The 67,836-nt window shown below is 36.7% G+C and overlaps 1 long non-coding RNA gene and 3 pseudogenes across 1 annotated transcript; 2 read left to right on the top strand and 2 right to left on the bottom strand.

Moving 5' to 3' along the window:
• Positions 1-6,113, bottom strand: part of LOC138159225 (H/ACA ribonucleoprotein complex subunit DKC1-like) — a 20,624-nt pseudogene extending 14,511 nt beyond the window's left edge.
• A 22,083-nt stretch (positions 6,114-28,196) lies between these two features.
• Positions 28,197-28,975, top strand: LOC138159169 (tRNA-specific adenosine deaminase 2 pseudogene; annotated as a pseudogene).
• Positions 28,976-36,838: 7,863 nt separating this feature from the next.
• On the bottom strand, positions 36,839-64,690 carry LOC138158941 (uncharacterized). Its single transcript, XR_011167770.1, has 3 exons — positions 64,466-64,690; positions 48,536-48,670; positions 36,839-43,286 (listed from the first exon to the last, which is right to left on the bottom strand). It is a non-coding gene; the product is annotated as an uncharacterized lncRNA (long non-coding RNA).
• LOC138158981 (olfactory receptor 6C2-like) lies at positions 45,599-48,542 on the top strand (annotated as a pseudogene).
• Positions 64,691-67,836: the final 3,146 nt, after the last annotated feature.

Below are 67,836 nucleotides of genomic sequence, written 5' to 3'. Positions count from 1 at the left end.
GTTGCTTTCCTTTAACAAAGCAGATCCAAGAACCTGTATGGGCAGCAAACCCTGAGGACGTGCTTGAGGTGCTTGCTGCTACACCCCTTCATCTTATATATGAGGTTAAGTAACTTGCCCAAGACCACATAGAAATTAGGGGACTCAAATTCAGGCTCTGAAAATCTGGTGCTCTAATGATGTTATTTCAATAGAATCAAAGCTTTTTGTCTTTACAGCCTCAATCCATATCCCAGAGCCTTGAACAAGACAAACATTTAATAAATATTTATCAGATGGGATTATTTATCCCAGTCGATCATATTTATAATGCCTAGCCTTATAATGCCTAGTTTTTGCTGAATGAATCAAATCTGATGATCAATGGTGCAAGCTCTCTGGTTTCCTTCTTATCCCTGGGAGAGGAGAGACGCATTTGACCTGAATTAAGGAGTAGGACACTGAGCAAGAATAAGAAGAGGTTTGTACTTGAGGAGCAATTTGGGATAAATTAAGGAAAATTTGAAGAGAAGCATAATCTTGGTCCCAGTTTCTATGAGAGAATGATGAAAGAAAAAGAACAAGGCCAAGGAGGATTAATGAGGATAAAACGAGACTTGAAGAGAGATCCAAGAGAAAGGACAGGAGAAAGTAATTGCAAGGTAAAATAAGAAAGATAGACGGAACAAACTAGAGGATAAAACAAATTAGTAGAGTTGTTGGGATAGACAAGCAGGTGAAATAGGAAATTAGTGCAAAGGAGCAGGGGAAGAGTGTGTAGCTGTGGAATAGTTGATACTAAAGAAAGGAAGGTTATTAATATGTGATAAATAGCTGTGAAGCCAAGTCGTTAGGGTTACAGTATAAATACCCTGAAGTAGTCAAAGAACCCCCAAGGCTAAAAACATCACAATTGGTATGGGGAATGAGAGAGTATTCTGTAGTGACTTGCACTAATTATGCAAATGTTTGCATTTCTGTCACAGCCAAGTGACTGATGTGTTCCAAGCATCGACTGGTCTTCCTCCTTGAAGACCAGATGAAGGGACCTGAGGAATGCCTCTCTATATTCCAGGCCATTAGTGTCATTTAAGTGTTTCTAGAAAAAAAAAAAGAAATGAAAGCAGAGTTTCAGTAGGGAAAAAAGGGGGAGAGGGAATTTGAGGGAGAGGCGGGGAGACTAAACCCTAGTCAAGAAGATGGAGGATGAAAGAATACTATACATCATAGGAAGAGAAGGAAAAAGGCAGCTGTATACTTACAGCTAAATAACAGACTTAAGGTTCATCCTGAAGAGAAGGAAGTTCTGAAGAGGAGAGGCAGCTGCTTGTCCTCCAAGGAATCACAGCAGAACCACTAAAGCTATCAGGAGAAATCCTCCAATAGGAGTCAGAGGAAGAAATGAAGAGTGGAAATGACGATGCCCTGCTTAGGGACACCGAGGCAGTTATTTGCTGACATGCTAACAATAATAGAGAAGTCTCTTGTCTTCCAGTGGCATGTATCTAAGATTTATCAAAATGGAAGTCTGAAACACAATTCTAGCAATTAATTCATGTAGGCACAAATAATATTGCCAGAAAGAATCTAAAAAGTATTGCCAAAGATTATGAGATTTTGAACGGGAGATTAAAGATTATATAGGTACAGGTTGTTTTTTTTCTCACTGTAGTTTACTGATAGCAAATGGTACAAAAGAAAAAAGTAATTTGAGAAGTAAACAGTTCGCTAAAATAGTGGTGTCTGAGAATGGGATTTGGATTTCTGTACCACGACTTAAATCCAGGGATTAGAGATGTTTGGACTAAATTTAATAAAAGCAGAAAAGAATGAACACTTAGCTGGGCATATGCAAACTTAATCAAAAGGACTTTAAACCAAAAAAGAATTGGAAAGGGAGAAAATTGCCTAGCTTTAGGCAATTTTCAAAGCTAGATACCATGGAAAGAATAGGAGATGAGACACTCAGAAATTGTAGGAGATAAAATCCAAGAAAGGATCCAGTAATGAACTCAATGACCTCAACTACCTATAAATACTCAAAGTTTAAGCAAGAAGCAAGAGGAACTAGTTCTTCTAACATAAGGTAGCAAATCTGGCTTGAGGCATCACTGAGACTGATGGGATAAAATCCATTATTTGAATATGGCTCTAGAGGGGAGTACTTTATTTAAAAGATACAGGATAGGTAAAGGGGAAGAAGAATGAGGTAGAGAAGCACTGTATATTAATAAGTTATTCTCATGTGAAGAAATCCAGGAATGTGAGTGGGTAAGAATAGTGGAGAACATCTGGACAATGGAAGAAGAAATATAAGCAATTGTGCATGCCATAGACCCATCTGGACAGAAAAAGTTCAGGAAATAGATCATAGACCTGGCATGGAGAAGTGATCTATATACTTTTTGGAATTCTCTCTCTGCCAAAAGAAGAACAGCTAATAACATCCTGATCTGCATTAGTAATATTTTAAATTTAATAATAATAATAATTTCATCCTTCCTCAAAAAGAAGAAATTCTATATTGGATCTAATTCTCACTAACTGGGAGGAGCTGGAGGAGTTGGGGTGGAAATGGTAGGCTCCTTGGAGGAAGTAACCACTCCTTCCCAGAGGCTATGATTGAAGGGAAGAAAAGTTGAGTGTAGTTTTCATGTAACCTAGGTCTCAGGAAAACTTCAGGGAAAGGATGAGCAGGACTCCATTCTACAGGGAAAGGTAGCCCAGGAAGAATGAAAAATTCTGAAGACCAAGGGAAACGATCCCAATGAAGAAGAAAAATGGAATTATCTGAAGAGTAAGCTGCAGCTGCACAAGGAGCCAACCAACCAACTTATATTTTTTAAAAGACATAAGCACAAGATGGAAACACAGGCATGTAAAAGAAGATGAATAAAAGAGTGGCACAGTCCTATAAAAATAGTGTCAGAAATACTAAAGTCCAGAATGAGCTGGGGCTGATAAAGGGAGCTATGGACACTAAAAAGGGATTTCAAGAAGAGATAGGACTGCTATTTGGAGTGGAGGGAGCATAAATGACCAAAGAGAGGACTTTGAGTGACTCACCGTTTACTTTGCTTTTGTTTTCTCTGTCCAGAAGAACAATGTGGACTGGAAATGACAGAACAATAGTTGACAGAGAGCTGATACAGGGAGTTGATATCCAAAGTAATTAAGTAAGATGATAATAAGAGAGCACTTAGTCATCTTTGTTGGATTTAAGTCACCTGGCCCAGATAAACTGCATCCTCCAATGCTTAAAGAAAGGCTAAATGGGGACAGCTAGGTGGACCAGTAAATAGAGCAACAACCCTGGAGTCAGGAGGACCTGAGTTCAAATTTGACCTCAGAAACTTACTAGCCATGAGCAAGTCACTTAACCCCAATTGCCCTGCCCTTCCCCCTCCAATAAGCAAAAAAAAAAAAAAAAAGAGAGAGAGAGAGAATGGCTAAATGTGAGAGGCTAGCAAGCCACTGTCAGTTATAGCTGAAAAGCTGTGAAAAATTAGGAGAGGTAATTCAAATGTGGACAAAAAAGGGAAGAGAATAAAGTCTAAAAAGTACAGGCCAATAAGTCTGAATTCTTGGGAAAATTCTAGAATGGATCATTTTAGAAACCAGTCAGCGAACATATAGCAAAGTGGAGATTACAAAGAGAAAGTGTGACTTCATCAAGCAATAAGTCGTGCTAGACCAGGGGTGGGGAACCTGAGACCTCGATGAGGCCATGTGTGGTCTTCTGAGACCTCGGCCTTCTGACTGAGTCCAAGTTTCATAGGACAAATCCTTTTGTTGTTCTGGGAAGTTTGGATTCAGTCAAAGGGTCACACTTGAGGACCTAGAGGGCCACAGATTCCCCACTCCTGTGCTAGACTAACCTTATTTTTTCCCCCACAGGTTTACTAAACTTTTAGGTGAGAAGAATGCATAAACATAGTTTGCCTAGATTTTTTAACAAAACATTTGATAAAGTAGTTCCACATTTGATAAAGTAGTTCAAATTATGTGGAGAAGATGGAGAAATGGACAAATTCATAGTAGTCATTCCATTAATAGTTCAATATCACTAGGCAGGACATCTCCAGGGCCAGAGTGCCCTGGGATCTGTGTTGTTTAACATTTTTAATAATGACTTAGATAAAGGCACAGAGAACACACTCATCAAATTTAATGACACAAAGCCAGGAAATCTTGTAGCTAATACTCTGGATGACAGAATCAATAAACAAAAAGATGGCATCTTTCTTAGGACTTAGCAGCAGATCATAACTAAGCTCTGGTGGATACCCTAGGACAGTCATCCCAGACTGTTGCTCAGGTACTACTTTGTTGGGAGCTAAACAGGCTTCTATGTGATAGTAGCCCTACAGCAAGAGCACTGGATTGAATCTAATTAGATAAAATTTGATAGGAGCAGGGAACTTATACTTGGGTTCAAAAAGTTAACTTTTAAAGTACATGATGAGGGAATATGGTTAGAGAGTAGTTTGTCTGAAAAAGGTCTGGGGGCTTTAGTGGACTGCAAACTCAATAATGTGTGTGGTGCAGGCTAGTAATCAGACACCCTGGAGCTATGTCAAGAGAGGCATTTGCTTCCAGGAATAAGGAAGTGAAGAGTCCTTCTGTACTCTGTCCTTGTCAGACCCTATCTGGACTGCTGAGTTCAGTTTTGGAATGTTAGGCTGGTATCCAGAGAATATGCAGAGAACAACCAAAGCTCTCATGCCTATGTCATATAGACTCCTGTTAAAAGAAATGGGCATGTTTTGCCTAGAGAAGAAAAAGACTCTTGGGTCACATGATGACTATCTTCAGGTATTTGAAGGGCTGTAAATAGAGGAGGAATGAGAATTGTTCTGTTCAGTTCTCAAGAGCAGACACAATACTGGATGGGAAGACACAAATCCAGGCTGGATGACTTGGCAGACTTTCTAACGACTAGAGCTGTCTAAAAGTAGAATGGCTAAACTTGGAGATGACAAGGTTTTTCCTTACTTGAAGTCTTCAGACAGAGTCTGAATACCAGAGATGATACAAAGGGGAATTCCTTGGGCATGGCTTGGACCAAAAATGCTAAATTCTGTGATTCTCTATGAATTACAGAATAATACGACTTGCTCCTACCAGGATCTGCTCCAGAAGATGTTTGTGGCTACTCAATCAGTAAAAAATAGGCCATCTTCCAAGTCTGGGTTGTATTAGGATTAGAGAACAGAGTCAGCATTGCCTTCTCAGGATCCAGATGTTGAGATGAAGCTAGAAATCAACAATACAGCAGGAGTTACTGAGGAAAAACCACGATCTCAATTCCTATGATCAACCCCATTTTTAAATAACTGATACAAGAGTTTGTCACTTCACAACTTTCCATAACTTTCCCATTTCTCTATTTGTTCTGAAAAAATCCTTCTTATTTATTGCTAATAACTTATCTGTCTCCTACTACCACCACCTTAGTTGATTAACTAATACCCAACACACCTAATCGCCATTACGACATAGTTTTTCTTGCCAGATTTCATAGTCTGGAGGATATGAACCCAAAAGAAGTTAGCATACCAGAATTTAGCATAGGAAAAGCTTTGTTCTCTGGATGCAGATAGGATGGAGAAGAGAAAAAACTTAGCTTTTCTCAGTGTTTTAGAACCCAGTGGCTTTTCCTTAACCTGTTCTGCATAGATATTGCCATATACAGCGACCGGGCTCCAGCTAGCTCTCCTTATCAGGCACCCCAATCCTTGCTCCTTTTGAAGGGGACCATCTTCAGTTTCACAAGCTCTAAGCAGCTCCTCACACAGGAGATGCCTTTCAGCCCCAAGGGGTTCTGAAGGACAGTGTAGTATATGCAGAGTCCCATAGATGGCATTAGCTACCCCAGAGGAGACAGGACTGGGACCCTTTAGAGACTTCAGTGCTTTCTGAATAAAGTTGATCAATAGTTTCTGCAAAGGCCAGCCACAGGTTCCTATGCCATTGTCCTCTCCAAGCAAGAGATCTAGCAGGGCCTGTGCCTGTGGAGGTGCCTGCCACAGGAGGTCCCAGAGGGTGGAAACAGCTTTTGTGCTGAGCTGGGGTACCCGATTCTCCCCCTTCCTAATGCTGTCAGTCAAAGATCCTATATCATCTTGTGGCATGGCCTCATACAGCTCCTGTGGGAAGAGTAGTTGGTTAGAAATGCCTAAAAAGCTATCACTTTTGTGCTTTCTTCTCTTTCCTTCATTACCAATATAGAATTTGTTACCAAAACCTGTTCCCTCTTTCAAAATGATTCTGAAGTCATCCGTTCCTCTCCATTCACAGTCACAAGGGCCTCATCACCTCATTTCTCTAACAAACTCCTAGTTGCCTTTCCTGCTTCCAGTCTTTCCCCAACCTAACATACCCTGCATTGCTTGAGATAAGGAATGGCCCTGTGATTTCATTCATAAAGGGCACCTCCTTTCTATAAACAACAGCACTTAAAATGAGTATCATATGGTTTAGCACCTAAGAGCTTGAGGTATATTGCTTTGTCTCTCCAACCAGGCTTAGTTCCTTAGCGATAGTGACCGTGTTTTCTACTTTTCTTGTATGTTGCATAATTTAGTATAGTGCAGGATACATACTAGGTCAATAATCATTTTAATAGACTCAGGAATGGCTCATGGGATTGTGGTGCCCCTACTCATATAATGTGACCACCTATATCCCTTTGTCTTCCTGCAACCAGTCTAACCTTTCTATAAGCAGTAGACAAAGTAGGTGAAATAAGGAGCTGTAAGCTCTGGGAGGATGCCTAGAATACCTTGACAGATATGTCTCAACCTCCAATGCCCTTGAAGGGCAGAGAGTGTTTCCTTCCTGTTTTGGTATCCCCAGAGCCCAGCAAGGTGCCCTGCATGCAACAGGTGACTTATAAATGTTTGCTAAATTAAATCAAATCTAGACTGGCACGGGAGGGGAAAGAACACTGTGCAGTCACTATCTTGAAAGTCAGCACATTAGCAAAGGAAACAACTTTAATAACTTAGAATGGTCTGGGGAAAGAAACCTGTTAATACAAGCTTTCTTCCTAGTCTTTTCCCCAGAGAGGCTCACCTTAAGGATGTCTTCTGGAAAGGTATTTTGTAGATCTTCTGAGAGCAAAAGAAACTCTGTCCTCCGTAAAGAAGATAGGGGAAATTTCTTGAAGAATTAAAAAGAAGGAACACAGAGGCTAAAGTCAAAGTTGAAGGCAAACAAATTATAGGCAAATATCTCACCTGGACTAGACCATGAGTTGAGGTTGACTGCAATAAAGTACACTTAATTCAGTGAAATTGCACACCAATTACAACGATATTAAGAAAAAAATGGGAAAAGAAAGGAAAACTAAGCTAAAGGTGACAGAACTGTGGACACACCTGGAAGGAGAAAAATAACAAAAGCAACTCGTGTTTATTTGTTAATTATTTTAAATTCTGTATATTCCAGAAGTCAACTAAACTCTACCCCATGTGATCCAATAATGCTACTACTAGGTGTATACCCTGAAAATATCAAAGGAAAAAGGGAAAGGACCTATGTTGTACAAAAATATTAATAACCTAACTTTTCACGATACTATGGCTGGGGCAAAAAACTGGAAAATAAAGTGACACTCATCACCTGAAGAACAGCTAAACAAGTTGTGGCAGGGCGGATGGGCATAGCCAGATCTCAGGGTAACTCAGCAGAGGTCTAGTAAAGTTAGACCATCCCCATACCACAAAGGTGAGGCCCAATACAAACTGAATTCTCTGCTTGGGCTTTTCCCTATGATTAATAAGTCCCCACTTCCTCCTTACTCTCTCAGTCCCAGGATACTGAATTCCTGTCTGGAAGAAAATTACACCACCCCCTGTCTTTATCTCAAAGCCCCTTAACATCATCCCTCCATTCTCTCCTTCTTTATCCCAATCTCTTCTTGTCCTTCTCAAGGTTCTCACACCTATGTGTACTCTTGAGAGAAAGCAGGGATTGTTTTGTCTTTATATCCCCAGTACCTAGCATAGTGCCCACCATGTAGTAGATATTTAACAAATGCTTGTTGATTAACTGATCTCATCCCCTAACATCCTCTCCATCATATTTCACTATCATTCCTTCTCTATCTCTAATATTCATTCTCTATGTGCTACTGATCCCTTCCCTGCTGCTTTCAAACATCTTTCAAACAGCCCATCCTTTCTCATCTCTACCTCCCAATTAAAATTTCACTTTCCACAGGAAGCCTTTTCAAGCCCTTCTTAATTCTAATGCCTTCCCTCTTTCATTTTTCCTGTGCATAGCTTGTTTGTATGTATTTGTTTGCTTGTTGTCTCCCTTATCAGAGTATGAGCTCAATGAGGATGAGGACCTTCTTTTGCCTCTTTTTGTATCCAAGCATTAGCACAGTGCCTGGCACATAGTAGGTCATTAATAAGTGGTTATTGATTTCCTAGAGTCCTGTAGAAGCTTCCTATTTGGTCTCCCTGCCTTGAGTCTCTCCCCTCTTCAGTTCATCCTCCACATAGCTGTCAAAATGGTCTTCCTTAAGTGCTGACCATGTTACCCTTCTATTCAAACTCCAGCAGCTTTGTGTTGCTTCTAGGCTCAAATATAAACTCCCTTGTTTGGCATTTAAAGTCCTTTAAAATCTGACCCCAACCTACATTTCCCAACCTTCCCAGTCCTTCCAGACTGGTCTTCTTACTGTTCTTTCTATACAGCCCTGCATCTCTCACTTTGGCTCTGGCCATCTCCCATGCCTATAATGGTCTTCTTTCCTCTTCCCCCCTCATCTCAGAGAGTCTCTAGTTTCCTTCAGGGTTTAAGTTAAGTGCTACTGTCTATGTGAAGGCTTTTCTGAATGTCCCTGGAAACTAACTGGTAACTACCCCACAAAATTATCTTCTATCTACCTATGCATGTTTATGTGGCATCTCCCAGTTAGACTCTAAGCCACATAGGGGCAAAAAAAATGGTTCCACTTTTGTCAGTGTATACCGAGAGCCTAGCACAGTGCCTGGCACAGAGACATGCTTAATAAGTGTTTAAGGGCAGCCAGTCTTATGCCTAAATCCCCACTATACTTCTAACTTGAATGGATGAGACAAAGGGCCACAATAATCTATTTTAAACATTTCATATGACTCCCTTTATGCTGGCATTTCTTTGCTGATGATGATGAGAAGTGGATATGTGAATTATTCTCTAAGAATATCAAAGGCTTAAGGAAGTGCTGGATACTCATTTTTCATTATTCTAGAAAGGGTGATTTTATATTAAGTTGTGAGAAGCAATGTGAACTGGCCTCATACTAGCTCTGTAGTCCTGGCCAAGTCCTTTAATTTCTCAGTACCTCAGGAAACTCTAAATCCACAAGTTATCAAGAAGATGGCCATCAACACTGGCAGAGCTCCTCACGAGATACTACCTATATCAGTGAAATCACAGGTCCACTTAGAAAAATAAAAAAAGAAGTTGTATCTTCTCATTTCACAATTACATTTAGCCTAGAGGCATAGTTCCTTAGCCTTTAAGTTTCACAACCTTTTTCAGTTCAAAAATTAAACTCCTTATCCCCATGGACCAATAAGAACAAATTTGTGGTCTGAGGTGGGTCCATGGACAACTAAAAGATAATGCTATATATCAAAGCCCTGATGACATCTGTTATAGATCTTTTAAATAAGAAACAATACGAAGGGTATCCCAACCAAAAGTAGTAAGCACCTGCCAACATGAGAAAGGATGCTGGATTTACCTACTTTCATTCAAAATACAAAGGGATAAAAGGTAAAAACTCTTCACACATAATACTATTTCTTTTTTCGTTGTTAAATATATCATTTAAAACTTAATACCGAACATGACTAAAACCAATTCTACTTGGTTAGCAATTAAAGTATTCAGTCACTGTCAGAATGCCCACCAAAATTTTTTGTACATTCATTTTCATTTACTTAGCTTACTTGATTGTAGTTAATGCATAGCCTTTCTTCTAGTTTTAAAGTTTTTTCCTATTTGCATTATTTCAGGAGGGGTTTTCCAGATTTATTTGGCTTTAAAATTCTGAACTTAATGCCAAAGAATAAGTTGACAATTTGGTCAATAAGTTGACCATTTTCATATGCAAAGAACAAAAAAAGAGTTCATGAAGCTGTAAGACTGTATGTGTATTATGACCAACTTTCTTTAATTTTTAAGTATATAATTAATTCAACATATTTTCAAAACTATGTAGCTTGTCTAATTCCTACTAAAATATTATTCTCTCCTATGCATCTTTTTAAAGTGCTACAATGACCTTTTATTACTTTTCTTTTTCATTCATTCTGGTAACTGCATCACTATTCCCCTTTTTGGTAGCACTCCATCCTTCCCCCATGAAAGAAAGAAAAAACCCTTTTATCAGATACACATCATCAGATATGAAACAAACCAAATCTCCACATTGAACACATCTGAAAATTAACATTTCATTCTGCAATGAACATAACATTCTCTCTGTCAGGAGGTGGGTAGGATGTCATCACTGGTCATTTGAAATCTTGATTTTTGTCCCTGCATCAGAGTTCTTAATCTTGATGATTTTCAAAACTTTTTCTTTAAGAGGTTGTTACTATATAAATTATTCTGTTCTGCTCACTTTATCCTGTTTTAGCTGATCCAAGTCTTCCCAGATGTGTCTGACACCATCCCTCCCTTTCATTATCCTTTATGGTACAATAATATTCCATTCCATTCCATTCATTACCATAATTTGTTCAACTATTACCCAAATGAAATATTTTTGAATATATGGGTTCCTTTCTTCTTTCTTTGATTCCTTTGGGATATAGGCTTAATAGGGGTTACTACTGAATAAAAGGATATATGCACAGTTTAGTCACGTTTAGGGAATAATTCTAAATAGCTTTCCAGAATGGATGAACCAATTTACAGCTCTACCAATAATGCATTAGTATGCTTGTATTCTTGGCCATTCCTTCAACAATTGTTATTTTGTCAACTTTGACAATCTGAAAGGTATGAGTTGCAACTTCAGAGTTGTTTTAATTTGGATTTTTTAATAAGGATTTTGATAGCTTGAATTTATTACTTTGAGAATTGCCTGCTCATATTCTTTGACCATTTCTCTATAGGGGAATGGATCTTCTTACATATTTGAAGCAGTTTTTTAATATATATATATATATATATAGCATATTAGATCTTTGCCAGAAAAAAATTTGTTGCAAAGCAATTTTCTTTGTATCCTTCCTACTAGTCAGTCTCAATAGCATTAAATTTAAATGCTTGTTGAATAAATGGTATTCTATTCCATTAATTTAATATAAATTATTTAATCATCTTCCTATTTTTGGACATTTAGGTTACTTCCAGCTTATTACAACTACATTTCAAACTTATTTGATACTCTTGGAATAGGTATTTTTTCTTTTTTTTAAGTTAAATACTTTCTGAGTATATTCCCAAAAATGAACTTGCTGGGTGAAAGGGGATGATTATTGCTGTAGTTTTTACTGCATACTGCTCAAGTATGGCTTTTTCTTCTACAGCCCTACTAACACTAAGCTCCACTGCCTTTCATTATTTTTCACAACTCTGATGGGTATGAAGTGGTACTTCAAAATTATTTTAATATGCATCTCTTTGATTATTAGTGAAGCTGAAGGTTTTTGAAGTCATTCTTAACAAGCTTTTTTTTTTCCTTTTTTCTGAAAATGATCTCATTCTTTTTCCTTACCCTTTGATCATTTACCCACTGTGGAGTGAAAGTTACCACAGCACATTATAAACAGCTCCTTACATATGTTAAAGGTCAAGTATTTTTATCTATCACATCTGTTTTAAATATTTCCCCTAATCTATTATCTTTTATTATTTTAACGAAGTGGTGCTAATCATCCCTTCTACTTGTTGCATAGAAAAATATTTACCTTCTTTTTACAAATGAGATAACTATTCCAGTTTCTTTCAACTTTTTATATTAAAAAAAGTGTAAGTCTATCATCCTGCTGGATTTCACCAAGGGAATATAGTATAAGGTAAGCTTCTCAATCCCTTTCCAAAACTGCCAAGAAATTTTCTTAAACTCATAAATAAACTAATGAATTATTCCCCCAATTTTCACTTCCTACAGGTTTATTAAACACTAATTTTCTGCATACATTTGTTTGGATAGCTGGTGTATTTTCAATTTTTGCCTAATACCAATTTTGATGACAACCTCTTTATTATATTTTAAAACCTGAAAGTGCAAGACCACCTTCCCCAACTTTTCAATGTGCCTGTAAATATTCTTGGCTCTTTGTTTTTCTATGTATACTGCATTCTGTATCTCATTCTATAAAGAAAAATCAATAATTTGATTGGATTAAACATATAAATTCATTTGGGCCAATTTGTCTTATTTCTAAAGGGAAGGAACAAACTCAGAAAATACCCAGAAGGCAATGGGGAACAAAGAATGCACCACTCTTTCCACTTAACCCCAAGTTTTGATAACAGTAAGAAAAAGAGTGGCCTCCAAAGGATATTGTTTCAATGAACACAATAATTTTAGGGAAAATCCAGGCTGAATTAAAAAAAGGGGGAAGAAGTGTTACTTAAAAATTTTGAGGAAGGTTGAAGCCAAGGTTGAATAGGAGGTTAAGAAATTAAGATGAACAAATTAGTAGGACAGATAGATGAGATAATGGAAGAATTTAGGATTAGGAAGTCTCGAATATGTTTGTAGGTACTTAAGAAGGAACCATTAGAGATGATTTGCTATAGAAATCTCTAGGATAAATTAACTTGGTTAAACTGAGCTTTGCTAAAAAGTTCGCTGTAGAATTCAGAGCACCAAATTCATGCTATTATTATTCTATAGGAGTATTGAACTAAAGGCCTTTTAATCTTGGAAAATCTGGAAATCTCTAAGCCTAGTTTAAAGTAAGATGCAAATTTCTTTTTTTCTCTCTTTTTTGTTTTTTAGTTTACATCATTCATTTCCACAAGATTTTGAGTTACAAATTTCCTCCCCATTTTTCCCCTACCCACCATCCCAAAACAGATATCCCACAAATATTATTTTATCTTTCTGTAAAGTTTTTAAGGAATCAAGATAGTAATCAGTTGTCAATTATGCTAACTAGGTGAGTAAGGGTGGGATTAGGAAGGAGTTAAGGAGTGGTCAATGCTTAAAGGAACATTCACTTTTAATGTCAACTGCAGGCCTATTGCTCATAATTCACTGGGAAATAACCCAAGGGGGGGCTACCTGGAGGTGTAGTTTTAGTCCTGAAACTTCACTAAGTCGGCTAGCAATCACTGACTGAGAAGTGCCTAGTCTGCCACCCATCAGTGTCATGTTTGGCAAGATGGATGTTGGGAACCAAGGCTAACACAGACTCAGTATGTGTATAATTGGCTAAGGGATTAACATATAGATATTGCATTGAAGGATTCATAGATGCAGATGACCATTATACTAAGGGGAGATAACATTTGCCTAAGCTAAAATGTTTATAGATGGTTTAGAGAAAGATCCATAGGTGTAGCTTGTTATTGTACCAAGCAGAAATAAACAATTCATGAGTTGTTGCTGGGCAGAGTGCTGGCAGGGGGAAGGGGCAGAGTTAATGCTCTGAGGCTGGGGGAAGAGGGTAAGGGGGAATGTAATTTTACAGACTGGTTTTACAAATTGATTTTACAAACTGATGTTACAAACATAGACACTCCGAGCACCCCATCATTTTCACTCTCCTCCTCTCCCAGTCAGTAATTACTTATCATTCCTGGGGTTTGAGTGAAGGGCCGAGGACTTCCCTACACGGAGAGCGGTCCCCATAATGGGCGGGAGGGACCGTTTACAATTTGGTTTGGGAGGACCGGCAAACAGTGCACTTTTATGTTTTTTCATCCTAGCATCCTGGCTGTACAGGGTATAGAACAGCCATTTAATGAATGCTTGCTTGCATGAGTGGGGGACATAGAGTAGGTGGCATCATAACTTTAGCTGAAGGGGCCTTAATCTGGGGCCTGTCAAATTATTCTTAGAAAAATTTCCTGATAACAATTCCAATATATTTTCTTTATATTCCTATGCAATTTTTTATTCATTATGAACATTATCCATTGTGATGAAAACAATAATCTAGATTTACAAAATGTATAATAAAAAATTCTAGCCATTTACAGAAAGAGAATTGATTAACTTTGAGAGTAGATTGAAGCCTATTTCCCCCGTTAACTTTCTTATTTCCCTTTTCACCATGGATAATAAAGAACTATCCTTTGCATGTCTTCACATATAAAATGAATGTTGTATTCCTTGCTTTATCAATGTTTTTGGGGGGAGGATGGGGAGGTAGACAATTTACTTTTTTTAAGTAAAAAAAAAATCCTTACAGTGTGGTCACAAAAACGGCCCCAATATTTTTTTATTGGTGGGGGGGAGCAGGTCACAGTGTTGAGTTTGGCCTATTCTATTTTAAAAAGAGCAACCTATTTAAAACTTGCTAGCCATTACTAGAAATAAAAATGACAACTTTAAAGAATAAACATTAACCCTGCAGGTTCTAGTGCACCTTTGACACTTCTGCTTCAGAAGCTATTTTAGAGCCATATTCATCAAAGAGAAAAATAATTTCTTTTGACATTTTGATATCTGTGCAATTCACTAAGTTATCAAGGTACTAACAATCAGTTTGTTTCATCTGTTTGCCTTCCATGGTCAAACTGGAAAAGTCTGGTACAAACACCCTCCCTCCTCCCCCACAAAAAGGAGTTTAGTTGTTAAATGCCATGTGGTGTCTGAGGCCTGATTTGAATTGAGGTCCTCCTGACTCCAGGGCAGGTTCGGTATTCACTGGGCCACCTAGACGCCCCACCTGCCTTTATTCTTTACACAGCTAAAAAATATCTTTTTAATGTGCAACTCTGGCTATGTCAACCCTTGGTTAAAATCTTCCAGAGGCTGCTAATTGCAACTTCTTGTTGCTTAGTCATTTCTGATTCTTCAGTGTCCAGTTTGGGGTTTTCTTGGAAAAGATACTAGAGTGGTTTGCCATTTCCATCATTTTACACCTGAGGAAACTTGAGACAACCACAGCTAAATGTCTTGACCAGGGTCACATAGTTATCAAGTTTCTAAGGACAGATCTGAACTTCAAAAGAAAAGTCTTCCAGACTTCAGTACCTGTAGGCTTCATCACCAGGGGTGTATAAATAGTTCTGGATCTGATCAATTACCTCTTAGTTAATGTAAGTCTTACAGGCAGATTGTAAGAATTGTGTCTTTCACCATTCCATTCCTAATAGTGCCATGATGTTCCATTACATTTAGATTCCATAATTTGTTCAGCAATTTCCCAAATGAGGAACCCTATTTTGGATATACATGAATATATTAAAATGACATAACTATCTTTGTTTAGAGGTGTTCTTTTCTCCTGTCTTTTATCTCTTTTGAATATGCCTAGTATAGGTAATGCTAGGTTAGAGAGTATGTTTTGTAATGATTTGGAGCAGAGTTCCACCTTGGCTTCCAGATTGGCTCCAACATTAGCAATTTTTTTTGGCTAATCAGTTTGCTGTAAGATGGAACCTCAATTATTTTGACTGCCATTTCTCATTAGTTATTTGAAACATTTTTTCCCACATTATTTTTGTTAGTTTAGATTTCAGTCTACAAACTGATCAACATCCTTGGACTAATTATCTATTAGGAAAATTTTCTTGTTCTTATATATTTGTAACAGTTCTCAATAAAGCTCGAATATGTGACCTTTATGAGAAAAATTTGATTCAAATTTCTTCCTAATTACCTGCTTTTTCTTATTCTTAACTGCTTTTTTTTTGTGAAAAATTTTAACAATCTTATGGAATCAATTATCCATTTTATTTCCCGTGATTCTCTGTATCACTTCTGTGGTCAAAGAGTCTCCCCTTCCATAGTTGTGAAAAGGTATCTACCTTCTGTATTTCTCCAAGTTGTTTACAATATGATCTTTTATATAATCAAAAAGTCAACAAATTTTTATTAACTAACTTTGGGCCAGGCATAGTGCTAGTTGGATACAAATACTATGCAAAACAACGAGTCTTCACCCTCAATGACCTTACAATGTAATGGGAGGAGACAACAGAATAAAACTGAAAACTAGGGGTTTGGGGGTTAAGTACTCAAACCAGGGGTCAAAATGAGTGCATCTGGTTGGGAAATGGGGCCATGTTTGGGGTCATGTATCAGTTTGGTGCACATTGTGGTATATGGAATGTAGTGCTGATCTCACCTTACTTTCAGGGAAACTCCTTTCCAATTTTCCCAGCAGCTTTTGCCAAATTTGGAAGCCTTAAACTAGTAATGTGAAGTTTAATTTGTCCTTTCACAAGATACTTGTCTTATCTTAATTTTTAGATGCTAGCTGCTTTTTTTATATTCACCCTATATTTTAAGGAGTACCCATCAAACTAATAATTTCTTATTGTGTAAAACATCTGTATCTGAAGTCCAGAAGGGCACAATGCACTTAGTTAATAAGAAAGAGTAAATGTGGCATTAAAAGAACAATTTTATTTGCAACTATGTCATAAAACCCTCGATGGTTAAAAATTTCTATATGATGTTAAGCAGGGCATTGCTTGGGCAGTTCTTAAAGGGGATCATACATCTTTATAGAATCTAAGCTGCTGAATGTCTGGTGCTCTGTGCCTTAGTGTGTACATGGCAACTCAATAAGATAACCAAAAAATAAGAATCTATCACCATGGTATCTTTTTTTTTGTCAGAGAAGATTTGTTGGTTAAGATAATATTGCTGTAAAAGATAAATCTGGAATGTTATCAGCATAGAGAGTAATTACAGCCTCCTCTGTATTCATATTGATTTAAACTGTTTATATACTTCTATAGGATTTCTTATCCCTTTCCCCATCGGATCTCATGAAAATGACAGGCCAGGATTACCAGGGTGTTCAAGAGCTTCTCTACATAGTTAACAAAGCCTGTGCTCCTCAAATACAAACTCTAAGTTTCCTTGACATTTTGATGCTTCCTTAGTAGAAGTAATAAGATTTTTATAAGCTATATTACAAAGCAATGATTAATGAAGACTTATGATCATGAGGTTTAAGTCCTCACTGTGCCACAGACAGACCTGTTCTTTTAATAATTGCTATGCTATTTATTTTTACTATAAAATGTCTTGCTTCTAATGGTTGTATTTTAATAACTTGTAGCACACAACAGATGTAAATGGTTTATAAAATGATTACCATTTAAGAGGTATCAGCACTTTCATTTTTACTTTGAAAATCTAGTCCTGGGGCCCAGTGAATAGAGCACCAGCCCTGGAGTCAGGAGGACCTGATTTCAAATTTGACTTCAGATACTTAATTAACACTTACTAGCCATGTGACCTTGGGCAAGTCACTTAACCCCAATTGCCCTGCCTTCCCCCTCCAAAAAAAAAAAATCTAGTACTAAAAACCTTGTTTTCATCTTAAACTGTAGGGTTAGAGCAACTTGATCCTTATTTCAATTAATTTTTTAAATGAACCAACTGCTCAGAACTGAGCAGCGGATATGGTATAAGGTGGGATTACATGATATTTCTAGCCAGCTTCTGATCACATTGTACTAGTGGTTTTTTTTTTTTTTAAATGCTCATTTCAGCTCATTGATGCTCTCCCCAAATATATCCAGAAAATGGCCACTGATAATTTTTCCTCAAGTAGGTGTAAACATTCATTTATTTAAAAAAAATTTTACATTGCATGATAATCTGGGATTATGCTATTTAAATAGAATTGAATGTCTTGTTCAATTCTAAAATGTGTCCTGTCTTTATAATAGTAACCTAAACTGAACATATTGCTTATGATGTGCTAATTACACAGACTTTTTATTTATTAGGTAAAAAGGTCCTTAAAGATTCCTATTCTTGAAGAAACTCTATATAATAAAGGGTATCCCTAAAGGCTGGATGGTATGTGTGTGTGTATAAATTTTACAACACATTAAGTTGCATTATAATTTTTATTTTTCTTTCCTATTTCTGTACTATTTTAAAAAAGTAGATAATATGTACATATTAGTGTATAAGATGGTAGATGTAAGATTGTGGGAAAGTTGAAGGATGATAATGAGCTGGAAGAGACAGGGTTATGCAGAAGAAGCATGCAGTGGGCAGGGCAGACCCTGACCTGTTCTTTATTCTCTAAATCTTTGCCCTATACTTCCTCTCTTTCATGTACCATTTTTCATGAATGAAGAGACTAAGTATTCTTAGAAATCTACCATTTAAACACTGTCTTTAAGCTATGAAGTCATGAAATAATTCTTTTCTAACCAAGTCTGAACACTAACTGATTTTCATGGTAACCTCAAAGGAATTTTAGAATGGATTAAAGATGAACCTAACCAACTTTAGCTTCCCAAACAAAATCATGAGTGAGGAGTAGTGAACAATCATTTAAGTTCTTTAACACCAGTTCTCATGTACATTATCTGAGAGAATTCTGGGACTATGCACAGCTTCATGATCTCCAGCTCTTCAGGACATCTTCCCTGTACCCTTGTAATTTCTGTTCCAGACCCCTCTTATCTATACCTATTCTATATTAGTTATTTTGACCAGTTAGCACACAATCAAGTAGAGGAGTTAGAACAGTAGGGAAGAACTTTTCCCCCAATTTGCATCACTAGAATTGTTATGTCAGGTGATGAGGTACCTACGTAAGTGCCTAACAGATATTCTTTAAATATATTTCTTTTTACTCTTCTCCTCTGCTGAAGTATGTATTATTGTCATGCTACCGGCAATAATGAGTGACATCATTTTTGACCAAATGGCTAGCTGCCTTTATGTGCCTAGCAAATTCTTCTATCTGTCCACTGCCATGATAACTGAGGATAAGTATAGATATGCTAATGGAAAACCTTATTTCATATTGCTTTAAAAGGTTCTGATGTGAGGTTCTTGTCACCCTAACTGAGATAGAATCCCCAGGGTCATAACACCGAAGTCCGAAGTGAAATCTGAATTCTAGAACTAGGTTTCATGGATACACTGTGTAATCTGTAAAATGTGAATTATTATTGTAAATTAGATAAATCCTGTAATGTACTCAGATCAAAGGGAAGGGAAAGGGACTAAGCCTTTATGTAATGTAGCACCTATTTGTGCCCTGAATGGTGCTTTATAAAAATTTTATCATTTGACCTTCACAACAACCCTAGGAAGTACATGTTATTACCCCTATTTTTACAGACAAGGAAACTATGAGGTAAGCAAAGGTAAAGTAACTTGCCTAGGATCAGACAGCTAGAAAGTTTCTGAGGTTGTATTTGAATTAAGGTCTAACCAAGACCAGCACTCTCCATTGTGTCTCCAACTACTTCATGTGGCAGGTGTAGAATAATAATGACAGTACTTTCTGAACTTTTAGAGCAGAGAGTGCTATGGTTTGAACTGTGTAACTTGCATACGATCACTAAAAGTTTTTTTTATTTTGAGCTCTGAATTTTATAACAAAATGGTCACTTGTACAAAGAAATTGTGATGTATTTGTTTTCTTAAAGGAAAAGGTGATTTTTTTTTAACAAGAAACGTACATTTAAAAATTGTAGGGTTTTTTTTATCCTTGAACACCAATCAGAATGTTACCCTTTAGGAATTTTTTGTCACAAAAGAAGAAAAGCAAGAATACCCAGCTTCATTGAAAACTAAAGGAAATAATGTTTTGTAATGGCTTCTTGACATGATGCAGGGGCTTTCAGACATAAAAACAGTGATATAGAATAATTTGCATCATGTAAACTATGTTTGAAGGTAAAAAGAAAAGTTTGGAGGAAATGCTATAGGTTTTGATTAACCAGTTAAATGTCAACTCTTTTTTTATCACTTAAATTTTTTTTATATATATTTAGGCTTATGGAATGAAATTAGAGAAGTCTGGTGACCTTTCTTCAGCTTTCTTAGCAACAACCCTTACCAGCTTAGATGAAGCCTTACATGGAGGTGTGCCTCGGGGCTCACTCACAGAGGCAAGGGAAAAATTTTTTTCTTATTTTGTAGTCAGTAGTCAATTCATAAACATTAATCAAGTAGATATAGCCAAGAAAGAAGTAGATTAGTAAAATCGATTATTTAACAAGAATTTGGTTTCATCTCTTGAATTAGATTTTGAGTACTTTTAAAATATATTAATCTTCCTATTTTTCTTAATCCCTATACTGCTTAACTTTTTTTGATTGGTGCCCTTAATCCCAAACCTTTCCTATCTCCTCAGACCTTGTTCTTTCCATCTTTAATCCTTCCTTGTCTTGGCTTCCTCCCCTCTCCTTAAAATATGCTCCAGTTCCTTTCCAAAGAAAAAACTAGCTGAGCCAAGGAGGAGGATGCTCTCATCTGATCCTAAAGGGATATAAAAGCAGAAGTATTCTGATTTATTGAGGAGGGCAAGGTGAAAATTTGATTCAGTTACTGATATAAGAACATCTACTCACAAACTTTAATATGTCCTATGGAGGTCAAACGTCTTGTATTTTTACATGCCTGCCTCCTCATAGCTGATTACTTCACTAACTACTTTTTTGAGAATTTTGAAATTATCTTAATCTCCCCTTTCATCTCTACCTTCTTTCTATGCCTTTGCTCTCTCTTCTTTCCTGGATATAGTTTTGTCAATGTAAATGATACTAAGGAACATGTATTACATCTACTTTGCTATTGAATCTTAGTGAACACTGGGCGTTTTTATTTGAATTTTAGCTGAAATATTTTTTGGAAACCCTCTTTTAGAGGAAGGAGCTCCTTGAGCATGAATACTCCCAGTGTTTTTAATAAAGTGCTTTTACAGCAGAGGTGTCACTTGTAGGCTACTTATGGCTTGAAAAACTCTTTAGTGTGGCCTAAACCAGATTAAAATGTAATTGGGAAATGTGTAACTAGAAATAAAAATACAGTAGAATGTAGGTATTATTAATTTGTGGTTTTGTAAGTCAATATGAGCAGCAGCTATGTGGTAAAGTGGATGAAGCACTGAGCTTGGAGTAAGGAACACTCAGGTTCAAATCTAACCTCAGACACTTCCTAGTTGAGGGCTGGGCTCTGTTTCCTCATCTGTAAAAATTGCTGGAGAAAGAAATGGCAAACCATTCCAGCATCTCTGCCAAAAAACACCAAATGGGTCACAAAGAGACGACTGAAACAAATGAACAGCAAAAGCAAAGTCAATATAAGGCCCAAAGGGATCTGGTTCCATTTGAATTTTGATACATTAAGTGCTTAATATATGCTTTTACATTCATGACTTTCCTTCTTTTTGAGAACATGGATGATCTATTCTCTTTTCAAGGCTAATGCTTTCCCTTATACCCTAATGCTGTCTCTGTATACATTTTTAGTGAGCTTGTCAATGTTTCTCACTTAGCTTTAAGTTTTTTCTACCTGCTGGGTCCTTCTGTGATGTTTGTAAATGATAGCCTGCATTTACAGTTATTTAAGGGTTCAAAGTGCTTTACATATATTATCTGATTTTATCTTTACAACATCAACAATAAAAATTTATATTTAGTACCCACCCTGCGTCAAGCAGAGTGCTATTGTTAGCCCTGTTTTGTAGACTGAGGCTCTTAAAAGTTAGGAGTTCTATGGCTTGCCCAGAAAGGTGGAAGAGTCTGAAGCCTTATCCAAAAGGTCTTTCCCACTTTAAATCCAGTGACACATTGTCTCAGTCTTTCCCATCCAAAAAAGCCCCAAAAACGAAAACCAAAAGCAAACCTCTATTCCTGTTACCCTTTTTGCCAACAGACTTGTCATTCAGTTATTCTCCTCTACTTCAGGGCCAGTTTTCTAAGAAGGGATAGCAAACATTTGCTACCTTCAATGTATTACTACCCAGTCTTTACCTCCATGTAGTGTAGTATGATTTATGTTGCTTTTCAACCACAGAAATCATACTCTTTTCAGACCTTATCTTTCCTAACAATTCTGTATCATTTAACATTGTTAGCCAATCCCTTCTCATGTTTCTGATATTGTCTTCTCTAAAATTTTCCTTGACATGACATTTTTGTTTAGTCTACTGATACTTATCAGATTCTTCCTTGTAATTTTTTTTTTCTTTTCCCTCTTCACATTGTTTTGTTGAAATTAACCACTTTGAGGACTTTATTTACTGTGAGCATTACAATTCTGGCAGAACAACTTGATAACTAGCAATCTCCCACCATCTAAGTATAAATTATTCTCAAGGTTTTACCTCCTAGTTTTTCATCCTCATCTTCCACAACTATATCACACTTATATTGAAATACTTTTTGCTCTCACCTGTCACTTCAAGAATATTTACTGCCATAATTTAGCATTTTTCTTCTTAAGTTCATTTTTCAATAAATTTTTATCCCATACACATTATGAGTTTTTTATCTATCCTGCCCCCAGGTTATTTTCCCCTTCTTAAGGAGTTCAGCATCTGGCTCAATATCTCTTTCCCAAAATTCTGACCTTATTTTCTTGGATTTCAGCATTCAGGTTGATTCTTCCCTAAATAACTTCACCTCCTGGTTCCTCAGCTTCAGTTCCACTGTTTATTCTTCCTTTCCACCACAGCCACATGTAGGGATGTTCACACTGTGTAGTTCACTATTACGCATAGATTTTCCACTTCAGTCATCACAAACTGTTAATATTCGCTGATTGGATCTTACTGTTGTGCTTCATCTTTTTATTCTATCTCTTTTTTTAATGAATAACATGTAAAACAGCTCTTCTCTCTCATTGAGACATTGAATTCCTATACCTCATAGTATGCTCTCAGGTCATTAACTCAGGCTTTTCAAGTCCTTTGTGCCTGGCCCCAACTTATCTTTATTACTTCATCAAGCATCGATCTCCTTCTTGCACGATCTTGGTCCAGCCAAACTGGCTTTTTCTTTTTTCAGTTCCTCATGGGTGACGTTCCATCTTCCACATGAATCCTTTCATAGTTATTCTTAAATGCTAGTTCCTCTATTTCCCTAACCACCTCTTATAAATTTTGTATTTATTAGGTGTTTACTTGTGTCTGACTCTTTGTGACACTATGGAACATACTGCCTATGGCATTTTCTTGGCAAAGATAATGGAGTGATTTGCCATTTCCTTCTCCAGTAGATTAAGGAAAAATAGAGGTTAAATTGACTTGACCGGAGTCACACAGCTAGAGTCTGAGGTCGAATTTGAACTCTGACTACATGCCAAGCAATCTCCTAAGGCACCTCGCTTCTTCCAATTTATTGTTTCCTATTCTGTATGAAATTTGAGTATGTTTATGTTTACTAAATAGAATATATGTTTCTTGGAATTAGTTTTTCTTTTTCCTCCTCTTTCTGTGTATCAAAGTTTTTGGCATGTAGTAGGCAGTTGATGTTGGTTGTTTGATTCCTGCTAAAGGAATCTTCATAATTAGTTAATGACCATGTCAAACCACTACCCTGAAATCTTAAGCAGCTGCTTTCCCATAGGATAAAATATAAATGTCTTCTCCTAGCTTACTAAGGTTCCTATTGATGTTCTTTAGCCTGATCTCATACTATCTTATTTCAAAGTTTACCTCCTAAAGACAACAAACTGATCCCCACACTCATTGAGATCCCTGGAACAGATTCCCTGTACATCTTTCTGTGCTGATATCCTTTTATTTCTTTTTCTTTTTTAAAAAATTTATTTTAAACTTAAAAACTTGATGCACTATAGAAAAAGGAATATATAAACTTTAAATACAGAATAAGATAAGAAAGCCCTCAATGTGGGCTGCAGATTATAAGAGTATTCAAAAATATACAGCAATGAAATTCCATTTCAAGAAAACATATATAATAAATACTATGTAATGTATAAAGAGCTATACATCTTTTCTGTTTCCTTGTAAATTTTCTTCTCTGCTGTGAACTTTTTACTTTTTTTCCTCACCTTTCTGTGAAGAAGGCTATAATGGGAATACATAAATACACACTCTTACATACAAAGATACATATATGTATGCATATATAAACTTTGAGAATTTTATACTCATAGACATAAACAGTCAAAATGCACCTATGTAAGACCATACTATACTTGTTTGTCCTATTTCTCTGAGGGTGGAAAACATCTCCCTTCATTAGTCTTAAGTTCTTTCACATTTTTCTAACTGCATCAACTCATCATTTCTTAAACCACAGCAATATTCCAATATTACATCGACTACTTATTTTAAATAGTTTAATATGTTTGACATACTTTAGTTTCTACACCTTAACTCTGTCTGAGCTCATAATTATTACCCTGTTTTTTTCCCTAATAAATTCTACAACTGACTTATTTTGTTTGTATTTCTCTACTTCTACCCACTACCTTGCCCTCTTACTATTCAACCTACCAAAGCCTCCTAAGATCCCTCCATTATCCACTCTGCCCAACCTTTTCCCCTTACCTTCATGTTTCCATCTGAATTTAGAAGTCTTTTATAGCCTTTCACATCTGTTATTTCCTCTCTATCCCATTCTTTTAATCTGGACACCCTCCTTTTACCCTCTCTATCCTATTGCCTAACCCTCTTATTTTGTTACAAATTCAGAAAACATTTATTCCCTTCTATTTAATACATAACTGAGTAAAATTTCCTCTAAAAATCACTCCCTTTTCTTGTCCCACTCCCTATCAATCCTAAGCCTTTTATTTCTTTTTTAATTTAATACTTTTATAGCCGTTTAATAAAATAATATAGAGATGAATATATCTCTATATATCTCATATGTATATGATATATTATATGATAACAATACAATACATATAGATATATGTATTGTTTTCTCTCTATTCATGATGAGAGCAGTGCTCCAGAACTGTCATTTCTGCCTCTTGCAACTCATTTGTATAAGACAATTACTTTGTTTTCTAAATATTTTTACTTATCTTTAGAATTGCATTCTACTAAGATCTACCACAATCTTTCTTTTGAACTACCCAATTTCTAATAACAGATTTTATATTTCTTTTTTACATAAAAAGCAAACATTATGTCCTTATTGAGTCTTTGACATGTAGTTTATATTTCTTTTACCTCTTATATGTCAAATTTTTTATTAAGTTCAGGTTTTTTTTTGAAAGTACTGAAATTCTGTCAATTAATTGAATGTCCATTTCTTTCTCATTCAGGATTATGCTTAACTTTATTGACTATGATATTTTTAGCTACAAACCTCAGCTCTTTTGTAATTCTTTTTTATTGTTCCAAGACTTGGCATCTTTTAGTGTCACCTTTGTTAGGTTTTGTGTGATTCTAATTGTGTCTCTGTCATATAAATTGCTTTTTTTCTTACTCAGTAATATTTTTTCCTTGAGCTGGTTATTGAGGAATTTTTGATATTTGTGTAAGTTTTTGTTTGTAGGATCCCTATCAGGTGTTAAAATGTGAATTTTTTTTCTGCTTCTACTTTAACCTCTTGTTGTAACACTTCAGGACAATTTTCTTTAATCATTTCAAGTATTGTATCAAGATTCTTTTTTTTTTTTATCATAGCTTTTAGGTAGTCCAGTTACTGTGTTTTCTCTAGATCAGTTATCTTTATGAGATGTTTCGCATTCTTCCATTTTTTTCATTATAATTGTTTTATTATCCTCTCATTTCACTGACTTTCCACTTCCCCAATTTTAATTTTCAAGTAGTTAATATTCTGGATTTTCCTTTCCAGTTGCTTGACATTCTTTTCATAATCTTCTTTATCTTGCATTATTATTCAAATTTTTTTTCTTAAATCTCTCATTTGATTTTTAAAAAATCTTTTTTTTTTTAAACAGGGCAATTAGGGTTGTTACTTACCCAAGGTCACACTTGAACTCAAGTCCTCCTGACTCCAGATTCTGTGCTCTATTCATTGTGCTACCTACCTGGTCCTAAAAGTTTTTTTTTCTAGTTCTTCTATTAAAATTCTCTTTGGGCAGGTCACAATTTGACATTACTCTCTTGGGTAGGAAAAGCTTTCTTTAAGAGCTTCAGTATCCTCTGAAGATGAATCCCAGGCTTTTTTTCTCATAGTAATGTTTTTTAGTTTCATTCTTTCTGCTTCACTCATTGATTTTTTTTTTTTTTGTAGCAGCTTATTACTGTAACCACATAACCTTGGATTGTGGGTAATGGTCCCCCTGTCCTCGTATCCTTTACTTCTACTCTCTGTTTTGGAAGAAAAACCCAGAACTCCACCCTTCATCAAGTTCCCACAGCCAAATGCATCCCTGCCCCACATATACCTTCCAACCTAACTAGCCCCAGTGCTTGCCACTTGCTGTTTCATCAAAACTAATATTTAGGTGTTTAGAATTTACAGGAAACAAGCCCAACTTCAGTCTAGTGATTTTTCTTCTCATCTTCTTTCCTTCGCCCAGGAGGACCGCTGATTTGTCCCAACTCTTTATTTTTTGCTTCACATTTAGTTGAGGAAGTTTTCTCTTGGTTGTGGAGGAAATCTGGAGAGCTTGGAGTTTTTTTTTTTTTTTTACCCATTCTGCTATTTTACCAGAATCCTCCATTCATCCTTTTATTTATTAGTCAGTAAGTGTTGTCTCGTCCATGAAGTCTCTCCACTCTCCTCTCTTAGAAGAGATTTCCTCCTTCCCTAGAGGGAGAACAGCATTCTCTGCAAAGGGGATAATCGGCTTTGTAAAGTCAGGATGATGACAGGTGGGATACCATGTGAGTAACAGTAAGTCAGTTTCATTGAAAACTGGTGCATAAGAATGTTGTGATCAGTGGGAAAGCAGTTTGAAGTCATATTTTGAGTGTTAAAAAAAACAGCCTTTGCATTTTATATTTTAGATACAGGGGAGTGACATTGTCAGATGTGTGCTTTAGGGAAATCAGATTCACAGTTATATGGAGGTTTTATTGGAGAACAGAATGGATGAATGCAGATTGAGAGAAATTATTGAAGAACCAAATATTAGGGCAGATTCTGGATTTTATTTTATTCCTCATTTGGAAAATAAGTCAAATCTAAGTTTTCTGAAGGGTGGGCTGATGAGGAAAAGAAATTTTGGAGTTGTTGCCCTACCTGACTAGAGAACCTGTAATGGGAATGTAAATTTTTAAGATCTTCCCTGCCCCTAGGCTAAAGTGCACCTGGAGCCTGGGGTGGGGGGGGGGGTGGGGGGGGCTTGTTTTTCAGTAGATACTTCTTGATTGGCCAGTGAGTCAATAAGGTTGTTACATTCTCTGAGCCAGGAGAAGGCTATATAAGCCCTGATGTGTAGCTTTGTTTTGGGGCTCACTTTGAGAAGTGTTCTGTGATTTGATCAGATGAAACTCTGGCAAGCCATTGTTGAGAGCCCCCGGCTTTGAAAAACTCAGATGTTGATTTGGTATGGATGCAATGGTTGGACAGTTTGGAAATCTGTCTACTTGATCTGTTTCTGTCTTGATAATTCTGTCTGTATATTCTGAAGTTCGGGGTGCTGACATTTTTCCCCTGAACGAGGTAAACGATATTTGTTTGACTGATTAAAGTAAGCTTGTTAACCCATTTTGAGTTGCTTTCCTTTATCAAAGCAGATCCAAGAACCTGTGTTGGCAGACACCCCGGGGACGATGGGGTGCTTGCCGCTACAGAACCTTACAAATAATTTCATCAAAGCAGAATTTTTGCCTTTTGTGTTCTACTTGAGCTAGGAATAATTTTTTTTTTCCTGGATTGCTCGAGGCTAGGGTTGATCTAAGAATAATAACATAATCAAGAGTCAGGACTACCACTTTTTTGTTTTTGCTTTTTGGAGGGCAATTGGTGTTAAGTGACTTGCCCAAGGTCACACAGCTGGTTTTTGTGGTGTCTGAGACCAGATTTGAACTCCTCCTGAGTCCAGGGCCGGTACTCTATTCACTGGGCCACCTAGCCACCCCAAGGAGTACCACTATCTTACCACCTTACCACTTACCTTTCTTACCACCTTATTATAATATCCATTCTCTCATTACTTGTTGACCAATCAAAGTGATCACCACAGCCATGCTTCCATGAGTGGTTTTCATTTGTGGTCTTTGCCATTAAAGAGCAACACTAACCCTTTTGTTAATTATTCTTGGTATGATTAACAATGATTAATTACAACTTATCCATCAGAAGAAAGAGCAATTGAGCCACCGGCTTCCGACGTTCCACCGCCCACTCTCTTCTGCCTGGTGGCGTGACTGCTCTCTCTCTTCCCCCTTGGTTAGTCGGAGACGGGCTGCCTGAGCGGGATGGAGGACACAATGACTAAGGCACCGCTCACAGCCCGGGGTGTGTCTGTGTCATCGGAGGAGGGGGAGGCGTGGATGGAGAGGGCGATGCACATGGCTAAAGAAGCCCTAGAAAATGGAGAAGTTCCTTTTGGGTGCCTCATGGTCTATAACAGTGAAATTCTGGCGAAGGTGAGGAATGAAGTTAATCAAACTAAAAATGCTACATGACATGCAGAAATGGTAGCAATTGATCAGGTCCTAGAATGATGTCATCGTTATGGTAAAAGGCCTACAGAAGTATTTGAACATACTGTGTTATATGTCACTGTGGAACCATGTATATCGCCTCATGAAAATCCCACTTGTTGTATATGGCTGCCAGAATGAATGATTTGGAGGTTGCAGCTCTGTTCTGGACATTGCCTCAGCAGACTTACCAGATACTGGACCACCCTTTAAGTGCATTCCTGGATATCAAGTTGAGGAAGCAGTGGAAATGTTAAAGACCTTCTACAAACAAGAAAATCCAAATGCACCGAAACAAAAGTTCAGAAAAAGGAAGGTCACAAATGTTAAATTTCATGTGATAGAAGACCAGTCCTTAACAGTGACCTTGACAGAATTCTTGGAATAGAAGCATTTAATAGGACTGAATTATGTATCTGTGGTTAATCCTTTACCAGCCAACCTGATGTTTCTCAAATACAACTCCCTGTCAATCATAGTGGCTATTCTCTATTCCTGGAATGATACTTACCTTTACCTCCCAGAATACTTGGTTCCTTCAACATTCAGTTCAAGTACCATCTTCTGCAAGAGGCCTTTCCTGATTCTTCCAGCTAGAAGTACCTTAACATCTTAATAAAGGTTACCTTGTATTTGCTTTGTCTTATTTATAAATATGTATATATGTATATATATATATGTATATATATATATATATATATACATATGTACATGTTGTACAGTAGAATGTAAACTTCTGGAGCAGGGTACTATTTTGCTTTTCTTTTGTAGTGCTACCATTTAGCACAGTGCTTGTCACAGAGTAGCCAATAAATAATGATTTATTTAAAAAAAAAAAACAGAAGAAAGAGCAATTAAGAAGAGAAGTCAGTAGTAGTTTAAGGGAGATTTGATAAGGGCCCAAATTAGGATGTTTTCCCTAGGAGTAGTTGTGATACTGAAATGAGTAGAGAGAATCACTTTCATTAGTTTCATGAAAATGGCAGCATTTGTTTAAATAGTGTTATTGCATTTCCCAGTATATATTTACTTTTTATTATAATTTCATTACTAAGAAATTAAAAAAAAATTCCTTTGTTTAAGGCCACTCCCTAGTATTGTATTTATTATAAGTTCATTGATAGAACATAAGTTTTCCCTCCAACTTTTATTACCTTATGTTATTCCTTCCTTCTCCTGAAGAGCCATATATATTTTTGAAAGGGTTTTTTTTTTACTTGAAACATCCTTTTCCTAATAAAAAAAAACTTAAATAAAATCTGAAATCTGTTGACAGGTTTTCATTTTTCTCTCCCAGTTAGTTCTACATATCAGAGGTAACAATTTGGGTGTCAAATGTAATTTGTTCAATCTTGTTTACTGTGAATATTTAAGATGCAAAAAAACAGATTCCAGGGTGAGCTTAGACTTGGAAGTTAGGGCAAAAAAAAAAAAAGGTTTTGAGATGATTGAGAGAATAAGAATAAATATTATTTCTTTCCTGACAACTGCTGTTTAAAAAAAAACCAAAACACTGTTAGGGGAGTCATGTTTAAAGGGCTCATTCCTTTATCAGCTTTTTTTTTTTACTTGAAATACATTCTTTTTTTTTTTCTTTTTGGTGAGGCAGTTGGGGTTAAGTGACTTGTCCCAGGTCACACAGCTAGTAAGTGTTAAGTGTCTGGTCAGAAGCCTGATTTGAACTCATGTCCTCCTGATTTCAGGGCTGGTGCTCTATGCACTCAATACACCACCTAGCTGCCCCTTGAAATACATTCTAGGAACATTTAGGTATTCAGATAAAGTTTTATCTAGTAATAATAGAATCAGGGGTGGCCAGGTGGCTCAGCGAGTAAGAGCACTGGCTCCAGTGTCAGGATGACCTGGGGATCAAATCCGGGCTCAGATACTTAGCACCACACGAAGAAATAACTGGCCGTGTAACCTTTAGCAAGTTACTTAACCCCGATTGCTTAAAAAAAACAAACAGAATCAGATATGAATTAGGCCAAAGGAAAGCAAACAGATGGAAAACAAGGAAACTTTAAAAAGTTTATGGGGACATAGGATCCTGACTGAATTGTAGTGTCCTTTGGGATGAGTACCTTGTTCCACGTGGAGTGCAAACTTGGTATTTGAGTTTTATAGGCTAAGAAATTATGTGCTTTTTCAAGTACCTCTGTTTTTAATAGTATTTGGGATTTGAGTTCACCAAATAATTGGAAACACATCAAAAAGGTTTTTGCCATTTTCATTGCACTTAGCCCTCTTGTCTAGATATTTAGAGTAAATTAGCATTTAAAATTTTTTTTATGTTTTTGTTCACCTCCCTTACTTCCCTCCACAGTCTCTTTTGTTGAAGCATCCTTTGTATTTTGCCCCCTAATTCTGGACCTTCCTTAGCATTCCAGGCCTCATTGACTCTCCTCATCCACTTCATGTTTCTTCTTGCTGACTCAATCAACTCTACTAGCCCTCATGTTTCAACTGAACTCTCTAGTCTCACCACTCTTCCCTGCCTTATCAGAAGTTTGAAACTGGTATATTGTCTAGATATCTTCAGTGCAATGACCCTACAACAGAACTCACTGTTTTCTCTCCTCCCACTACCCCACTTTACTAATAACGTTATTTCTTTTGAAGACAGCAGTATTGCTTTAGTTCAAAAGGTCATCTCCACATATATCTTTATATATCATTGTGCTGGTTCTCATCACCTTTCAAAAGGAATGTTATACTTCAATTGTTCCACTTATAGCAAGTCTATCTTCTCCAATAAATCTTCTATCCAGCCACCTTGGTTTCATCTCTCTGCCAGTGCATCTTCCACAAAGCTGCAAATGTGCAAATCTAAAGCACAGACAGAACAAAATCTTTCGCCTATGGGTAAATTCTAGTGACTCATTATTGTAACTATGATGCAATATCTTCTCCCTTTTGCATTTAAAGACTTTACCACCTACCTTTCCAGGCTTAGTATTACTTCCTTTCATGTACTGGTCTCATTATCTGACTTTCCTGGTGTTGTTAAGATGTAACCCACTATCTCCCGTCTTATTTTTTGCATCTACCATTCTTCATGCCTTCTCACTCTCCATTTAGAAAAAAACTGCTTGAGGGTGTAATGGGAATGCAAATTTGGAAGATCTTCCCTGCCCCTAGGCTAAAATGCACCTGAAGCCTGGGGAGGGAGGCTTGTTTTTCAGTAGATACTTCTTGATTGGCCAATGAGTCAATAAGGTTGTTACATTCTCTGAGCCAGGAGAAGGCTATATAAGCCCTGATGTGTAGCTTTGTTTTGGGACTCACTTTGAGAAGTGTTCTGTAATTTGATCTGAATTCTGGGAAGCCGTTGTTGAGAGTCCCCCGGTTTTGAAAAACCCAGATGTGGAAACCCAGATGTTGACTGGGTATGGATGTAATGGTTGGACAGTTTGGAAAGCTGTCTACTTGATCTGTTAATGTCTTGATAATTCTGTCTGTATATTTTGAAGCTTGGGGTGCTGACCTTTTTCCCCTGAACAAGGTAAGTGATATATGGTCTGACTGATTAAAGTAAGCTTGTTAACCCATTTTGAGTTGCTTTCCTTTAACAAAGCAGATCCAAAAACCTGTATGGGCAGCAAACCCTGAGGATGAGCTTGGGGTGCTTGCTGCTACAGAGGGGCAGCCAGGTGGTGCAGTGAGTAAGAGCGCCGGCCCCTGGCGTCTGGAGACCCGGGATCGGTTCCAGCCTCAGATATTTGGCACCCACACAAAATAACTGGCTGTGTAACCTTGAGCAAGTTACTTAACCCCAATTGCTTAAAAAAAAAAAAAATTAAAAAAAAGAAAAAGAAAAAACTGCTCTGTCAGCTCTTTTAGTTTCTGCTTTCCTTTACAAGTTTCCTTTACTAGTTTCCTTCAAATTACAGTTGAGGTTCCACTTCCTTTTTTGTGCTTTTTTGGAGGGAGAAGGTAGAGCAATTGGGATTAAGTGACTTGCCCAAGGTCACATGGCTAGTTTTTGTGTTAAGTGTCTGAGGCCAGATTTGAACTCAGGTCCCCCTGACTCCAGTAGTGCTCTATTCACTTCACCACCTAGCTGCCCTAAGGTTCTACTTTTTACCGGGGCCCTTTCCTCATCCCAGTAACTCCTAGTCCTTGTCCCCTGAAACTACCTTCCAAATATTCTCTACTAATTGTATATGTATATATGCTACTTCCATTGATAGATTATAATCCAAACTCCTAAAGGGTGGACTGTTTCATTTTGTCTTTGTTATCTGCCTTCTCTGGCACTTAATAAGAACTTAATTAGTGCTTGTTCCTTCATTATTTTGGGGAAAGCTAAGTAAATGTTCAGATGTATTTAACAGTGACTTCTGGCAGGAAAAGACATGAAGGAATCAAGATTTACTTACATTGTCATAAAGCTCTCAGGGTAGTAGAGAATAATAAGTGATAAAACTAATGAGAAATGACTAATTACCATTGAGTCTAGCATTTTATAAGGATGACAAAGAAATGTGGTGCTTCTGAGTAGAGAAAAGGTAGATTAGGTGGAGAAAAAGCTAGGTGACTGTCTGTATAACACTGTGCACACCTGGAAAGTAAAACCCTTGTAATCTTGTAGTAAGCCTGCTCACTACTGTGTATGTTATCTCCCTCATTTCAGTTAGCATCTCCGCAGGTGATGGGCAACCAACTCCATATTTCTGACTATAGAAAGAAAAGGAAATAGGCAAAGGGCTGAGGCTAGAATCAAGTCACCAGGAAACTACATCAAAATATAAAAATTCCTAGAGAAGGCAAGGTCACACATTTAGTCACTCTGAGGATCAGAGCCTAAGGTACCCATCTAAGATTTTGGGTTAGGGATCATATACTGACCCATGTATGAAGTACTAATCCAAAAACTGAGATGAATAAGCATAAGAAAAGACTCACTATGAAGTTATACAAAGGATTGAAAAACCGAAAAGGTTAAAACAGAAAATAAAGTCGTTTTTCCACAAATGATATAAAACTTGAGAGAATATAATGCCTTGACCCCAGGAATACCTGGAAGAATTGAAGAGGACAAAATGTAATTTTAATTGGAATGAGAGTTAGGAGGGATTAAAGAATGAAAAGGAAAATAATTTGTAGCAACATATACCAATATCTGAAGAAATGAACTCCCTGATAATTACGATGCACCAAAAATACTGCAATAAGAACTACTAGTACAAAATCAAATGATTGAAAAAATACAAGTAAAATGTTGAAAGACATTTGACCTTGTATACAATTCAAGGGCAGATAATCTTAGTAGTCATTGGATTCCCTGAAAATTGTGTTTTGAAATATGGCATCCTACAATTTTTTAAAAACATAAAAGATTTATTAAGGCAAAGTGAAAATACAAATCCAGTCATCATCTTCTGAAAGATAGTGAAATTCCCAGCAACACCAGTAGCTCAAATCCAGTCTTTCTAGACCAATAGGGGGAAAAACATCCAGAAAGAAAAAAAATGACCAAAGATTTACAGCTAGAATCACATAAGACATGGCAGCTAATAACGAAAAAGGAGGGAAAATCTTAGATTGTGTTTTTTCTAAAGTTAAAATATTAAGACTTACAAAGATAGCTTATCCTGTCAAACTTTCAAGTAAAATTGACAGGGTAAAACATGGAGAATTAATGTATTAGAAGATCTTCAAGTATTCATTGAGTAGAACTTTTGAAATGCCAACCTTGGGATCAACAGAAAACTAGAGAGCTAAACTACATTTGCAATTTGGAAGGGGCTATAGTCATATAGTCCTTACATTCTAATAGGGGAAAAGAAACAAGGATCACTTCAAAAGTCTAAAATGTATTGTTGTGAAAAAAATTAATTGGAATTATTTTTTTTGTCCACAGTTACTTACATTATAACAACATGCCATCTATATACCAGGCTTTTTTTAAGCATTTATGTTAATTAATTATGTTATTTTATGTATTTTTTTATTTTCTTATACATTTAAACTATTCACCAATTTTTATCTGAATATCCGTTAAATTTTTTTGAGACTTTCTAGACAGTTTTGGAAATTCATACTTTATATCCTATAGCATAAATTAATTAGTAGAGTATTTTTAGGTTGTTTTTCCTTTCATTTTTATTCATACAAGTAATATTTCCATCAGCTCACAGGTCCATCAGGTTGCGGCAAAACCCAATTTTGTATGATGATGAGTGTTTTAGCCACATTGCTCACTGACATGGGAGGATTAGAAGGGGCTGTTTATATATATTGACACAGAGTCAGCATTTACTGAAGAAAGGTAAGTGATTTTTATTATTCATCTGAATCCAGTATACACTATTTCTCTTTTTTTTACATACGAAGCATATGAAACAACTCATTTAGCAATAACATAGAAATCTGAATATATACATAAATACTGATAACATTAACTTTCATCCTTCATAAAAAATTTTATTTTCTCTTTTTGGTGTGAGTGAGGCTTTCTCAAATGCCTCTCTCTTTATTCTTACTCCCCTTTTCACTTTTCAGGAGTTGCAGAAAGGCAACTAGAATTAGGGAAACTAAGAGTACATAACAGCACAGTAGAAAGGGAAATTTAAAAAGCAGAAGAGAAACAGATGAGTCAGAAAGACCAAAAAGGAAGCTATTTCTGTTTTCCTTATAGTGGTAGGTAGCTAATTTCTGTATCAAAGTCAAATGTTATTACATTACATGGTAAATAAAATATTGTGATCATGAACTTGTGCTGTAAATATTGATTTTTAAAAATACATGATTCATCATTTTCGAGGCAGCATAAGAATCTTGGTTACAATGACAATAAATAAACCCATATGGGGAAAATAGATTATGATTTCTCAGAGATGACTTCAACCATATAACGAAAGTCATAACCCAAAGGCCAAGTGATAGTTTTCTTCACTTGGCAGCATCCCAGACAGTCCTTCATGAAATTTTATTTGTTTGATGGTTCTGAATTTCAAATATTCACTAACGCATCTTGTCTTTCCTACTTGAGTGTAATTCACAATGCAATTTATTTTCTAATGAAACATTTTTAATGCATTTTTCTGCTTCTGAGAAGGGCAAAAGTAGTTACTTGGGATTAGAACTTTTATATCATATTCAAACATTATGATATTCACTTCCTGCTCTCATCTTCATTCCACATATTCAATCACTTGTCAAATCTTGCTAACTCTACCTCTCACATCAATTCCCTTCTTTCTACTTGGTAAATCCTTCAATTACGACTCTCATTTTACAGCTCTTTGGCCTTAAGTCCTTGAACTTGAGTAAAAGTTCCAAATAGTTTTCCCTTAAATAGTGATGAGATCAGTATTCTTATGTAGAGTCATTTTTAATAAATTCTGAAAAGTTTAAAAATACTTTTTTCTTCTTTTTGGAGGGGAGAGGTCAGAGCAATTGGGGTTAAGTGACTTGCTGAAGGTCACACAGCTAGTAAGTGGTAAATGTCTGAGGCCCCATTTGAACTCATAACTTATTGGACCTCCTGGCTCCAAGACTGGTGCTCTATTCACTGTGACACATAGCTGCTCAATACTTAAATTTTTTTTTCTTTTGAAGGGGGAAGGCAGGGCAATTGGGGTTAAGTGACTTGCCCAAGGTCACACAGCTAGTGTTAAGCAATACTTAAATTTAAAAAAATTTATTTTTTAATTCTTTATATCTTTCCTTTTCTACTCCTAGATAGTAATCCTTTACAAAAATATCTCTTTTTTTGAAAGGAAGGGAAAACAATTAGCAAAACTAATTTATTTTTAAAATTTGATAATATATGCAGCCATTACATATCCATTGACCTCCTATCCCTTCACAGGATTCTGGAGAGGGATCTACTTATTGCTTCTTTGGCCCTTGTAATTTTCCAAAATTCAGTTTTTATTGGTTTTTTAAAATTATTTTTTTTGCTTTTTTTGGAGGGCAATTGGGGTTAAGTGACTTGCCCAAGGTGTCATGGCTAGGTTTTTTTGTGTGTTGCTCACTGTGCCACCTAGCCTCCCCTGTTTTCTCTTTTTAAGTTGCCATTGATGTAGTTGTCTACTTTGTTCTCTGCTTAATTTACTTTGCATTATTTCATGGAAATTCTGCCATGTTTCTCTGTTTATCACATTTATTATTTTTTATAGCATTCCATTCTAATCCATTTTAATGATATTAAAAGAATTTCCACTACTTTGTAGTGATTTGGAATCAAGTATTATTACTTATCAAAGTCTTTCTGCACCTGTTCAAGTAATTGTTTGAATTTGTATATTTTTATTAAGTAGAGTGGAAGTTTTCTTAATGTTCAGTCATCCTTGAATCCCTGACAAATCCAACATGATGATAATGAATGACTTCTTGGACAAATTTATATAGTTCTGCAGTACTTTTGAATAAATAATAATTTAACGACAATGTTATGGAGTTCTTTATTCTTCCAGGATTTAAATGTTAAGAGTATATTTAGAAAAAACCTTGACAGAGTACTTCCAATGCTCAATTTTGATAATAATTTGCTTAGTCTTAGTATTCTTCAGAAGCTTTATCAGTTTTCCTCTAAATTCATTTGAACCATTAGTTCTTTTTCCCCTATTGGGAATTCTGTTATAGCTAGTTGTGTTTTCTTCTTCTAGATTAGGTTATTTAAAACCTCTACTCTTTTACTTTAGGTATTTATTTTTATTCTCAACTTTGATATCCTATAATTGTCCTGATTTCAAATATGTCCTCAGACATTTCTTGGGTATGTGACCCTGGGATGATTTGACTCAGTTTCTTCTCTTGCAAAATGAGCTGGAAAAGTAAATGACAGTTCAGTGTCTTTGCCAAAAAAAAAAACAAAACAGCCCTAAATGAGTCACAAAGACTCAGGTGCAACTTAAAACAACTCAACAGTAACAAAAATTGCAGTAGGTTGTGATAATTCATTTTATCTTGGATTTCTTCAGATTTTACATCATTTATTTGCTATTTTGGGGGTTTTGCTGTTTTAATTAGACTGTTTAAGATTTATCAAATTTCATAGTCTTTTTGAAGGATCAGCTAATTTTCAAAATCTTTGAATCTTAATTTTTTTGATTCATTTATTGTATTTCTAATGTTTAACAAATGTGCATTCAATGCATTAATCCTCTCTTTCCGTAGTATGTTAATGTATGTCCTTTGGAAATGTAATAGTAACCATGATGACTGCTTTAGCTGCATCCTAGAAATTTTATTGTTTGTCATTATAATTTTGACTGAAATAATTATCATTTTTATGATTAGTTCTTTGTCCATTCATTATTTATTTCATTATTTGACATTTGCATCTGTGTCCTTTGTGCTCTCTGAATTAATCCCTACTTTTTTTGGTTTTAGGGTCTATAAAGAATCGACTTTTTAAAACTTTTGGCCATTTTTTTATTTGCAATAATAACTCCTATACCCTAATAGATTTTGTGCAATGTGGTACTGAGAAATAACATAGTTCAATTACATTTATCCCTTGGGTTTCTCTTTTAGTTTTCTCCCATTCTGAGGGGGATATTAAAGTCTATTTTGGGGTTTATTTATGTCTTCTTGTAATTCATTTAATTTTTAATTTGCACTAGCATGTGCCAAATATAAATTTAATGATATATTAACTTTCTATATTTCAATATGATATAATTTTTAATGTAACCTCTAAATTGTTTTTTTAATTTTATATAATGGCATGATTGCAATTTCTTTTTAATTAACCCTGATGCACAGGTAATTTTGTTCTAGCCACTCATTTTAATTATGTATATACCTTTATTAGGTTTGTTTATTACGAGCAAAACATTAAGACTGTTTAATTTTCCAATATATTTCTCATATATAATCCATTCACATTAAAACATCTTAGATTTAGATTTTATCTTTTATTTGATTGCTTATGAATTTGGATTTTTTCGGTGTGTTTTAATCTTGTCTAAAATTATTTTTTCTTTGACCTTCAGAATATCAGGTTCCAACCTCTCAGATCCCTTAATGCAGAAACTTCCAGATCTTGTGTTACCCTGAATGTGTTTCCACAATACTCAAATTGTTTCTTCCTAACTACTTGTAACATTTTCTCCTTGACATGGGAACTCTGGAATTTAACTATAATAATCCTAGGATTCTTTTAAGGATATTTTTCAAGAGACAACCGTTGGACCAGATAATTTCTTGTAAGATGATATCTAGAATTTTTTTTATCATGGCTTTCAGGTAGTCCAATAATTTTTAAGTTGTCTCCTGCATCAATTTTCTAGGTCAGTTTTTCCAATGAGATATTTTTCTTTCTTTTATTTTTTTCATTCTTTCCTATTTTAGAATTCATTTCACGAAATTATTAGCTTCTATTTATTCCATTATAATTTTGCAGGAATTATTTTATTCAGTGAGCTTTGGACCACCTATTCCCAGTAAACAATTCTGCTTTTTAAAGCATTCTTCTCATTGACTTTTTGGACCTCTGACCTTATTTATTTTTTAAGGTATTTTCTTCACTATATTTTAGCAAGTTTTGGCTAGTTTTTCCATGATTTTCTTGCATCACTTTCATTTCTCTTCCCAATTTTTTTTTCTGCTTCTCTTTATTTTCAAAATCATTCTTGAGGTTCTCCATGCTCTGGGGCCAATTCATATTTTTCTTTGAGTCTTTTGATGGAGGAATTTTAACCTTTTTCTTCTGTTTCTGTGTTTTGATCTGCTTTGTCAACAAGGAAAGATTCTGTAATCTCTTTTCTCTCTTCCTTTGTTAGCTCATTTTTGCTATTCAATGACTTTTGAACTATTTGCAATGGTAGAACTATGCTTCCAGAATTGAGGGTGCTGTGTTCCAAATTTCTTGGGTTTTGCACAGCTGTTACCTGATTTACTTGTAGTACTGCCTCAAAACTGTCAGAAAGACTCGCAATCCACATCTAGCATAAGCACTGCCACACCAGCACTCCTCCTCATCCCATAACCTCAAACCAAGATTTCTACCCAGATCCAAGTAGGACAAGGAAAAAAATACTGTCTCAGTGTGTCAGCAAAGGGATTCCTGCAATTGCCTTCTGGTCAGTTGCTTTGTCCTGTGCCCCCTTGATCCCCCACTGTTTCTTTGGCTGGAGCTCCAAAAGCATCCCCAACCTCTGCTGGTTTGTCTTTGCCTGAGAATGTCTTCAGCTCAAAGTGTATAGCACTGTCATTTTGTGGGTTCTCTCACTTTAAAATTAGTTTACAGTCATTTTTTTTTCTACAGGTATTGGAGATGATTGGGGTTAGGAGTTTTAGGCCACCATCTTGGCTTTGGCCCCAGAATTATTTTTCCTTAATCTACCTTAAGGCAGTCTTATTCCTGTAGGTGTCATCCCTTCTCCTTACCTGTCATTCTGTATATTATATCCCTTTCTCTATTTTAAGAATTCTTGATACCTTTCCTTTATGTTCAATTCCCACATACCTACCTTTTTTGTTTCAGTTAATTAAAATGTCTGTTTCTTCTCCATCAACTTGTCTTTGCATTTAAAATTTTTTTTTCTACTTTTTTTGGTTTTATCCTTATGAAGAAATAAGTTTTAATTCTGTTTCTTACTTTGTAATACTTGTTTATTTATTTCTTCATCTTTTCCCCTACAACATCTTAAGGTACAAATTTTAAGTTACTCATTTTTTACTACCTACTTTTTAAACCTTTATCTTTTTCTATTTATATCCATATATACACCATATATATCCACATATATCCATATAATTTACTTATATGGATATAAGAACAATACTGTGGTAGATATTAATATTACTTGTATGTGATCTTTTCTGTTCTTTTTCTCTTCAGATGTTAGTGATTAATGTATATAATTAACAAGAACAATTGGACCATGTGTATGCTACACTGTGTAAAAGACTTAAAGGGTGAACTGTCTAGCATACTGGGTGGAATAAAATTTGCACACATATAGTTGAATAGGTTGCTGTCCTTATTGAAAGGAATACTTATATGGATAAAATTGGACATCTGCTGAATAGTATCACTGATTCGAACTTGAAGAAATCTTGAGATTTCAACCCTCACGTTTTACAGATGAGGAAACAAACTATACAAGAATCAGTTGAAGAGTCTTAGATTTAACACAGGTACCCTTACTTCAAATGTAGTGGTCCTTATACCACACTGAAGTACTGAAACCAAATTTTACTATTCTGATAGAAACCAGAATGACAATTCTGATAAGTCATTTATTTACATATAGCAAAGAACAACTTGCTAAAGTAAACAATTCTGCTTTTTAAAGCATTCTTCTCATTGACTTTTTGGACCTCTGACCTTATTTATTTTTTAAGATATTTTCTTCACTATATTTTAGCAAGTTTTGGCTAGTTTTTCCATGATTTTCTTGCATATAATTGCATATAATAAAATCTATATTTACATATAGCAAAGAACAACTTGCCTCTATAAATTTATTCATTTGGATTTCTTAATCACATCACCAGAAATAGATAAGTCATGTTTTTAGGATAAATAGGTTTGAGAAAGGGCCAAGACCAGATTTTCATCTTTTAAAAAATGAAGATGAATTATTAATATATGTACAGTATCTGTTACAGTTTTATTTTGTCTGGTGTTCCTCCTATTGAGAGGAGATAAACAATAATACGAGTCAATCAAGAAATAATTAAGTTACTTAAATTGTTAATATACAGATAAACAATGAAGAAAATTGATTTCTTATTTGTAGTAGTCATCTTTAAGCAGCAAAGGAAAACACCATCCTCTTAGAATAGCCTTAAAAAAAAAATAGATTTGGAAAGGCATGATGATTAAAAAAAAAAAAACTAGACTGTCATCCTGATAACTGGGAAGACTGGGTTTATATCCTGCCTGTGACACTTACTGGTTGTGTAATCTGGCAAGTTATTTTGCTCTCCAGTAATACAGAGAAACCTTTGTAAGACAGGCAATTGCAGAGCACAAATTCATTGGTAGTGGCAAATAAGAATGCCAGAGAATGAGTCCAGGTTTCCTCACTGGGAATTCTTTGTACCAATCCATAACAAAAAGAAAAAGACCTAAATTATTTATTATAATCTGCTGAACTGTAGAAAAAGCTTTATCCAGTAGATGTCACTGTATTCATATGTTGTGATTGCCTATGTAGGTTTCCCTTTTAGTTCTGTTATTAAGAAATTATTTATATATTTATATTTTAAAATTTAAAAATTGTATAACCATGATCAGCATTAGTCCTATGGAACTTCGGATATATATTGAATTGAAAAGGGTTTTTTATGGGGGGTGTGGGCTTGGTGGTTGGGGCACATGACTTTTTTTCCCTCAACATAAATAAAGTTGAGGGAAATAAACGGAAACTTTTTGGGGCAATATTTTGCAACTGAATAACTTACTGAATGTAGCAATTTAGATTTTAGTACTTATGAACAATTAGTTGATCTTGTTAACCACCATGTCATCCTTAAAGTCCAAATAATAATGAAAAAATTTACTTAAAAAGTTTTTCATTATTTAGAGCTTTGCGTAAAATCCAACATAAGACTTATAGTAGTTATTATTGCCCATCAGCTACTCTGTAGCCATTGTCAAAGATTTGGGAGAGTTATTACCCTTCCTATTCTTGCATCCAATCTACAAAAACATTGGTTATAGCACTTTATCATATCCCCCACACCCAACATCTCCTTCCAAATCACCTGATTTAAATAACAGTAATTGATGATTCTTTGACTATCAGCAAAGCTAACTTTATGAGCATTACTTATCCTAATCACATTTATGTTTTGTAATATGCTTCAGAATTTTCCACTTAAGATTTTTTCCTTTGCTTTCATTATTTATCTCATTTCAATGTTATATTTTATTTTGCCTCTCCTAAACACTTCTCTTGAATCTTCCCTTAGATATCTGTGCAATAGGGTTATCACAGACAAATCCCATGCAAGTTTGATTCTGATAAAAGATGAAGTGAGTCCTAAGTAGCAGCTTCAGAGATAGTAAAAGGAGATGTTCTTAACTATAGCTTAGAATCAATGAAGATACAGGTAGATGTTCTTCTCTTCTCCTGCACCAACATTTGAGGAGTAGATCTTGTCTTCAGTTTACTTCCAGCTCATTTTTCTTTTTTTTAGCCTACTTGGCAATCACCTTTCTGTCATTTCATAGGCTCTTCCTTTAGTGCTTATTCTGCCTCAACCAGACCTTCATTTAAGGAGGTGCCAAGTTTGGAATGCTTCTTACTCATCTTTTACCATTCTAGTTATTTTGCATACTGCCTAAGATTTACTAACATCATATTCTAGGATCATTCTATTCAATCCAAATTTTAGTAGCTATTATCTACAAGCTGTGAGGACACTTTACTTCCTTCTTTCCTTAATGAGTTAAGTACATGACTTGAAATCTTCCCCTCTACTCCCAATCCTCAGATTTGGTTATCCATTCCAAGCTTCTTTGCTGATTTACAATCTCAAATCAACAAATTGGACATTTTCTAGATGACCAGGTATGTTAAACTGAACAACTTAATTAGAACTCATTTCTTTTCCCCAACCTTCATTCTTAGAAATTTCATTATTGGTAGATGCACCACCATGCTCATATTCATATAGCCTTGGTAACCTCAATGTGTCCTCTTTTTTTTTTTTCTGTTAACTCAGCTGGCTTATCCAGTGTTACACCAATTCTCTTTTTCTGCCTTCACAATATATCTCTTCTTTCCTCTCATACAGTCACCATCCTATTATAGGCTCTCTTCTCATGGTTGCACTTTTGGAATAGTCTTCTGGTTTTTGTAGGTTGATTGAATTCAGAAGTCAAGTGGTCACATTTGTAGTTGAAAATTACTTTCTTAGCAAGTCATTTGAGATGAACTGCATTCGAGAAAAGAGTGATACTAATTAGGAGAAAGCAACATAGACCATATAGGATCTCCAGGAAAAACATAAATGTTACATTACCTTCTCAATATTGTTTGTGTTTGTCCAACTTAAGAGTCCCAGTATAATCTTAACATTTCCCTCCCCACATCCTAAACCTGCCAGACTGTAACAAATGGTGACACAATATGTAGCCACACTATATCTCAATAGTGCTTGCCTGTTTTTATCAAGAATAATTCACAGAAATGGTAAATACAGACCCATATATAAACACATACATCAGATTGATTTAGGCCATAGGACTGCTTTCATTTCTTATGCATTACAATCTGTGGTATCTTCCAGGATTATTAGTAATACAGTAAATGTTAAGACTCTCATATAGAGAATGAAGAGTTATGATAAGTTTGTGCCTCTACAGAATTCTGTTTTCAGGGGTGGCAAAGGCTAACATAAAATTTTCAGGTATTTCTTTTACTTTTAAATGTTTGAAAACCATATCAAATTACTTTTGGAAATTACTAAATTTGAAGACAAATTTGGAAATTGAAATTTTATATAAAATCAATGTGGGAAAGTATCTTTATATATAATGTTAAGAGTTTCATTTCATAAAATAAAATCACATAAAAATTTTAATGTTTCAGAGAAATCAAATAATCAGAAAGCTCTGCAAATAGTTGAATATTAAACTTTGTTTCTCATGGTTTGTATATGTAGAAAAGTTGGTTAACTTCCCTAAGGTTAAACAACAAAATGATAACAAAAATCTATTTACAAATGCAAGGTGTCCTACCTACTTCTCATCTTGTGTTCAAGGCACAAAAGCACACTATCACCTTGAAATCATGTTTTTGGTGTTGTGATTTGTCACTTTTTGGAACAAAATTGTCCTCATATAAAATGCAGAATGTAAGCTCTTAGACATCAGGGACTATTTCACTTTTTTCTTTATTTTCTGTAAATAGGATAATGCCTGGCACTTTGAAGATGTTTAACAAATCCTTCTTGATTGACTGAGTCTATTAAATTTTGCATTTATACTGTAAAACAATGAATCTTAAAAAGCAAGACTTTTATGAGGAAAGAACTTTCATCACCAATGTAAATAAACCAAACCATACTTTCTTTTTGCCTGTAAGGTACTGCTGCTTTCTTGAAAAACTTGAAAATTTTCTCCGAAGACCACCCACTAAAGCTATGCTCGAACAAGATTGTCCAAAAAAAATGTCTTACATGAACCCCAAATTCTAAAATGTTTTATACAATAATAGTATATGGAAAAATTCTGACGAAATCAAGGACTAAGAAGTGCCTGTGATATGACACGACAGATAAATTTAACACAGAAACAACTGAGGAGGTCTTTGTTACACTCTCCCTTTTATTTCTCATCTAATTACTGTCTCTATTTTGACATAATCTTTTTATGTCTTCTCTAAATATAATATGATGAAATTGTTTTAAGACAAATGGGAAGTTACTACTGGGCTGCTACCATCTCCCTAAACCAGGAAACTTTGAATTTCCTTGCATAATGTTAATCCTGAGAATAGTAAAGTCATTTGGTATCTGTCATTAAAGAGTATTCTTGTAACTTATGTATGTTTTCTTGTTTATGTTCACTTTACTTTGTATTAGTTCCTTTAAGTATTTCCAATACAGACCCACTTATCAATGAAAACAGATATGGACCCGTAAAAGAATAAGGTTCGTAATATTAGCATAAATTTTTCTAATAAATGCATCTTATATTTCTAAGCACTGAAACTTTTTCTTTAAAAAAATGATGTAATCTAAAATATATACCCTTCCTATACCTTTTAGAAAACCAATTTCATGTTTATCACTTCTTGTGTCAGTGTCATTCTGTATATCACTTCTGATTCTGTTTTAATACAATGAGCGATATAGGACATATTTAAGGCATATAGAGCTATTTTTATGTCCCCTACATTAAATGTCTCCACGATTTTTATATCGCTTTAAGGCTGTAACTAATTGCTTTCTTATAGTTCAATAATGAAACCTCAAATTTGTATAAAACTTTGTAGTTTTAAAAATACTTCTTTCATAAGAATCAACTCCAGGAGATAATTCTGGACCCTCAGATTTGAGATTTGATTGGCGTCCATGCAATAAACATGTGAATGCTTCAAATTTCTACCTGTCCCTCTTATGGTTAATTTTTTTTTTCTTTTCTTTCTTTTTCTTGATTATGCCCTCTGGTTTTAAACTCTTTTAAGTCAAGGTACAACCAGATTGCTCACATCAGTGAGCTTTTAATTTCATAGAAAACTGGAATGGTTTTGTTTGAAGAAATATTGGTACGTAGCCAGGGCAGAGTTTTTTTTGGTCTTGGATCTCTCTGCCTTTCCATGACTGGGTTCTCTCCTGAAGGACTCATGCTAAAAAAAGCCCATGCTGACAGAGTCCTTCACCATTGGGAGCATGGCTCTGCTATTATCTCCTTTTATAATTTCTATAACAAATACAATGTCATGATCCACAAAGATAACCCTTACTCTAGTTGTTTGAGGACATAGCAACATTTTCTGTTGTCCCCCCACATCCTCAGGATTCTCAGTGTACTTCTCTCCACTGATGGAAGAATCTTTTGAGTCCTCCATCTGTTCCTATTCCTTCCTTCAAAAAGAAAAGTCAGTCTGGGAACCTTCCATCCTGTTTCATCTTTTCTCTAAGCTTCTGTCTTGACTTTTTGTGTGCTTCTGGTGTGGATGAAATAACTTACTTTCTTATTGTATTTATTAATCATTTCAGTCTGTTATTTTGTTTTATCAGAGTAAGTATGTGGGAACTATGCTGTCTACCTACATTTAAGTAATCATTCTAGAAAGAATTCCTTAGCCAATTATTTAAAAAATAGTAATTCTTAGTGATCACAACTCCTATTGCTTCAGTGTTCCAAACTGATAAGATTTCACTAAAAAACACAATAAAATTATTGGTTTCTGATAAAGTCATTAGATTCCAATTGCTCCAATCTAATTTTGAAGGAGTTATTCTCTCCAGTGACTTTTTGAAATACCTCTTCCATCTGGCAAATTCAGCTTTTTAAAGCATTCTTCTCTTTATTGGCTTTTTTGCAGCCTCTTCGGCCAATTGATTTTTTTTTTTAATTTTTTAGTTCACATCATTCATTTCCACGAGATTTTGAGTTACAAATTTTCTCCCCATTTTCCCCTTACTCACCACCCCAAGTTTCTGTATTTTATTATTATATTCTGTATTTCCCAGTTACATGTAAAATAATAACATTTGATTTTAAACCTTTGAATTCCAGATTCTTTCCCTACCTTCCTCATCACCCACCCTCACTGGGAAGGTAAGCAATTTAGCATGTTACAGTACATGTATAGCTAAGCAAAACATTTCCATAGTAGATATATTGTGAAATACTGACTATATTTCCTTCCATCCCATTCTACCATTCCACTTGTTCAATTGTAGAGAATTTGATCCTGTCCCTTTTCAAAAGTGGGTGCTTCCAACTGCCCTCCCTTCCATCCCTCTCATTCCCTTTCCAGAACCCTACTCTCCTGTAGGGTGAAATATGCTATTTAGTGTGTATGCGATTCCCTCCTTAAGGCAAATTCATTGAGAATAAGATTGTTATTCCTGTTCTTCCCATCTATTATATGTTTTCCCTTGCTTCTTCATGACATATGAAGACATTTTACCCCATTTTATCTCTACCCATCTCATTATATATATATCTCCTCTCTCACCTCTTAATTTCACCAAATTGCTAGCCACACACCAACCAAGACATGGATCCCAGGGGTGGCTAGGTGGCGCAGTGAATAAGAGCTCCGGCCCTGGAGTTGGAGGACCCGAGTTTGGTTCCAGCCTCAGACACTTAACACCCACACAAAAAAACTAGTCGTGTAACCTTGGGCAAATTACTTAACCCCAATTGCCCTCCAAAAGGCAAAAAAAAAAAAAAGACATGGATCCCAGCAAGTTTATTTGTAATAAAAACAGATGGTATTTACAAAAAAAAAAATCTGGCCTTGTGTTCTTTTTTTAATACAAATACACATGAATGAAACTGGGAGGCCAGTGAGGGGAGCATTTATACCCAAACTGCATTGCTGACATATTTTATGATGACTCTTCTCACTACAACCTCTCTTTCTCTCCTCTCTGTTTTACATACAGATCCATTGAAAGAGTTCAGAAGTGAGAAACCACACAGGGATAATAACATTTTTCATTTTGGGGGGCTTGACCCACAGCTGAAGGTTATGCTTTTTATCTTTCTGTTTCTCACCTACATACTGAGTGTAACTTCAAATCATTTGCCCTTACATTGGTGGATCCCTATCTCAAAAGCCCCATGTATTTTTTCCTTAGGAACTATTCCTTCTTAAAATTGTCATTCACCACTGTCTGTATTCCCAGATTCCTGTACCACATGTCAACTGGAGATTATACTGTGACTTACAATGGGTGTTTCACTCAATTATTTTTTGGCATCCTCTTTGGGGTCGCAGAATTTTTTCTCTTGGCTGCCATGTCTTATGACCGCTATGTGGCCATCTGGAAACCCTTGCACTATACTGTGATCATAAGCAACAGAGTCTGTAACCTGCTTCTCCTTGGTTGCTGGTTATTTGGGTTGATGATCATCATTCCAGTACTTGGTGGGGGTCTTGAGCTAGAATTCTGTGACTCCAATATTATTGACCATTTTGCCTGTGATATATCACCATTGCTGGAGATAACATGCTCTGATACACAATTCCTAGAAAGAGTGATTTTAGCACGTGCTATGTTGACACTCATCATCACCTTAGTGTTAGTGGTTCTATCTTATGCCTATATTTTCAGGACTATTCTGAGATTCTCCTCAGCTGAGCAAAGGAGAAAAGCCTTTTCCACCTGTTCCTCCCACATGATTGCTGTCTCCATGACTTATGGCTCCTACCTCTTCATCTATATCAAACCTTCTGCAAAATAAGGGATAGCTTTGAATAAGGTGGTGTTAGTATTTGCAACTTCAGTGGCACCAGTAATGAACCCCCTTACTTATACCCTGAGGAATAAACAAGTGATACAAGCTTTTAAAGACACATTAAAAAAGATTGTATTGATTTCAAAGCTATGAGAAGCAATAGAGAGTCAGATGAAATTAGTAAAAGACAACCTGAATAGTTTTGAATTCTATGTTCTGGGTCTTATGACCCAATTTTATTCTCTTACTAATGCCACCTTACCCACAGACCCAAATTTCACAGATCTTTTTCTCTCTTATCCAGAAATCCTCACTGAATGCAGCTTTCTCCTCTCTACTCCATGGGTCTTTCAATGGTTTTCACTTCCTTTCAACGGCTTTACTCACCACTTGATTTCTATAAAAGAAAACAAAATCGAAAATTATTTCTAGAACCAACATTGTACAAGGCACTTATTATCAAAGAATTTTCCAGCCCCTTATTTAATAGTCAACGTAAATTTATTGTCTATTACATACTAGGCATTGTGCTAAGCACAAAGAGACAGATATGAAAAAAGAAAAATAGTCTCTGCCTTACAAGTAGTTTAAATGCATTTTGTAAGAAAACTGAAAAGTATTAGGGAAAAGAAAGAGAGCCCACATGAGGGCATGGTGGAGAATTTAGTCAGAGAAGTCCCAGAATTATGCAGTCATATGAGAAATGAGGGAATATTTGAGCTCAGATCTCTCCTTAACTGGAGGTGTGGAGTTCATGGCTCCACCATCCAATCAATCAGAGGCAGAGAATAGTGATGAGGTAGACCACAAAGGCTGATGAGATCTTTCAGGATGATGAAGTCTTCCCAATCATGATCTTCTGGGGGCATGGTGGAGATGTCAGACAGAGAACAGTGAAACTAGTGCAGCCAAGTAAGAAATCAGTTTTGCCTGGTGGTTCATGCTATAAAACACCAAAGCCCCAATACTGAGATCTCCTCCCTAAACAATGAAATTAGCTGTGTCTAAATTATCATCTGGAGCTTTTGGCTTAAAACCTTGGAAGATAAAAGCCAAAGTCTCAAAATAAAACAAATCTTCAAGGTTACAAGTCTGTAATTAATTTATTTTATTAAATATTAAAGTCATTCTCACCCATTTACCTTCTCTGATTTCTGTTTGCCATTAGCTTGGATAAATGGTTTATTTGCTATTTGTTATGTGTATGTTTATTGTAGATCTGGCCTTTGATGGGAAGGGATTCCAATTTTGGACTTCAAATACTTCTTCATTAATGAATGACAACCAAGGGCTCAACTTGAACCTAGTGCCCTAATCTAGGTAACTGAATCAATATAATTCAGGCCTGTCATCTTTTCTCTAAGCAGAGCAGAACACTCCACATCTGATGCCAATCTCCCACCTCCCTTCTTGGAAGGAATCAAATTTTGCCTTGGAGAAGGACGGCTGGAGGAGACTCTAAAGCTATCTATTTATGCCTTCCTGAGAACCACATCTAGACAGGTCCATGTGAAGACACAACCTATGCAGGCAACAGACAACTCCTGGCCCTTGATCCCTTATCTTTTAGACCTTCCCTACATCTTTCACTTGTTCTGTGGCCATTCTTTCTTCCCTCTCAATTTCTGAACCTTTCATTAATTATTTCAGCTAAATGTTGTTCTCTACTCTTGCACCATTACACTATCCAACTTATTCCCTGTGAAAATCCTGCCTGGCTTATCCCTACAATCTTCTTTTTCTTTTCCTCCTCATGTGCTGCTTCAGGCTATTTCAACTTACACAGCTGTGCCACCAGAGGTCCCTACAAATGTATGTAATCTTATCAAAAGAGGATTTTCCTTTTCTACTTTCTCCAGAATGCTTACTCCACTCTCACCCTTTATTTTCAGCAAAGGAATGTTTTACTTCGCCAAAAAATAAATGGACATCCTTTTGAGTTCTCTTTTCTCCCCTATGTTAAATTTCAAAAATACAAGTCCTAATTTCATTTTCAAACTGAACACCCCTCCTTTGCCAACACACTCCTAAATATTTGCTTGTTGTTGTTCAGTGGTGTCTGACTCTTTGTGGCCCCACAGACTTTGTCTTTGGCTTTTGTGGTGAAGATACTGGAGTGGTCTGACATTTACTTCTCCAGTATGTCTGTATTTTTACAGATGAGGAACTGAAACAAATAAGGGTTAAGAGGCTTGTCCAGGATCACACAAAATAGTAGGTCTCTGAAGTCAAATTTGAACTCAGATCTTCCTGACTCAACACCCAATCGTTTATGTATTGTACTAACTAGCTCTCCTCACATATTGTACTCCCTTCCACTTTTAAAGTCAAGTCCTTGAGGGTAGAGACTGTCTCATTTTAGCATTTTATCACATAGATTTTTCCCAGTTCTGGGCACATAGCAATCATTTAATAAATGATCTTTTCTTTCTTTTTTTCTTCCTTCCTTACAACACCATCCCTTTTTCCCCTTACTCTCTCTCATTTGTACTCTGGCCACTTTTATTTACTTCACAATGTTGACCTGTGTTTAATTGGTTCAACTAAATGTTTCAATGTTTCTTTCTTTCCTTCCTTCCTTCCATCCATCCATCCTTTCCTTCCTTCTTTTGTTCATTCATTCAATCATTCCTTCCTTCCTTTCTGCCACCCATCATTTGCTCTAGTTCCTGAAGAAGAGGATCCCTCTCCTTACCAAGGTCAAACCCTCAATTTTTGCTTTGACCCTATCCTTTTCTATTTCTTTTGGGAACTAACCTTTTCAACAACTGTTCCTCCCCCAACCCTATGACTTTCTATTTAATTTTTAAAACTCTGCATCCACTATCTCCTCCTCTGATGCCTTAAAACTATTTGTTCACAGCCTTTCATACTGGGTCTATAGAAAGCCATCTATAGACATTGGTATACATCTCCTTTCTTTTCATTCATTTCTGAGCCCCTTACAATCTTGCTTTAGACTTCACTACTCAACACCTCCATTCAACAAATCAGTCTAATCATTTTTAAGTACTTTCACTACATGCACTTCAGCCTTATGATGTCATCTTTTGGGGGTGGGTTGGGCGAGAGTTTCCTGAAACATGGAAAATAGTTTCTTTTTTTCAACCAGGAAAGATTTTTTTGTCCTCAAGGGGAAAATTTTTCAGGAATCCTAAACCTTTTTCTGGTACACAGTGCACCATTCTAAAATCCTGGAAGGTGCAATTTACTAGAATCAATTGTGTGCTGGAGGTAGGGAAGGTTGCCTATGTCAAACTAACAAAATCTTAACTACTAGAATGTTTTCCATAATGTATGCCTTTGTATTTCTCTAACACCTTCTTATGATCATCTTGGAAATTTTCTATCTGCAGGTTCTATCCCTACTCTGAGGGTTATAAATGAAGCTATATTGCTCACCACAAAATATATACATGCACACACACCTTAACATACAACTATATTAATTTAATGAATAAGGAATCTGAGTTAGCATTCATATCTGGAACTTCAAGGGGGTGAAACAAATGACTGCAAGTTACAAACAACGAACCCAAAGGCAAAACAATTGTCTTCTATACAAGTTTTCTCCTTACTTTAGGAGTAGTATCTGTGCTAAATTTCTTAGGGAGTTCTACCCTAATCTTCTGGTATGGATTCTCCAAATGTTAAGGGTTCTCTACTTTCTTTCACTCCTAAAACCAACCACACCTCCAGATGACTACTGATCAAAACCTTGCTACCTACCTCTTGACAAGGGTAATAAGACTCAAGGTACAGAAAGAGACATACATTGTCAGACACAGGTAACTTGGTAGTTTGTTTTGCTTGATTATGCTTATTTCAATGTTTTTATTATTTCAATACTGGCATAGAATAGGAAAAGGAAAGTTGCCCCTCAAACGAAATTCATTGAAGCATTTTTTAAAAATATGCAGAAGAGAACATGAGGAGAGGTTGGTCAGTGAAATGGATTAAGTACAAAACAGAGCAAATGAATTTAGGAGCACAGTGTTTGATAACCCTGAGGACCCAAGCTATTAGGGTAAGAACTCATTATTCAACAAAAACTGCTAGAAAAAATGGGAGAAACTAGGTATAGAAAAGCATCTTACACCTTATACTAGGATAAGGTCTAAATGGATACATGACTTAGACATTAAAAGCAACACGACAAACAAATTAGAAGAATGGGGGTGGGGAATTATGAAAAGAGGAAGTGTCTGCAACCAAACAAGATATAGAGAGAATAATACAAGATAAAATGTGTGTGGGGGCGGGGGGAGGTAGAAGGTAAACAGGTTAATGAGTAAAAACTTCTTTGTAGCAAGTTTTGATAAGATCTTATTTCCAAGGTATATAAGAAACTGATGAAAATCTACAAGAGTAAGAACCATTCCCTAACTATTAGTCAAAGGATATGAACAGGTAGTTTTCAGAGGAAGAAATTAAAGCTATTAATGACCATATGAAAAAAAATCTCCAAATCACTAAGAGAAATAATTAAAGTAACTTTGAGGTTCTACCTCACAACTATGGGATTAGCAAAAAATGGTCAAAAAAGAAAATGACAAATGTTGGAGGGACTGCAGGAAAAAATGGGCACATCAATGCACTTATGGTAGAGCTATGAGCTTGGTCCAAGTATTCTAGATCTATATATGTCCCAAAAGTTACTAAACTATGCATGTATGCCAGATAATATCATCTCCAGGCCTATACCACAAAGCCATCAAAGAAAGAAGAAAAGGACTCATGCAAAAGAAAACATTATAGCAGCCCTTTTTACATTTGCAAGAACTGGAAACTGAGTGAGGTTTCCATCAATTGGGAATGACTGAACAACAAATATTATGGTAATTATGGTAAATTATGGTGGTATTACTGTGTCATAAGAAAGAATGAAGGGATGGTTTAGGAGAAACCTGGAAGGACTATACACAGACCATACTTATACAGAGTAAAGTGAGAAGAAACAAGAGAATAATTGTAACAACGATGGAGTCTGAAAATAAACACAATTACCCACTATTATCAACAGGGCTAATGAAGCAGCATGCTGCCACTACCTAAGAGACAATGGACTCGGGGTACAGAACGAGACATAACTTTTTTTGAATACAGCCAATGCAGGTTATTGTTTTGCTTGTGTGTGTATGTATATGTGTTTACACATACACATGTATACATTCATGCATGAATATACACACATAAATATACACATATATGTATGCATGTCCTATATATATAATACACACACACTCAAACACATGTATGTATATATACACATAAATATATGCATATATACATATATGTACTTTTTTTTTTTTTTTTAGCAATTGGGGTTAAGTAACTTGCTCAAGGTTACATGGCCAGGTGTTTCTGGGTAGGTGCTAAGTGTCTGAGCCTGGATTTGATCCCCCAGTCATCCCGACACTGGGGCTGGTGCTCTTACTGGCTGTGCTACCTGGCCGCCCCAGTGTGTACATATTATATATGTATATATAACACACGCAGACATATATATAAAAATTTAAAACTGCCCCTTCCTCATGGGAAAGAGGGAAAACAGATTTTTTGTTAATTACATAAGATAAAATTGTTTTTTAAAAGATTAGGAAGTCTAGAAGGAAATGAAGTCAAGCAAAACAGTTTGGAAAGTTATATAACAGAAAGGTGATGGACTAATAGGCATACTGAGCCACATCTTTGAACACGGCCCATATAGGACTTTGTTTTGCTTGACTATGCTTATGTGTTACATTGGGTTTTTTTTTCCTTTTTTTTCCATTGGGGGAAGGAGCTGTGGGAAAGAAAAAAGAAAATTGTTTGATAATTTTAAAAATTAATGTTGAATTTATCAAATGCTCAAAAGGAAAAGCAAACTACACACAGTAAAGATGTGCAGTTTTGTGTATATTCTTTTTGTTGTTGAATTCTGCATATGAAAATGCTTACTTTATTTGGTGTTTGTTAAAATTAGTGTTCTGGTTCCAGAGTTATTAATATCTAACATTCTGAATTTATCTACAGAAAAATTAAATTTTAAGTTTCTAAATGAAGTCCCCCTTCCAAAAAAAACAATGAAAATTTTAATTTGGGAATTCTGACAATATTCCAGGAGAAAAAGTTTAATTTTGATCCTGCAGAGTTTTAAAAAAACAAAACAATAAAGCTTAATAAAATAAAGAAAATTTCAACAGGAAGAAACAAAGATAATCACTTTAAAAATAACAAGTTTTTTTAAAAATAAAAAAAAAAACCAGGACGAAAAAATAACTGACTTTTCTGATGGAAAGGAAAACCTGGATCTGTGATCTCAAAGCTGCAGGGAAGCATTTCCTCTATCAAAGCAGCAGAACATCTTCTCAGCACCCTTTCTTACAGAGAGAACAGCTGAAAGAACTCAAAGGTTAAGTGATTTGTCCAGGGTTTCATAGCCCAGACACCGTGTTTGAACAGTCTTCTATCTAGGCTGAGGCAGGCAATACAAGGTTCAGCTCTTTGTGGGTAAAAAGAGATTGTAGAGTTACAGATATGAACTTGAAGGGATCTTAGAGGATGAGTCCTTCAGTATTGGAAAGTGAAGCTTTCAGTGGGTTGATCCAGATTTTTCTTCTCTCTCCATTACTTTAGCTTTCAGTTAACACAGAATAACTCAGCTTGGCACGGCAGACCACAATGGTCAAAAGGATAACACAGCAATATTTCACTTTTTGTTAAATAAACTTCAATCATTCAGAGGAGAGAATGGACTTCTGGCAAATATGGCCACATGAAAGGTTAAATCAGAACCTAGCTCCCCTAAGAAACTCCCTAGTGAATATGAAAAAAGACTCCAGAAGAAGTGATGAATTAAACCAAAGGAAAACATTAATAAGTTCCTCCACCCAGCCCAGGACTGCACTGTTTCCAAGGATAATAGCTGGGATCACTTCAATATATCCATTTCAGACCCTCACAAATTTAATAAAAAGAAAATCAAGAAAAATGTTAAAGGCTTGAACTGAATTTCAGAAAAGTTAGAAATTATGAATCTCTAGTGATTTTTGAATGGAAGAAACCAAAAGGAATATGCACATCCTCATTTATGCATGACACCTTGTACTAGGGTATAATAAAACAAATGTAAAAAAAAGCAGAAATATTAAAGACATCCTTTTACAATAAAAATAATAAGAATTAATAATACAATAAAATAAATAATACAATAAAATTTATAAGAATGCAAAAATGAAGATGAAACAGTATAAAAAACAAACAACAAATCACAGAAATAACAGATAATTTTTGTCAAAGAAAATGAAAACAAGATGACAATAAACCAGAATCATCAGGATACAGCCACAGAAATTATTAAAGTAAAATTTATATCTCTAAATATTCTCATCAGGGTGGCTAGGTGGCGCAGTGAATAGAGCACTGGCCCTGGAGTCAGGAGGACCTGGGCTCGGGTCCTAACTCTGACACTTGACACAACACACACACACACACACACACACACACACACACACACACACACACACCTAGCCATGTGACCTTGGGCAAGTCACTTAACCCCAATTGCCTTGCCCTTCCCCCTCAAAAAAAAGAAAGAGCTCTCATAAGATGCTAGAAGACTTGCCAGTATGTTTAAGGACAAAGCAAGAATATTCACTGTCACCACTAAAATTTGATATAGTTCTAGAAATATTAGTTATAGGAATAAAACAAGATTTTTTAAAATAAGGAAATAAACATAGGCAAAAAGCACACTGATCATTTTTTTGTGCAGATATAATAGTTTAGAGAAATCAAAGATTCAACTAAAAATCAACTGAAACTGTAACTTCAATCAAGTAACAGGATATAAAATATAATTTTAAAAAAATCACTAGCAATCAGCTCATGTTGTCAATAAAATCCAGCAGGGAAAGAGAAAAAAATTCCACTTAAAGTAACTAAAGACTACACAAAATACTGCAAAAGTTCATCTATATCAAGACACACTAAAAAATTAAATGAATGTAATCATGTAATGGAAAATAAATAACTGGAGGTGTTAACTTCCCATGGTTGGGTTGTGCCAATAGAAAAGAAATGATATTATTTTAACTGATCTACAAATTCAGTGCCATAACGAAATACTAAAGCATTATTTTGTAGAACTAGACAAAATTCATTTGGAAGAACAAAAGATCCAGAACTGTTAGGGAAACAAAAAAAAAATAGAAATAAAGAGGCCTTAGCTGAATCAAAGTATATTTCAAAGCAGTCATCAACAAAACTATTCATTATTTGTTAGAAAATAGAAAAGCTGGTCACAAGATCACAAATTCTGAGTTGTAAGGAACCTTACAGATAGAGGTGTTAAGTGATTTGACCAGAATGAAACAGTAAGTAGCTGAAGTGAGACTCAAATTCACCTTATTCTGACTCCCATTTGAATTTGAGTCTCACTTCAGCTACTTACTATTTCATTCTGGTCAAATCACTTAACACCTCTAACACTGAATTTCCTCATATGTAAAATAAGGGAATTGGATTTGAATGACTTCTAAGGTCTCTTCCAGTTCTAAATCTATACTGTAAAATTTTTGCACAAACAAAACCAGTGCTGAATCTGAAGGGAAGCAGTTAACTGGTGAAAATATCTTTATAGCAGTTATCTCTAATAAAGGTCTGACATCCAAGATACATACTCAATTGACACCAATATATGAAAGCAACATCCATACACCCCAAGAGATAAATGTGGTCAAAACCACTGTTTTTCCTAACAAATTTTGGTCAAAAATTTAAAATAGGCAATTTAAAAAAGAAATACAAGCTATCAACAACCATATTAAATATGCTTCAAATCACTAATAAAAAGAAATCATTGGGCCAAATCTAGAATACTTCCTTATACCGATGGGACTGGCAAAGATGACAAAATAAGGAACGTGACAATTATAGGACGGCAGACACACCAACGCACTGTTGGTAAACCTGTAACTGTCCAACCATTCTGAAAGCAACTTGGAACAATAGGCTAAAAAGTCACTATGCTGCACATACTCCCTGTGATACCTGAGGCATAAATGCCACAAAGTTCAAAGAGAAAGAAAAAAAAAGGTGTAGGTACAAAAATATTTTGGGGAAGATTTTTTATTATAGCAAAGAGCTGGAAACAAAAGAGTGTGCCCATCAATTGGGGAACGACTTAAGAAATAATGGTACATCAATGTAATGAAATATTAGTGGGGCAAAAGAAATGACAGAAATGCCTGGGAAGACATCGATGATGAATAAAGTGTTGAATTATAAAGTGATGCAGAGTGAAGGGAGCAAAACTAGGAAGACAATTTGTATATTAACAACAACAATGTAGAGAAAAAAATACATTTATTTTTCCCAGTTAACTGTCTTTTAATTCTACACTGATTTTGTTTTGTACAAGTTTTTTCATAGTGATTTAATAGCTGGAAAGGACTAGATGCCATCAAGTCCAACCCCCTTGATTCTATTCAAGCCATAAACTGCATAAGAGACTGTGTCCTTAGAGTTAGATGGAGTTTGGAGAGTGCTGGGTTTCCATTTCAACCCTGGCAGTTACTTGCTCTGTAATGACAAACAAGTCACTTAACCCTTCTAAACCTACATATCCACAGCCAGTATGACTTACTTGAACAGAGGTGGTCTAGAAATCAGAAGACTGAGATCAAGTCTCAAGCTCTGTCTTTAACACATACTAGCTGTGTGTGACTGGACAAGTAAGTTACTATGACTCTCCCATGCCTCTAAAACTTATAAATTTTAGAACAAATGCCAATCTGCATTCCTTTCTATTCCCATAGCTGACACCCTAATACAGTAATGGGCAGCTAGATGGAGAAGTGCTGGGTCTGAAGTCAGGAAGATGAGTCCTGGCAGCAGACACTTGCTAGCTGTGTGATCCTGAGCAAGTCACTTAACTCTGTTTGCTTCAGTTTCCTCATCTGTACAATGACCTGGAGAAGGAGATGGCAAACTACTCCAGTATCTTTGTCAAGAAAACCTAAGTAGGGTCGAAGAATCGAACAAAATCAAAACAATAATACATAATATCTGGACTACTGCACTAGATTTCTAACAGATATTCCCAGTCTCTCTTTCCTCCAGCAATTCATCCATCATATTAAAAAAAAATCCATTTAAGGCTTTTAGTTTTTACAATCTAATGTAAAAGTCTACTGAATTACTCTAATCACCACCACAATGATGATGATGACATTAAGAATCCACTCAACTACTCTGATCATGTCTCTGAGTAATTCAGAAAAATAAATATTTGACTAGGAACAAAGATGGGTTGGTTTGTGAAAACAGGGGACATCCTGAGATAGTCTACACATTCCCCCCTGGGATACACACAATGTCAAGAGACCAAGAAGGTCCTCTGCACATTGTTTGAACTCACTATGATAGATTTACAGAAGGACATGACTGAAGAGTCCACACATTATGCATAGGCATCAAGGGTCCACCTGCAACAGTGAGGTCATAATCCACTCTAATGTAACATAATTTTTTGTTAAAGGCCTTTGTGGCACTTCTGAGATTTAGATATAATTACATCTCCAAAAAATAATAGTTCACAAAGTCTTTATTTAACCAACAGTCTTGTGAGGAAGGTAGTATTGTTATTATCCACATTTTACAGGTGAGGAAATTGAGGCTCAGAGATGTTAACTTAAGTAAGTGGCTTAACCACAGTGGCCCAAGCTCATCTCAAAGCCAACATTCAAATCCAATGTTTTCTGACTGGACTTTGGTCCAGGGATATTTTTTTTTTTTTAAAGCAATTGGGGTTAAGTAACTTGCTCAAGGCCAGGTGTTTCTGGGTGGGTGCTAAGTGTCTGAGCCCAGGATTCGATCTCCAGGTCTTCTCAACACTGGAGCCGGTGCTCTTACTCGCTGTGCTACCTGGCCGCCCCTAGTCCAGGGATCTTTTGATACACTGACCTCTTTCTCTGAAACTTTTCCATCACTGTTAAACCAGATCAGCGCTGGATTCTAGCCAACAGAAACACAAAAAGAGCTATACAAATTGGCAGTTTCAATGTTAAGGTGCAATCACATTTGTACTTCCTGCCTTAGGAGGCTGCTGGAAGGAAAGAAGCACTTTGTAAATTTTAAGGTAAGTCTTATTACTTAGACCAAGGAAAATTCATTACAGGCAATATACAAATATTTAGGTTTTTGGGCTGATGGCTTGTGGCTGAAAGGATCTTAGGGGCCATCTAGTGCAAACCTCTTATTTTACAGAAGAGGGAATCAAGACATGAAGAGATTGACTTCCAAGGTCACATAGATAAATGGCTGGGTAAGATTTATACCTAGATCCACTGACCCACATCCAGAATACTCTCTACTCCACTAAAACAAGTAAATTTCTGGTGCAGTGATTTCCAAACTTTTTTAAATTAATATTTGGAAGACTGCTTTTTTTAAGCAGTTCTATCTTACTTCTCTCCTTTTTTAAAGTAATGTAAAAGTAATTTCAGACAATGACATAGGAGCACAAGGATTCTCAAAACCTCGCTAATCCGTTCTCCATCCTCAAGCATTTTATGGGCTAGGCAAAATGTAAAGTTGCTTGGAGGTGGATCAGTTTTCTGGGCATATGACAAGAAAAGATAGGCAAAAGGGCCAAAACATCTATCTACTTGGAGCCTCTTAAATTACTGGAAATTTACCAATTGTGAAGGTTGAGAGCCCTAGGAGATAAAATCATATTTAACATTCTGGTCGCACTATCTTATCTACATTCTTTTCTCTCTCCTCACCTCCCTTTCTGAATAAAAGTCAAAAAGTCCAATGAGTCAAAGATAAGGTGGCTAACCAGTCAGTCACATGTACAGCTAAAAAACAAAAATGAATCTTACTGATGGGTTGTGTTACTGTAATGGAAATGCAGATTTAAAGATCTTCCCTGCCCCTAGGCTAAAATGCACCTGGAGCCTGGGGTGGGAGGCTTGTTTTTCAGTAGATACTTTTTGATTGGCCAGTGGGTCAATAAGGTTGTTACATTCTCTGAGCCAGGAGAAGGCTATATAAGCCCTGATGTGTAGCTTTGTTTTGGAACTCACTTTGAAAAGTGTTCTGTGATTTGATCTGAATTCTGGGAAGCCGTTGTCCAGGGCCCCCCCCACCCCGGTTTGAAAAACCCAGATGTTGACTGGGTATGGATGTAATGGTTGGACAGTTTGGAAATCTGTCTACTTGATCTGTTAATGTCTTGATAATTCTGTTTGTATATTTTGAAGTTGGGGTGCTGACCTTTTTCCCCTGAACAAGGTAAACGATATATGTCTGACTGATTAAAGTAAGCTTGTTAACCCATTTTGAGTTGCTTTCCTTTAACAAAGCAGATCTAAGAACCTGTATTGGCAGCAAACCCTGAGGACACGCTTGGGGTGCTTGCTGCTACAGTTACATGGGTTTTAAAGATTTCATGTTGGTAGCCCTCAGTAGTCAGAGGGCTTCTAACAAGTGACCTTGCTCTGGTTCACTCTAAAACCTCACTCACTACAATTTATTTTTTTGGGTAAGCAGGGACTTGTGAGTTAAGGAATCTGAAAAATGCTCCAGAAAGAAAGGATTCTAAATATTTTAACATCGAATGCTCAAAAACTACTAAACATTAACTTTCTACCAGACTTTTAAAGGCACAATATTACATTTTATGAAACAACAATTTGGCTGTGATGTATGGGACCATTCATCTCACCGGCATACTCCCTTTGCCATTAATTGTCCCACAACTCCCTACCTACCAAAGCCTTGGGAAATTACTTTCTGCTTAAGTAGAAGTGCACTTACAGCAACTCTGTTCATCACAAAGCAAAGTAGAGGCACTTTGTCCTATTATAATTAGGGAGGATTAGACTAGGGTGGAGGAGTGGGGATGATAGATAATTGCTCCCTTCCTTGTAATGCTGGCTCTTGAAAATGAAATCTCACCTAATGATGCTGAGGCTCCTGGTCTACAAGCTACCTCTTGCTCCATAACCCTGATATTCAAGCAGTAGGAAAACAGAAATCAACAATAGTTTGACTGGTGTATAAAGTCCAAATAGTCTGCCAGACTCTAGCCTGGCAAGCTTCATACACCTGAATACAAAGTTTGAGAAAATCCTATTATTTATTTGAAGTCCCAGGCATTTGAGTTCTCAAGTCGTTCTCCAGCTGTTTAGCTGGGTGAGTCTGAAACTGAGCTACTGTCTTAAGGAGTAGGTGTTAAAAGGTGAAAAAGGATGAGAAGAAAAATGTTATTTTTTTAAACTTTACTAAAAACCCTAACTTTCTCCCCATGACACAGTCATTGTATCTTACTGCCTGTGACTTCAGTTGGAGTATTGCCAAGTCAGTCTGGGACTAGCCAGCCAGGTACACTTGTAGCATCACACTGATTACTATATTCTACTACTGACTGCTTCTCATTTGGCTCAAGCAGCTACTTATTAGCTAGCAGTGGATAGGGGGCTGGACCTAGAGTCACAAAATTCTGATTTTATACCCTCCCTCTAACATTTATTTACTAGTTGTGTGACCCTGGGCAAATCGATTAACTGTTCTGAGTCTCAGTGTCCTCATCTGTAAAATTAAAGAGTTAAATTAGATTGGCCTCTAAGGGCCCTTTCAGTTCCAATCTTTGGTCTACTTCCCCATATTAATATTTTTCATTTCATAAAGTTGAATTTTGAGTATCATTAAAACAAAGAAGTGTGGTATCATGGCAAATGCACTGTATTGTAGTCACATGACTTGAATTAGAGACGGCTCTGTTACTTAACTTTGGGCAAATTACAATCTCTTAGAGTTTCAGTTTCCTCATATGTAAAAAGAGAGGAATTAGACTATTACTTCCAAGATCTCACATTCTATGTATCTGCCAAATGATTCTTAATATTCTTAAGCAAAACTCAAGTACTGGGAGGCAACATGGTGTTAAGCCAAGAATCAGAACACTTGTGTTCAAATTCCATCAGGTTCTGTGTGCCATTTACCTCTACTTCTCCAGGCCTCGTTTTCCTCATATTTTAAGGTGAGGAATGTGAAGGGGGTTGGAATAGATCACTTCTAAAGTCTCTTTCTTCTATGAAGTTCCAGTTATTCTGCCTTTAGTTAAATAACTACAGTTATAGTTTTAGAACTTTTAGTTTCTATTTGAGATGTAGTTATAGTAATATGTCCCACTTGACTACATTTCACTCCCAACTCATAGTTTCTTCCTTTGCTTTAATTTCTGGACCCAGTACACTCCTATTCAATTTCTCCTGATGAAAACCTAAATAACTTCCTTCCTCATTAAATGAACTCCTTAAGAGGGGGAAACAGTAACTAAAACACTTAGGTATTGACATACTTCATTTGGATTTCTCTTGAGGTTTTTCATTTTTCTTATTTCTAGCTCCAAATTTTAAATGCAGTAATAACTGCTGGAACTACTACAACATAAAATTCAGTGTACAATAAATAGGTACTTTCTGTAAATTTGTCTATTTCCAAGATACTGAAAATGCCACGGTTGAGTGGAAAGGGCACTGGCTGAGAATCTGAAAGTTTGAATCCCTTTGTGGAGCTCTTATCTCGGAACCTCAGGGTTCCTCATCTGTAAAACGAGGAACTAAAGGATCTCTTCAGCTCTCTTCCAGCTCTAATTCAATTAAACAAAAACAAAAAAGTCAAATTGTTGTGACAATAGGACCTTCTGCCTAAAGATTTATGAAAAGGGGCACTTCAAATACAAAGTCACTGTTTAAACCAGTTTGTGAGAATTCCTTTACAAAGTGGTTTTGGCCTCACATTCACTAAGTACCCTAGATATACTAGTTTATGTGACACAGAGAACTTAAAAATGTTAGTCTCAGGTCTCAAGAGACTTAAATTGCAGGATGAAAAACTCAACAAACCTTACAGCCACACTCTTGCCTTACCAACAAAGTACAGCACAATACAGTAATTAGTGGAGTCTAAGAAGTGGAGAAACCATACTAGAGGGGATAAAAATCAATTCACTTTGTATCTGGTTTAATATACATTTGCTAAATACCCAAGAAGTACTTATACTGCATGGAGAACTTTAAAAAGTCTTTGGCCTCTAGAGACTTAAAAACTTAGGATGAGGGACCCAGCAATCCAAACAGATGAATTCGACGCCTACCAACAAACCCCAACACAAAGGAGTAGGTCGAAGACATGGATAAGGAAAAAAAATCAATTCACTGGTATCTGGTACGAATCCTCCCCCTACTCAACTACGGTATTAACATGACTCAAGGAAAGTCACTCCAAGTGCCTTGGCTGGGTCAACAAGCAATAAAGACATCAAGCGCTTACTTCTGTGCCAGGGACAGCCAGCATTTTTACTCGCATTAGGGGGAGGCTAAGGCTAAAGGTCCGTACAGTAAGGTGCAGAAAGACTTACAGCTCTTAATTTTTACGTCCTCGCCCGCCACCCCCTCACTTGGACCTGAAGTTTAAACCCATTGTCTCAAAGAGGCCACTCCACACCTCGAAAGCCTTTTTAGCTGAGACATTATGAAATCTGCATAGATTCCATATATTTCCTCTCTACAAGACTACACTGGAGGCTACCGCTTCCCCAGTCCCCCTATATTCAGACCCGCAGGTATTAACTCCCCACCTCCCAAATCAGAGGCAGGGTAATACCCTCCCCGCCACTTTCAGACCCAGGGCAGTAACACCCCACCCCCACCTGATCCCAGCCCACTGACAGTAGGTGTCCTAGGCCAATTTTGCAGCCGGGAGCCCCGAGGCTGGAGGCGGGGTGGGGGAAGACTCCGCCAGGGGCAATTTAACTGAGCGTGGGAACGGCCCTCCCAAGGCAGGGGTGAGGGGGTGGGGGAATGCGGGGACCGCAGGGGGAGGGGGACGCCCAGCCCCTAGGTGGACCGCTAATTGAATGGGAGCCTCACCTGGGCCCGTCCGTAACCCGCTCCAGAAGCGGCAGTCCCGGAGGTGCTGTCGGGGGCGGGGGTCTGTAGAGGGTGCAGGAATCACCCCCAGCCTGAGCCCGAGGCCGGTTCGGGGGCATCCCCACCCCAGGGACAGAGCCGCCGAGACCCAGAACCGGGGAGCGCAGAGGACAGCACCCGCCTGGCCGAGGCTGCGCCGGTATCCCTGGAGATGGGGGTGGGGGTGGGACCGCCACTGGCCGGAGGGATCAGGGGCGGGGGCTTACCTGTCTCCGTGCGCTGGGGACCCTTCCCCGCGCCGGTGGTCAGCGCCGTCTTGGTCAGTGACCACCGCGGTCCCGACTTTGAATTTCGGTTTGCTCCCAGCCAGCTAGCGGAGCTGGAGGTGGCTCTTCAGGAGCCCTCTAACCTCGCCTCGTCCCGCCCAGACCCTTCCACTACCTACCTAGGCTTTCCACACCCCTCCCCTTATCCCTGTTCCGTTCCGCTCCGCCCCCTCGCTTACCCCGCCCCCTCGCTTACCCCGCCCCCTCGTTTGCCCCGCCCTCACGCAGCGCGCCTCTGCACAACCGCCGCGGTGATCCATCTCCCCCTTTGTCTTTTTTCCTGGTTAGCGCGCACGCGCGACCTTCCCCAGCCTCCCCAGCTCTCCTACCAGTCCCTCCTCCAACCAACAGCTGAGGATGAAGCCCGGAGGAAGAAACACGGTAGGGAGGAGTGGTCGATTCGGCGGACTGGCCGGCCGACCCGGGATGGCTGAGGAGAGCAGGGCCGACGCCATCCAGCGGTTTCTGCGCGCGTCGTGGTCTCGACCTCCTCGCTACCGGAAAGAGGCTCGAGGGCGCTGGTCGCTGGAGTGAGTGGGACGCGGGCGGTTGTGCCCTCGAGGCCCACGGGCAGGGCCCCCCTCCGAGGCCCGCAGGATGCGCGGCTCCAAGTTAGGCCCAGAGCGGGAGGGCCGGCGCGCGGAGGACAAGTCCAGGAGAGCCGACTGTCCCCGCCGCTGTCACCCCTGAAGCTCAGGTGCCCTCTATTTCTGCCGTCCACACACGCACACACTCTCAAAAGTGTTAGTACAGTTTTAGGCAATGCCTTGGAACTCTGCACGAGTGTGTGATATGAAGCTGTGTGTGATATGTATTCTATATTTTATACCTACTGTGTGATATGTATTAAATATTACGTGCACACTGTGTAAAATGTATTGCTAAATACACTGTGATGTATTATGTATTATATACACTGTGGTATGTATGCTATATACACGATATGAAATCTGTCATAGATACATACTGCAAGATGTATTATTATCTACACACTGATATGTGCGTGTATTATATGTTCTATACATACTATGAAATGTATTCTGTTATAAAATATGGCATATACACTGTATTATATATATACTCTGATATGTATCATGTTATATATTACATATTATTTACACAGTGTAGTGTGTATTATATATTATACATACACTGTGTGGTATGTATATTATATATAAACTCTGTGATATGTATTATATCACACTATTGATATGTATTCTGTTATACATTGTGATATGTATTCTAAATTATATATGCTCAGTGTGCAATATGTATTCTCTATTTAAATACACACCGTGGTTGTGTTTGATGAATTGTATCTAACTCTTTATGAAGCCATTTGGGGTTTTCTTGGCAAAGATACTGGAGTGGTTTTCCATTTCCTTCTCCATCTCATTTTACAGTTGAGGAAACTGAGGCAAACAGTTAAGTGACTTGCCCAGGGTGGTACAGGCTAGTAGTGTCTGAGGTTGGGTCTGAGCTCAGGTCCTTCTGACTTCAGGGCCAGCACTGCCACCTAGCTGCCTCACACCTTGTGGTATGCATATTATATATACATACTGTGTGAGATATGTATCATACATACACACTATGTGTGATGTTTTATATATACATTGTGCATGATGTGTATTAAGCTGAACCTTGAAAGAAATCAGGGATTCCAAGAGGCAATGTCCCAGCATGAGGGACAGCCAGTGCAAAGGATTAAAGAAGGGAGATGAACTGAGTGCCCAGAACAGCACGTAGGGTAGTACTGCTACATAACAGAGCATGTGGGATGGGGAGAGCTGACCAAATAAGAGGCTGGGTGGTGCAGTGTATCCACTGTGCTGGGCCTGAAGTCAAGAGAAATCATCTTTGCTCATCTCAGTTTCCTCATCTGCAAAATGAAGAAAGAAGTGGCAAACCACTCTGGTATCTTTGACAAGAAAATCCCCAATAGGGGAGCTCTCCAATGGCCACCCTATCCATTCAGAGTTATAGAGGGGGACTCCAAGGGTGGGGTACTGACCAGGTGTGATTTTCAGAGTTGGTGTTAATCTTGAAGAATGACAACTTTCTGGAGACCATGATGAAGTCTAGAAGAGCAGCCAGGTGGGAAATGTTGATAGAAAAAAGGATGATTGGCTAGATAAAAGGAATTTTTAAAGATAACAGTTATCTACCTCTAAAGCAGAGGTTCTTAAACTTTTTTGTGCCATGGATCCTCTTGTGAAGCTGGTGAAGCCTATGGGCACCTCAGAGTAATGTTTTTAAATCTGTAAAATACATAGCATTACAAAGGAAAACAATTATATTGAAATGCAAGTTATCACTTTTTTTTAACTTAAGTACCTTTGCTTTAAAGTAAGTTGGACCTTTGGGCTTCTGGACCCAGACTGACATCTCTGTCCACCTTCTGACTATATTTGCAGCTAGAGTCTTAGGAAGAAATAATCAAGGGGCAGCTAGGTGGCATAGTGAATGGAGCACCCACCCTGGAGTCAGGAGGACCTGAGTTCAAATGTGACCTCAGACACCTACACACAAAACTAGCCATGTGACCTTGGGCAAGTCACTTAACCCCAATTGCCCTCCAAAAAAAAAAACAAAAGAAATAACCAACATTTAAGAGTCGTGTTTTACCAATTTAACCTTCTTCAGATTAGCAAATGGCATAGCTAGAGGGAAGTAAAGAAAAACTTCTTGAAGGAGATGGTAGTTATACATGGTTAAGATGTGGATAGGCAGATGGGATTAGAAGGCATTCTAGGTGGGAGGAAAAATCTGTTATTATACTAAATATTATACTAAATGATATTTTACTAAAGCATGATATTATACTAGAACCGATTAGAATAGTAGGTTTGTATCCAATACATTAATTGGAAAATAAATTTGTGTTGATAGACTAAGGCCAAATTATGAATGGCTTTAAAGTCAGGTAGGGTAATTTGGACATGGTATGGGAATCAACAGGGGACCATTGTAAATTTTTAATCCAAAAGTAGCATTATAAAGTATCATTTAAAATAGATTAGTTGGGTGGAAGTATGAAGAACATGAGTACAAGAAAGAGAAAAATATAATGGAGTCCATTAATTCAGAGAAAATTTTGTAGTAATTCAAGCTCTTGGCTAAAGATGGAGCATCCCTAACAAAGGCTAGTAAGGCAGGGAGAAGTGAAAAAACTGCCTTAGTATAGCTGTCAAACTAGATACCATACAATACCACTGGAATGACAGGAGAGTCACTTAGATGTTCACATGACACAAAAGCCAATAAAGAAGCCAGTAATAAAACCCATGACCTCAAAGGTCTCTACACACATG

This window comes from Petaurus breviceps, unplaced genomic scaffold, assembly GCF_028583685.1.
Source record: "Petaurus breviceps papuanus isolate PSGF00001 unplaced genomic scaffold, PetGlider_PUasm1.0 175, whole genome shotgun sequence".
Lineage (NCBI taxonomy): Eukaryota > Metazoa > Chordata > Mammalia > Diprotodontia > Petauridae > Petaurus > Petaurus breviceps.
Note: the sequence above shows the minus strand (reverse complement) of the source record. Positions and strands in the feature narration are given on the sequence as shown.